A 72,089-nucleotide genomic window follows, 5' to 3' on the forward strand; every position below is an offset into this window, starting at 1 on the left:
AAGCCTTCAACTTGATTGGTAAATGCAGCTGTTTTGACTTAGGGAACTTTTTCATCTTATTTCGTCTCCCTGTCCCACTGAAGGAGAGAGAAGCTGGGTAGGAGTTCAGCAGCCACCCAAGGTGAGTAGTGGTATTTATAAGTTTTCTTGGGCTTTTTACTTAAGGAAATGAAAATATGAATTCAGAACCATTCAGATTCTTTTTCTGTATTTCATATGTTGGTAACGTTTTCCTCCTTTTGTGTACAAGCCTTTTTATTCTGATTGACTGCACTTATATTCAGAGAAAATTATTATTTGATGAAAGATAAATGCAAACGTCTAAAATGCTTTGGCGATAAGCATGCAGTTTTTCCTTTCTTCTTTTGTAGCCTGGCAAAATAGGAAAAGCCAGTGTAGATTTGGCACTTTTCCCAAAAGAGATACTTCTGGTTTTGTCAAGAATGCTCAGAATGCTTACAGCCAATAATTCATCTTTTTTTTTTTTAAGAAATGCTTTTCAGCTGCACACCAGCCATGAGCTGTGCCTGTGCAAAAGTAAGTGCAAAAATATTGCCCAGGTTTTCAAAATGAAATATAAAATCCAATTCATTCTTGCAAGACCTACCCAGGCAGTTGACGGACCACTTGAACATCAAGATGTGTGGTGCCACTTGAACAACTGAGGACTTATATTAAACAGTGAAACAGCCCTCCAAGTGCAAGTTAACTACATATTCTAAGCTCTAGAAGTATTCCTGTTCAGATTGTATGAACTGAGGACTCCAGGACTTCCAGTTCAAACAAAACCTCACTGGAATATGAGGACTGAATGTGTCTCAGCCAATTTTTTTCTTTGATGAGTAAGATTTATTATTTATTTTAAGGCTCTATTATTTATTTGTAGCTCTGTGCCTACATAGAAGTTAAAGATGGTTGTAAAGCAGAATTTTTTGTTTCCTTAGTTGTTTTTTTCAAAATGTTTTGCTTTTCTTTTTTTTTTTTTAATGAAATTTTAGATCTGTTCAGCTAGTGTTTAGCAGTTCTAGTAATTTCAAACAGAATTTTCCCTACCATATTTTAAAGAACCTGGCATATTCCTGCAAAGCACTGGCTACAGGGTATCCTGTAGGAAAACTTTTTGTCTCAGAGCACTACCAGGCTTCTCTTCAAAGGCTTGGTAGTGCTCCTTCTTCGTGCTGCAGCATGCAAAAGCCTTTCCCTCACATTCAGTGGGTCAGACCTGATAAACCCTTTTAACCTTATCATTACCAGTAACTAAAATTCCAATCAATCCAGTAACAACAGTTCCAAAAATCCATGTGTTTGCATGAAGGCAACCACCAGAGTGAAAAGCCTCTACCCTAGTCATAAAAGACTGTGGAGAACTCCCCGCTCTGTGCTGTTTCCATTGGTGCAGACATCATTTTGTCTTGGGGGTGCCTGCTTTAGGAGAGGTCAGGGAGAGGAGGGGCAGAGGCACCACTGGCTGTGCCTCCATGTGCTGCCTGTGAGCAAACAGGGGCAGGCAGAGCAGCAGTGCCAAGGGCTGTGACTGAGCCTGGTGTCACTCACAGCGCCCCAAAGACGGGGATGTCGCAATTGGTGGGAGGGGGAGATGGGTGAAGAGCTTGGCAGGGCTTCAGCCTGGTCCTAGGCCTGGTAAGGACAAAGAGTTTCCACAGCCCAGAGGTTTTCTCAAGCGTCAGGCTTGGGTTTCTTATTAAAAAGTCATCTCCTGACCTAAGTGTCCTTCTTGGGAATGCAGGTTCATCAGTGAGACATGGCCTGAGCTGTGAGCTTCACGCTAAAAAAATCTGATGGCTTCCATCTGAATGTTTGATCCTCCAAGTTATGAAGATCTCTTTAATTAGATGATATTCATTTCATTAACTTTGCTTTCAGAATATAAGAGTTTAACAGCAGGGACTCATTATTCCTTTCAGTGCAATGTAGATTTTTTTTTAAATTTTTTTTTACGATCCAGTTGGGAAATACTTTCGGGAAACACTTGTTCAAAACAAAACAAGACAAAAAAAAGGATTTTTCTAAGCCAAGAAATAATACTCCTAAAGAAATATTTTGGCTGGAGAAGGTTATGCAGGGATGGTACAAAAGATGTACCTTTGTTGCTGGTCTGAATTCAGGATGATGAAAAGTGAAACAAATTGAAATCACTTCACACCATGGGGTAATCAGGACATGAATACAACAAGGGGTGATCTGAATACACCCTGACTTATTTTCCCCGATCTGTTCTTCCCTTCTCCATCAGCCAGACTCCAAGCCCCTTTGAACTGATGGCAAACTTTTCAAATCCTGCGGGCTTGCATTATTTGCCCATGCAACAGGTTGAAATCAAAGCAGGAAGAGGCAGAGGGGTGTAAACAGCAAACCCCCACACCTATGCTGATAATTTGAGATATCATTCTTTATTATAAAAAAGAAAAAAAACCAAAAAAAATAGAAAGAAAAAAAACCCCACCAAAATAAAACAAAAGGGAAAGAAATAAAAAAGGCCCAAAAAACAGCACACACCTTTTTCTGAAAGTCCTGGTTATGAGAAGCTCTGGTGTGACACTTCAAACACTCCAGTTAAATAAACATTAAGTGTCCAGAAATGCAGCACTATCCAATGCAGCTGCCAGGGCAGAGCTGTTTCCATTGCTGGTGTTTTCCCTTTGGTCATCCAAGGTGACTTTGAAGAGCAGGGGATGCATCCCCCACTCCCTCCAGGCTCGTTATGGGGCTGGATCAGGAAGGGAAGCCCTTCAACTGGGGGAATGCCAAGGGAAGGAGGCAGAGCCCAGCAGGGATGGGCTGCCCTGCCTGGGAGTGAGGACCAACAGGAGCCTCCTGGGCAGCACCGGTTTCATCTGTTCTTCTCCTGATGCAAAGTGTGGCTCATCAGGTGGCCAAGAGAGCAGGGGACAGGTGGGAAACTGAGCAGCCACAGTGCCTGGCACAGACCTTCCAGCAATATCAGCATGTCAGCTTCTCACTTCATAGTCCTGGCTGGAGGGAAAGAATTCTTGCTCAAGGGTTTTAAAAAGCTGAGTCCTCTTCTTTAAAAGGGAGCCTCCACCACATTTCAGCTCTACAGCCAAAGGCATACACAGCCCTAAATGTGCCCACAGGAGACAGGACCTTGTTGTTACCAAAGAGTGGCCTGGGCACTGTGGATGCGGAGGTGTGCCACAAAAGCCCCAGCACTGGTGGGTGTTCTGCAGACTTCTTGATTTCCACTCCTTCTTCCACTGGATTTCAGCCAATGGAAGATGTGACTGTATAGCCTGGGCCAAATGCAAAAGCTCTCCAGCAGAATTAAATTTTAATTCTTATTCTTTTGGGGTCTTCTCTTTTTAAGAGTGAGTGTTTCATTATGGCACCTTGGCTCTAGAGTAGCTGTAAAAATAAAAGTGCTGTTACACTATGTTATTATGGGTTCTGCTTTTCAGCAATGCTTCAGTTGTTGAAGATTTTCTGTGCTAGTCTGGGTGGCTGATAGCACTGTGATAGTCAGGACCACGAGCAGAATAGGAGCACACTACACCACACAGTGAAAACCTAGCAGCTTTTGCCACTGGAATTTGTGGAGCCAAGATTCTGTCCTATAAACCTCAGGAGCGCCTCCAGCTGTAAGAGCACCAGCAAGAAGGCTGACAATCCCTCAGATGCAATAAACCTGGGAGACATATGAATGCTGCAGTGAGTGAGCCTGTCAAATAGTATGCACATCTTTGTTTCTTCTGCTGGAGAGTGTGTAGGAAAAAAAAAAATCAGGTTGCACTATGGTGTCATAGATGAAGGACCTTGATGTGGCCTTGAAGACGGAGTTTATAGGGGCCCTGAGTGAGGTTGCACAGGTCAGTTCTGCTGGCTCTTCATTCACAGCCTTTATTTCATCCCTCATATCAAATGAAGACTCTACAGCACCATGTATTTTAGCTGCACACACTGCTATCAGTTGCTTGGACAGTAACCAAGCCCTGGCTGTCACCAGGCACGTAAAGCTCATGTTTTTCCACAGGATCTTCCCCTGTTCACCTGTTGGGGAGAACAGACACAGCTGTGACATTCTCTGGTGTCCTGATGAATCACGAACAGCAGGGAACGGAGGAAACTTAACACTGTTAACTCTGCATGGGGTTTGCATGCTATAAATATGGTCCATGGGGTGTTCCTCCTCTGCAAACAGGAGAAAACTTTGGATAATCTCCCATTAAGATGGCCACACATACAAAATCAGCTAGGATTGTCACAGAGAATAAAAACTTGTGTATGAAGATATGATGTAGGCCTCAGTTGGGCCCAAACTACAAGCACGGTTTTGTATCAGGCAGAGGTTCGTGTTACCCTTTCCACCCAGGCCAGTGAACCAGCACTTGGCATGGCCATGGATTTTTGCAGGGGCACCTCACGTTCCTGCCATGAAGGGCATGACCACGGGGTGGTTTTAAGCCAGGCACAGGAAGCCAAGCCATAAACAGCCTGCCATGGCTGGGAGGACAGGATAACACACCACCACTTGCCCAGGAGCCCCGAGGCTTTGTCTGCTGTGCCACAGGCTAGGCTGATGCTCTGCTCAGCTCCTCCAGCTTCCCAGCTTTAGGAGGAGTGGGCATTCCTCCATGTGTGCACACCCAGGGATGTGGTGATGGGAGAGAAGAGATGCCTTCAGCCTGAGCAGCAGGGCAAAACGGGGATTTCCACCCACACTAAAAGGAGGGACGTTACATCTACAAGAAATGTCCAATAAAGGTGTTTTACAGAGCAGGGAGGGAGAAATCATTAGCCCATGGAGACTGAGACCTGAGCATCCACTCTGAATCTCATCCCAAAGGTGCCAGGCTTCAGGGGACCTCAGAGCACCTCAACAACCCCTCCTGATGAAAGGTAAAGCCCTGCAACATGATGTGTTCCTCTCCTCAAATCCATTCCTCTGGAGAGACTGTGGTCAAGGTTTGGACTGAGAGTGGTTCTCCTTTTGTGATCAGTTCCCACTATGTGGCCTCCAGTGCTCTTTTATGATGTTCTTCTCCTCTATTCTTCTCTGCACTTTGAAGTGCTCTTGCATGAAACAGCACGACATAAAATAAAATGACACTCATTATTAACACAAATGAAACATTTGGTTTCAATTATCTCCCCTCTCTCCAGTTGTGAGGAGTGAGAAATCACTCATAAACCAGGCAACATTTTAAGAAATTGCGGATTTTACAGAGCAAGAAAAAGGAAGAAAACCAGGCCTTGAGATACTGAGGCTGTCACAGCAGAGAAGATGATAAGAGAGAAAATGAGAGGGGGTACTTCTGGCATGCATGGACAGAGCATGGGCTGAAGATGAGAGAAAAATGAAGCACTAAAGCAGAAGTGTCAATTAAAGCCTTTAACTGAGAACTGGCTGTGCCACTGACCTAGGGAGTGACCTCTGGAAAACCACTTTGCCTCTTTGCTTTTCTGTTTTCCCACAGAAGGTCTGTTTTGCCTGTCAAAGAGGAACTGAAGGAGGAAAGGGTCTCTTGCTGAAGGATTTCTTCCTGACCTATCTCCATACTTCCCAGCTTCAGGAGGATATTTCTAGACAGAATTTCTCTAAGTCTTCCACAGCAAGGAAGAAGTACATATTGAAAAAAAAAAAGTATCAAAACCAACACAGTATTTTTCTCCTTACTAATTCTAATTTTACCATAATGTTTCCCCCTTTTTACTCTGACAGATAATGCTGAAAACTTAGAAACAGCATGTGTGGACTCTTGAATGAAGAGCAATAAAAAGGCTTTACAGTATGCAAAACAGGCCTCTATCCAACCTCAGGGTAGTGCAGTCCCATTATCCCAGCCTGTTTCATAAAACAGCTGCCCTGACAGCCCATGTCAGTATGGAATGCACTCAGTTCTGGGTTTTTTCATCCCTGCTTAAGAATGATCCCCTCTAACACAGGCTGTGATGCACTGCAATTGGCATTCCACAGCCTTGCACACATCTTGAGAGGAGTTCCTCAGCAAAGCCCTCCCCAGGAGCTGTGGGACTCAGCAGAAGGATGTTCCTTTTCCCCCTTTTCCCCCTTTTCCTTGAAATAAACTCACTGCACCCCAAAACTATGTAGGGCCAGGGTCAGATGTAGCTGGGCTGAGCAGTTTGCTGTGTGCAGGCTGCACCAGTGAGAAAAGGGTGGGCTAACATGAGATTTTTGGATCCCTGGTCTCTCCTGAGCCACGACGCAGCTGCTGCTTGGAAGTGAAAGGCACCACAGCACAGGGATGTAAGGAAGGGAGGGTAGCAAAATACAGCATGTGCTGTGGAGGAAACTTTAAGTAAGCTGAAGGCTATTACTCATAGGAGAACTAGAACCTCCACCCAAGATCCCCTCGTTTTCTCCACAAGTGCAAAAGGGACCAAAAATAATAATAAATTTTAAAAATTAAAAAGTGATTTTTTTTTTTTTCTTCTGAAAGAGTTTTTAAGGAAATTGCCTTGTGGCAGAAAGGTGGTATATGGGACAGCTGTTTCTTGTTTCTTTCCAAGAGGGATTTTTTTTTTTTACAAAGAAACCAAGAAACTTTATGGAAATTGAGTAACTCTATGGGAAAAGTAAATATTTTTTGTGGCCCTTTTTTAAAATTTATTTATATTTTTGTGTGTGATGATAAAAAAAACACTTTCTTCTGCCATGCAACTACAGCAGGAGTCCCACAGAGCAGTGAAGAGCAGATTCCCAGAGGGAGAAGTGCATTTGTTGTTCCTATATTTGGTGTCAACTTGCAGCATTGAAAAGCAGATGAAAGCCTGAAGGTGGGACTACAACATATGCATTTTTTTTCTCTCTCTTTTTTTTTTACCTTGTTCACCTCCTCAGAAGGAGATAGTGTGACATTCTCACTTTCTTAGAAGTGGTAAAACACAGGAGCAAGTGGGACCAACCTTTGGATAAAATCCCTGGAAGGAGAGACGGCTGTGCTGCTCTAACACTTCAAGAATTTGGAGTTTTGCTTCAAATGTATTTCTTAAGCACCCTTGGCAGCTGGTGTCTGTGAGTCTGAGCAGCTCCAGGGGCCTGCAGTGGCCACTAAACGGGACATGCATGAGAGGTTTGTGTTTTTGTCCATCTCATGCCCAGCCTGGTCTTCAGCCAAGTTTGGACCGTAGCAAGGAAAACTGGTCACAGCATGCAGTGCTCACTGGGGCTATTTTCAGACCTCACAGCTCTTCCTGCCCACCTGGCCATTAGCCAAAAAGGAGTCTGTCAGAGCTGATGCCTGTTTCCTCTCATTCCAATCCCTGAGAACATCCCTTGGCTGATGCTGCTTCTACACCTGGGAATGCAGGTCCCCGTTGACAGCCCACTGTGGGTTGGCAAAGACCAAGAGCCAAAAGTGCTGATCCCGTGTCTTCTGGTGTGCATTTTCAGGGAGAATGTGTTCTGTCTTGTTTTGTGTCTGTGGGGGTCATTGTTTGATTGCATAGGGTGAGGCAATTTGCCCCATGAAACGGCAGAGCTGATCTTCCAATTATAGAGAAAAAAATATTTCACAGAGTGGACAATGAGCCAAAAGCTTTGAAAGGGTGTTTCACTTAGGTTTTCACATTATTAATACAACTATAACACATGACATTAAATGCAGATGACCTTTCTCTTTTATTTGTTTTTCGTTAGTAAATCTCCAAAGACAGGCTTTTCTGAGCATAATTCTGCACTTGGTTTCTCAAAGGGCTTGAATAACCCGTGTTTTTCATTAGAGACAGATCCATAATCATTAGCCTTGCCTGCCTCCCATTGCACAAGGAGCAGAATCAGAGCTGTGCCCCGAATGCACCATCTCCTCTCACCCAGAAAACCACCTTCTCTCCTCTGCCAGCCCTTAGCTCCCAGCTTGGTTTCCCACCACCAAAGAGCTGCCCACAGCTCCAGATTGATCTCACAGACCAAATTGTTCCAAACCTCCCTCCTCTGCAGGCTGCAGAGTCTCTCTGCCTCTAGCTGGCTCTGTCACACAGCTGGGCAGTGCAGGGGCTGCACAGATACACCAGAGTGTGGACAGTGAGTTCCCCACAGACAAAAAGCTGCCACCTTTGCTGTGGCAAAGTCCCCAGAACACGGCACACGCACCCCCCCCAACCAGGAATTTGGCCCCAGTTTTGGTTTGCCATCCTGTGCAACTGGGGAATAAGAGGCTTCTATTGAATGTCAGCTCTTATTTATTAGAACTTGCAGTCAAACAATAGGCCACACACAGGGAGTGTCTGACAGACCGAAAAATATGCATGCAGCTCCGTAAACACCTCAGCCTTGTTTGTGTGCGAGTGTGAAGGCAGGGGACACTCTCTCCTTCATAATTCACAAGCTACTTCTGGACTTCTGGGCAGCCACTTTGATTTTCTGTCTAGATACATGCATGTCCTCTTCCCTGAGAGCCACAAAAGCTAAAATCCAGCCCGTGCTGAGCAGCCACAATCCTGCAGAAGGCTTATCTGTCAAGCAGAGACTCTCTCCCAGCGCCACGACAATTCTTGCTTGTCCCCTCAGATGAGCCATGGACTGCCAGTGGGTTACAAGAGATAACAGATCTCAAGTTTGCTTTCATGTTGGGAGGTAAAACGCAGCAACAGGTCCATGTGATCATGGCTGGGGCAGTGCGGGGAAGACTCACCAAATTTATCTACCTTGAAAGCAGAAAAATTTGGAAAAAAGCCTCTCATTCTCCCTGGACACAACCTTCTTCTAATGATTTGAAGAAATTCTCATGTAATGCTCCTAGATCTACTTCTGTAGGATGTTTGAAAAACAGATAAATTATTTAAAGTGCCTTACAGCATTGAAATGCAGAATTGATGGAGGAAGTTGCCATTTTTTGGGAAATCTAGAAAGAATGAGATTGCAAAAGTTGGGAGGTCATCCTCAGTATCCTTTGAGCACTTGCCAGCATTTCTGCCTCCCTGGAGTCTAGAGGAACTGCAAGACAGCCTAAAGGTGACTAAAGAAAATCTAATGGCAAAAGAAATGCAGGAGACATGCTGCCATTACCTGTCAGAGATCACAAAATACCTGGGGAGATTATTGCCCTAAGTAATGCCACTGAAAAGACAGATTCATTTACTTTAAAGCTTCACTCACTTTCTTAACCCAGGGTTACCAAATCCACAAAAGGAAGCAAAAAGTGGTGAAATGGCATATTTGAGGTCAGGTCAGCATTTTCTTTCTTCCACATAGAAAGGGAGCCACACTGTACAGCAAATAAAGTACTCAGGATCTTGACTAGAGCATGGCGAAATGGCCTGGACCTTGTGCTGTCAGGCATTTATTTGCCTATTTCTACCATGTCTTCAGGTGTCTTTGACCATATTTTCAGTTTTACTTCAGAACGGCTCATTGCTCACTGGGATGGCCTGAGCTGTGAAGGCAGTCACCTACCATTACTGTCATGCTCTCTGCAGCATTTATTCATGCTTTTTTGTGATTTTCAAACAATTGCTTGCTTGTGTGTGAAAATCCATCCCATTTATGTGGCTCAGGTGAGCCACCTGAAACCCCATCTATTGCCAGACTTTGGGGGTCATTGTTTCTACACGTGGTGCCCAGAACCACAGGAGCACCAGGAACCACTCCTGTGCCTCTTGAAGGAGAAATCTGTAGAGATCTAAGATGCTTCAGGACAAGAGAGGCCCAAATTAAAAGTTAAAAGGAAAGCCAAGGCAGGGAATTTGAAATTAATATGAGCAGACACACAATGAGCCACACCATTTTTTGCAAAGTCCACTGACCATGACAAGTGCCTCAAGGAATGCACCCAACACCATCCCAGATAATGAGAAAGGAGAATTTCTTAGATGTGTTTGTAAACATCTTGGGGAACTGCCTAAGTAGTAATCTCATGAGGAAGTTCTGTTGCCCATTCCATTATATAGACAGCCTGATTGAAAATCTAAATTCTGGGCTCTATTCAGTTTCCCACTTCTTCTGCACTTCTTGTTTTAAGCTTTTTTTTTCCCCCTTGTTAGCCAATTCAAAGCCTCTCCAAATAAAAGTTTACATGGCATTGTTGCCACATGGATTCTTTCCAAGACAATGAGCAGGGTAGATGCTGGCTGACTTGTTGATTCACTCACTCAGCAAAAAGCTATGTGGATAATTTTGTTTTCCTCTGAGGTGCAGACTCCCTTTTTCCTCCGTGTTTTCTTGGGTCTGCATCAACCACATGTCTAATACAAGCTGTTCTTGAATTTCTGTTAACCTGCTCCTGTCTGGAAGTCAAGGACTGGTTTATCATTGGCTTCAAGGGTTCTAAATATTCCTTCTTATTCTCTAAGTGATTATTTAGTTTATATCCTTCTATCTCTATTTCCTACCAAGCTGTAACCATGTCCTGACTCTGCTTAGGAAAAATATAATAAATAAAGAGGAATATGAAAAGTTCAAGGGCTGACTGGAAAGCAAATATTTGTTTTTCTTTTTAGATGGGAAAATTAGGTATTTAATTCAGTCAACAGTGTTGTGCAGCATGCTGCTCTCAGATTGTTCTGGTGTTTCACATGAAAGTGAAAAATGGGGACAAATATGCAATTTTTACAAAAGAAGGTTTCCCTGAAAATAAAGAAGACAATTAATCTGTAGAGGTCCCAAAAAATTATTTTCTAACTACTTGTAAGAGGCACTTGAAAGACCTTTTAGGAGGCAAAAGTTAACTTAGATCAACAGGAGGCTCTGCTTCTGATCCTCCCTTTCTAATCCACAGAAAAAACCCTAAACTATCTCATAGGTTATATCTTCAAATATGGGCAGCATCTGGGGTGTAGCCAAAATTTTCTGCATGCCTCAGGATTAATTTCAATTGCCCATAGCAAAATGTTTTATTTATTTGCATTTCAATGCAGACTCCTGGAGTTACTTGACTAAAGGGGACAGATCTCTGCTGCTTTATAATCAGTGGCATTTCGTTCATATGTTGAACTAACTGGTGACAAAATTACATAAATTACATCACTACATGATTTAGCACTACTTGTTGCTGTTCTGTATCATGGGTGTTTTATGTTACTGATTTCTGTAAGTAAATTTTTTGTTAAGTCTGTGTCTCTACAGCCATATGTCAGCTGTAGCAAAAGAAAATATTGTAATTTAGTTTTCCTTTTTTTTTTTTTTTTTTTTTTTTAGAAATTGCACTACTTTCATTTTTCATAGATGAGGATGTTTAGGTTCAATTACTAAAGAACCTCTTGAAATTGACCTTCACACACATGTGTTAAAAAGACCAAGAGTGAGAATTCTTTTTTCTGGAATTCGTCTGAATTTGTCCTGGAATTACTATGAAAAAACATGTGTTAGATTACAAATCACAATTTGTATGTGCAGAGATTTATTTCTTACATCATGCTCTACATTCCCTTTGATTTCAGCCACTTTAAAACTCTCCACCTTAATGCAAAGGGCAACAGCTTTCTCTTTCTGTCAAAACGCTATAAAGAGCAAAATATCTGGTGGAATTAAACAGTGATGTCATTCCAAGTGGGAAACACATATCAGCTGTGCAACTTTCTGTTTCTCACTCCACCTTGGAAATATTTGGGTACCCCTGAGAAAATAAATATGTATTTGATGGCAACTTGGACAGAATTAACAGTGCTACACAGAAACAAGAAGGAATTAAATATAACACACCCTGGGTACACTGAAAATATTTCTCAGCATAAACAATACTATGTAATGTATTAATTCCTTTTTATTTTAGTAAGAAAAGAAAATCAGAGTTATAAACTCAATATGTGTTGTCTCTGATGCATCTGGCTCAATCTGAAAACAACACTGGTAAACCAGGCTCTCTCATACTGTCCTAACTAGGACATTTATAACTCTGAAATTAAAACTCACACTAAACTGCTCAAATATATCCAAATACATTGCCCTGTGGCATGAACTTTGGAGAACTTTTAGGAGAAAGAAAAGAGAACAGATTTAAAAAAGTGGGCTGAAAAGCTAAAACCAAGGCCTGAGTCTGGGAAAGGTGAGTTTAAGTGCTGGCTTCATCCCAGTTGTGAAACTGGTGCTGCAGTTTGGTTTCAAAGCCCATTTTACACACCTCTGCCTTTCCCCATTCTTAAGGAAACTCACCATAATTTAGGGACTTTGACAAGTTTCTTATGACAAAAACTAGCCCACCTAGCAAGGGTGGAGTTGGGCTGGCTGCTTAATAGTCACCTGGGAGCATAGGGATCCCTTCCTTCATCCAGATGAAGAGTGGCCATGCCTCAGAGGTGGCTCTTAAGGAACCAGAGCTCCTAACAGGCAATTTGACCTGAGTTTCTAATGTGGAACACCAGCACAGTCCACCTTCATGACTACAACCAAATCAGCACAGTAGAACTTGGCCTTTTAGTTTTGTAAGCTCCGTGAAGATGAATAGGACTCAGTAGTTTTTCTCTCCGTTTCTGTCTTTCAGACCCAGGAAAAAAATTTGAAGTAGACAGCCTGACCCTGCAGCTGAGTTCCTAATAGTAACAACCCATAAATACATAGAAAAAGTCAGGCATTGATTCTATGTGTCTTGTCACAGAATCACAGCTGGGAGGGCCCTCCATCCTGTCCAGCTTTGGACATGAGGCCAGGCTGCCAAAGAAACTTTCCTGTTGGATCTGGAGCCACTGAACACTCAAGCCTTCACCTCTGAGGTGTCCCACTGAGCAGTGACCCTGTGGTCTTCTTATATAGGAATAAATCACACAGGCTCCATTTTCTTCATGGTGGAAAAAGCCCCTTCTTTATTCACATAAATCCTTTGTATACAGCTTTACAGACCTCGTGTGGGACTCCAATTGGTCAGTAGTTTTCCTGCCAATTACTTTATTGATTAAGAACAAATTGTTATTCTGTATTGATTGGTCAAACTCTCAGTGCATGCATGCAGGGAAGTTGTTTGTGAGAGATAGTTTCCATTTTTCTATCTGACAGTGAGAGAACAGTTTATACAGGTGTTTACCCAGGAATAATATTGTTATGGTAATGAACTGCTCACAACAGGATTGCTTTCACACAGAAACTTCCAGACAACTTAGTTTAACTTCAAAGTAGTGACAGAGCAGGCCTTGTTTTATAAGGCTTTTCTTAATAACTTTTCTACCTTACTGCAACATTCTTAGGCTTCCTTTTACTGCCAAAATTCTTATAGAAAGATACTGCTGTCCCCTGTGCTGTCTGATGGTTTCAGCTCCTGATGAGCTTTGGCTTTCCTGATCCCACTCCTATTCACATCCTCTGTGCCTGTCCCTGCTTCTGCCCAAGTCCTTCATGTTGTCTCTGCTGACCCATTGCCTGCCTTGCTCAGCTGCCTACACCTTGCAGCAGACCATTCTTGTGCTTAAGCAAGCTGACATGGAAGATCAGCTGTCTTCTTCTGATGTCCCAAGGGCAGTTTTCCTTGAGACTGTGACAAGCAGGCTCCCTGCAACAGGGTAAATCTGTTCTTCTGAATTCCAAGTTTATTTTCTGCCTTGCTCACTCCTCCTGAACACCACAGCTTCATGGTCCCTGCCCTCAGCCTTCCATCTTCATGGTGAGTGTCAGGTCTAACAAAGCATCTCCTCTGATCAGTTCATGACTTGCATGTATCATGAAGCTGCCCTCCATAAGTTCCAGAAATCTCCTGACTTCCCTGAAGCTTTGCCAGCTGCCTTTGCACACAGCAACCTGCCTTTCAAGTCAGTGGTCACATAAGCACACATACACATTTAAAAAAAAACCCAAAAAACTAATGAGCTTTTGTCCATCAGCTGCAAAGCAAGACTGAATTTTGTTACCTTCAAAGGCAAACCTGCATTGACAAATTCTGCTTAATTCTTTCCAGTGACACGCAAAGGACATACTGTGGGGTGTGATGATTTTCATCCAGTAGTCCTTTCCATTCCATTAAAAGATCAGAGAACCACAGAGCCACAGAATAAGCTGAGTTGGAAGAGAGGCACAAGGAACTTGGAGCCTAACTCCAGGACAGCCCAGAGATTCACATGTCACAAATGCCCAGGACTAGCCTTAACAACTTGATGTAGAAAGTCTTCGTCCACCTCAGCTCACATGCAGGAGCAATTCCTTGAGGGTGCTTTCCAAATCTGCCCATTTTTCCTGATTGCTGCCCACTGCCTGTTTGATTTGAACTCTGAGGACCTTCTGCAGAGCTTGGCTGTTGCACAGTGCCCAGGAATGGGAGAGGGTCTGTGTCCTTGTGTGTGGAAAGACAGCTCATTGCCAGGACCTCATGATTCAGCTCTCCTGCATCCTGCCAACAGAGCTGAAAACCCCAGATATCATTTGAGTTGCTTGTGTGGACCAGATAAATGCTGCAAGAGGATGAAGAGAGACATGGCCTCAGGAAAGTCAGGGTCCATTTTTTGCCCTTCTACAGGTAGCTGCAAAGTCCCAGTCAAGGCACTGAGAAATGTTTAAAACTCTTATTTTGGCAGCAACAAGAGTCTGACGCCAAAGTAGTCATAGGATGGGAGCTTTATCCATGTATATAACATTTACGGGATAATGTTCATGTGCAACCAGGATTATGAACTGGGGAAATATTAAGAAGGATCTGTCAGAGGGAGATGGCTGAAGGAAGATTTACAGAGCTAGTTACAGCCTGCTGCCTAAGAAAGAAAGCTGTGTCCTCTGATGGCAAAGGCCTGCTCAACTGCTCAGAGGGTTTAATAAAAAACCTTCTGCCAGGATGAATAAATTCACTTTGCTGCAGAGATGCTTTGTGGGCTTATCACCCAAAGACCTGCCAAATACTCCTTCATATGCTCCAACAAGTTTCCTCCTTTTCTCTCACCACAGCAGGAGGTTGCTCCTCCTTTTCCTCTCCTGTGAGCACACCAAACCCTTAGTGCTGGGCTCAAACTATAAACTTAAGTCTGAGGCTGAAAGAAGCTGTTTTGTCTGAGTGTTGCCAGTCATTCAGAACAGGATACTACTCCTGTCCAGACTGCTAAAAGACTTTGCTGCTGCACAGAAACCAGGATGGTTCAGGGTGGAACATTTAAACCTGTGCTGCGAGCAGCATGGGACAGAAGTAAACAGCAACAGGTTCCTGACTTGTCACAGCTCTTTTCAAGATGCCTTCTGCTACTTTGCCAAGGGAAATGATTCCTAACAGAAGATTTCACAGCACAGCTCAGTAGCCAAGAGCTGTGTTCCAGCCCCAGAGGTGGACTGTTGCAGCCCTCCATATCCATCAATCCAGGCACAAATGCTCACTTGTGGAGAAGGGGCAACGTGCAAAAGGAGGCTGAGTAAAAGGACTCAAGTGCTTGTCTCACTTGCTCTGTGGAGAGTCTGTTACCTGGGAAGATTTTGGGCTTTTGGATCACCTTCCCTTTCAAAAACATCAGAGGGACTATATATGACAGAGGAATCATTTCATCCCTTGATAATGGGAGTGCATCATGAAGATGAAAATCACAGCTGTAGGAGAGGGCTTGTGATGTGTCTGTGGCTCCCACTGGTGCATGGCCAATTCCTTTCAGCGCCTCATGGTTTTCCTCTTCCTGCTCTCATCAGGTCAGAAGGTGAATCACCAAAATGATGGGAGGGGGAAAAAATAAAATCATTGCTCATCCATAGGTTTGGCCACTGCTTTTCAAGAGGCAGCCAGCTGGGTTGTGGAGGTCTGGGAGTGAAGGCCGTGGTTATTCCAAGTCCTGGAGACTAAGAAGAAGAATGACAGGGATTTCTGCTGAGAAAAAAGATGGTTCTTGTGAGATTTGAACCTCATGGCTGCAGTGCTTGTACAATCCCAGCAGGGAATCCTGCCTCAGCATGGCTATGCTGTTGATGGCAGTGTTTGTACTGGGAGATCAAACTGGAGAGTCCAAGCCAGGATGAAAATGGCAGGGAACAAAACAGCAACAGTGGATGGTTTGGCCACTTCTGATCCTTGTTCCCATTGTCATTGCCATAGCAAAGGTGCCCTCTTAGTCAATCAAGCCTTGGGAGAATGGCAAGGGCAGAGCCTTGAGAGGGGAAGAGCAGAAGGGCAAGAGTTAATGTTTGGCAGTGCCTGGAGGCACTCTGGTTTTGCTGTTACCCCAGCACATGACAGGATGAAAAGAGAAGAGGAAAAACTGTGCCAAAGTTGCATCACAGACAAAGCAAAAGCTGGCTTCTCTACCAAGTTTGAAAGAACTCTGATAAACAGAGCTGATAGATGGTCTCCACTTGTTCCTCACCCATATGAAAATCCTTTTTCTTCTCTTGTCTGTCAGTCCCTATCCCATTCCCCGTGTCTTTCAGAGCTGGTGAGTCACTGTGCTCTTCACAGAAGGTTTAGTTTTTGGCAGAGAGTGCCACTCACAAGAGCTTTCTCAGGCAAGAGCATCATCTCATCAGCCTGTTTGCCTCTCTTCCCCTTTCATCTGTTGTTTGCTTTCCATTCACACACACAGAACTCGCCCCCTTGCCAGACATTTGCATGTTTTGTAAGAGGTGACGGTGATGCAAATGTCAGGAACTGCATGTTGTCTATTATTTGTGCAACACGTTTTTCTACCTCCGGGTTATTTACCTTGTATTCAGTTCTTCCATAGTCAGACCTTGGCCCAGAAATAAGCTCAGAAAGAAAATCTAAGTTTAAGAACTGCAGGTGTGCCAGTGAATGGCTGGGGCAGAAGAAAGGGCTGTGCTGGTCTGGTTCTTTCTTTGCCACCAGCCCATTACAGCATTTTGGACAAACCACTCTGTCCCCAGGAGGTGGTGGAGGAGAAGTGTGTTTGTACAGCTGCAAGCACAGTGAAGAGCTGTTGTCTGCTTTCATCAGGAATGCACTTCTTCCACAGTGCAAGAGATTTTCCTGCCTCTTGCTGAAGGATTCCCTCTCCAAGGGAAGGTGCTCCTGCAGGAGACAGACAAACCCTTATATCCTTACCTAAACATTGCAGGTCACAGCTGAGGCTGAGGATGCTGCTGGAGCCTGTTATGGAAACAATGAGCACAAATCCAGTGTTCTAGTGAAAGCTGAGCAAGAAGGAAAAATGCAGCAGTCATCTGAATGGACAAATCCCCATTTAAAGATCATATACTCAAAGCCCAGCTGTTAGTGGCATTTATTGGTCATATATTAGCCCTTATTAAACCATCTTTAAATGGGATTACAATGTGCAGTATGGTTGAACTGAGTGGGGAAAATGCAGTTTTGGCCTGGAATACCCACTAGCAGAGAACCCTGTAAGTCATCCAACAAAGTAAGTCTTGTAACCCTGTCACATCACTGAAATCACAGCAGCCCACAGTGAGTGGTCTGTAAACCAGCTCGTCCAAGATCTTCACTGAATAAATGTACAAACAAGTTGCAAACCTGGTAAATTTACTGCTGATCATCTCAAGCAACTTTAGAAATAAAGATGAAGATGTGTAAGCAGATTAAAAGATAAAATTAACTACACCAGTCTGGAAATTAAATGAGTGCCTGTCAATTAGCGACAAGGCTTTGGTGACAGGGCAAGAGAAAATTATCACACTGGGGGAAAAAGTTACAAACCTTGTGCTACAGGTCTGGAAAGTAATGCCTTAAAATTAATTTGCAGTGTAATTTTCAGTTCTCATTGATTATCTTTCATTTCTACTTAACTACATGAGGGCCCACAGTTACTAATACATGGATTGAAAGACCTGCTTTCCTTCAGGAAGAGCTCCATCAGTCCCATTGCTACAGTGGGAATTAAATCTTCTTCACCATAAACTTGGCCCCTCCTTCAACACAAAAAACCCCAAACCAAACCAACCCCCAAAACACACAAAAAACCCCCACACAAACAAACAAACTAACTAACTAAAATAAAAACAAATCCAAAAAACCAAAACCACTAAACCAAAGAAAAAAAACAAAACCAAAAAAAAAACCCTCAAGGTATAAAATGAGGAACTGCCATGACCTACAAAGAAATGAATGGCCTTAAGATCATACATCTTAACCCAAGAATAATTTTTCTGTGGGAGAACATAACATACAATTTATCTCCCAAACCAAATGAGTATGCCAAGATTTTCAGTAATGTGGGCCAGAGGGATTTTTGCACAGACTGTATTCTAAACTTAATTTTCATCTTCTTTAACTTTTTTTTTCTGAGCACATATTGATTTTGACTGCTATAGAGAATAACTCTGATGATAATAATGATTTATATGGAATTTTTGCCAAAAATGCAATGCAACCATCTTAAAACACTTCATAGATCCAGCAAAGTGATATGCAAGCCACGTGCAAGGATCACATTGCATCATCCACCAGGACACAGCAACCATCTCTGTGATGATGGAGGGAACAGTTTGAACAATACACACTAACATTACCCAAGAGCTCAGAAAAGGAAGTGAAAATTTAATGGTTGCATCTAATTGAAACTGCAGGAAGAATTCTGAGCAACAGAATCCAGTTACTCAAGCTGGAACTTTATCAGAAGCTAAACAGAACGTGCTACCTGCTACACACGCATTCCAAATTTGGGCTGACTTAAAACACAAAATATCAAGGATAATCTCACAAACTTAATGTGAGCTATGATTTTGTTTTCTTTCTTTCTTTTTTGTTTGTTTTGGGTTTTTGGGTCTTTCTGTTTCTATTCCTTTTTATTTTCTATTAGGCCCACACTGCTCTGCAAAGATGTAAAGGTTTGTACACCAGAAATGTTTGAGGAGCCAGAAAAATTTTGTTGATTGATATCAAAGCTTTTCTGGTGATGGGCAAAGCTGAGAATGCTTTGCCTGGCTGATGGAGGACAGAGATGAACAAATCCTGCCAGGGAATGGACTCATCACACAGTGATGAGTCTCTGCTATATGTGAACTATAAACTCTCCTTGAAAATCCAACCCTTCACAAACTTTGGCTGCTCCTGAGAGAGAACTTCAGTGTTAAAAAGGCAAACATTACCTTTTTTTTGTGTGTGTGTGTGTGTGGAAGAGAGCTCCTCCAGACTGGGAGAACTCAATCCACAGCCTGAAGAAGGAGTGTCTTTTAGGTTGTTGTCCAACCCACCTTTTTCTTCTGGAAAATTCTGACAGGAGGTTGTTAAGCCATTCAGGTGTAAAATAAGCAAGGTGGGTTCTGCTGAAACAGCTCATCCACAGCAATCAAAGGTTAGGAAAGACATTTCTGTGCAGGCTATACTCAGAGTCAGGTGCAAGAGCTGAAGACTCAGAGTTCACAGGGAGATAGGATAAATTACTCCTAATTTTTAAAAACCTGGGCCTGCATCGTCAGCAGGAGTTTATGGAGCTGGCTGGTTGTGGTAACTGATTGAGACTACACAGCCCAACACTGGGGGAGGAAAGAGAGTCAAGGGAAAATGGAAATTTTAGGTATCTTGCACAGGCATTAACACACAGTACACATACACTGCAGAAGTCTTTTCCACTTACAGGCAGAATTTCTCTGAAGGTTTTAGCAACAGATGCTTGCCAAGTATTTATTAAAACACTATGGCCAAGGACACTTGTAATCACATCACCAGTGGCCTCCCATACCACCTCAGTGTTTGCCTCTACCTTGCTCTAATGACAGGCAACCACTCTGCAGTATTACAAGCTGCTGCAGCCACTGTCTTGTCCTGCAGTCACCAGCTGTGCCCAGCTGGCTGCAGTTTCTTCTTGCAGGTCTGGCTGCTGCAGGCAGGCAGTAAATGAGAGAACAGCGATGGTTTTGTTGCCTGAGCACCAAATCCAGCTCCAGAGCAGAGGGCTCGCCCTGTCCCACGTGCTGTGGTCAGTCAGTTATCTGCCCACAGCAGCAGGTTGTGCAACAGCACGGCTGTTCTGGCAGATGGGCCTCTCAGAAACCAAGTCATAAGTTTCATTTCCATTGCCCAAAGTAAGGAGTCTTTCTCCTTTTCAACTAATTTTTCTTTTCTCCTCTGTGCTGGGGTTATCCCTTCTGAAGTCCAGAGAGTGATGGGGAGCTGATCTGATGCTCCTCCAGAGGCCAGGCTGGCTGCCCACCCTCAGGAGGGTGAAGGGGACATTGGTACATGTAATCCTGCAGGCTTTCCTGCCCTGCCACCTCCTTTTTCCATGGGGATGCAGGATATCCAAGAACATCAGGGTTATTGCTTTCTGCTACAACCAAAGAGTTCTTCCAACAGGGGAACGGTTGCCCTGATTTTTAAAAGTGTTAAGTTTTCTTTTATAGTTCTTTTGAAAGTTGTAAAGTTCTCATAAAACTTCTTTAGCCTTCTAATAATATTTACATATTTGTACTGGGGTTCTCATGCAATGTTTGTGTAAATAATGATTGTTTTGAATTCTTTGGGAGGAGAGAATTGATGGACTTTGGTTTGACCAGTGTGGTTGGAGAGGTGGCAATTTCATCCTCCAATCCACTGTCACTTTTGGAATTCTATATATTGTGAGGTCAGAAATAAAATTGTCTTTTTTTCTCTTTTGAACTTACCAGGTTCTGTGTACTCATTTTGTGTCCAATAGCAACAGGGAATGCCAAAGCAGGACCTGAAAAACAAAGAGTTCCATCCTCCCTTCTCCTTCACTCCTTCCCCAGCCTTCAAGGAATGATTGAGGGAGCTGGGGGTGTTCATCCTGGAGAAAGGGAGACTCAGAGGTGACCTTATCACTCTCTACAACTCCCTGAAAGGTGGCTGTGCTCAGGTGGGGTTGGTCTCTTTCTCCAGGCAGCACTGACAGAACCAGAGGACACAGCCTCAAGCTGTTTAAAAGGAAATATGGGTTGGATATAAGGAAGAAGTTTTTTACAGAAAGGGTGATAAAGTTCTGGAATGGCTGCCCAGGGAGGTGGTGGTCACCATCCCTGGGTGTGTTTAAAACGAGCCTGGATGTGGCATTGGGTGCCAGGGTTTGGTTGAGGTGTTGGGGCTGGGTTGGACTCAATGATTTTTAAGGTCTTTTCCAACCTGGTCATTCTGTGAATTTTATGATTCTCTGCAGCACTGTGGTGGCCTTGGGGATGTGCTGGGTTCCTCTGCCACCAGGCCTGGCTTGGGGCTGCAGCACCCCTGCTCAGAAGCAGTTATTTGGGAGGTGCCTGTGCTGGACGAGGTGGATGAGCAGGTAGGTCCCTCTGTGAGAGATGGTGATACAGACTGTATCCAGCCCTCATTTGGTTTGGTTCATCAGCTGGGGCATTTGTTTGGAGCCAAGACACCCCAAGCACGAGCTGTGTCGGGGTGGAATCCCTCATCCCCACCAGCCTCACCTGGAGGCAGCTGCTGCCTTTGGGAGGAGCAGCCGTGGTGGTTCTCTCTCCTCAGCCCCTCAGGATCCTGCAGTGTTTACAGACTGTCCTCTGGCCATTGAGCAGCTGCTCCTCTCCTTGGCATTGTGAAATCTGCTTCTTGCCACAGGGAATAGTCAGTGTTGGAAGTGGAGTTCCAGTGTGGATCTGCCAGCTCTTGAAGCCTTTTATCACAAACTTCATTATATCTGATATTTTGCTTTACATTCCAGTTCCTGTCAGCTAGCAGTTACAAAACAATATCAGAGGCTTTTTGGTTGGGTTTTTGTTTTATTTCAATATGAAGTTATTCTTTTTTCTCTCAGAGTTGCAGGGAAAAGCCTGAAAACATGGCCCAGGGCTCCAGAACCAGAAAAACAAATAGAACTTCATCTTTATACTGTATTTGCATGTCATTTGTAAGACAGCCTCACCAGCATTTCAAGATTGGCAGCATCACAGAGTATTTTTCATCTGTGTCTGGGAAGCACAAAGGACAATTCTCCAATAAGATTACAGTCCTGGTGGTTTCTCAAGGTCATATTTTGCATGACCTGAACATATTTATTAAATTGCCCTGCTAAGAAAATTCCTTTTTTATTCTTTTCTTTTTTTTTTTTTTCTTATTTTTCTAATTAAAATGCATGCTTGAAGAAGCATGTGGTTATGAGCAGCTCACTGTCCCTGACTCGCTGGTGACCCCAGAAGAGCTCCATGCAGGCAGTGGCCCTCATGGGGGAAGCCCATTGTCAGTTTCACAAACAGAAATGTCAGTTTCTAGAAGTGGGTCTTACCCATTCTCTGGTTTCCACCATGCCAACCCCACAATCTGAGTTTGGGCCACAAATTTGGCTTGACTCCCTGCAGGTGTCAAGTCAATGTCCTCACACATTGCCATGTCACAGCAGCTGCTACAAAAAGTCCCATTTCCAAATGCAGTCTGAAAATTTGAGGGAGACAGAAGAGGTAACACCACATTTGTGCTACTCTTCCAGGCACAGTATATAAATATATTTATATTTATAAAGCCAGTGGCTGCCAAAATCTAAGGGTACAAGTATTCAATGGAAATTAGCAGGTCTGCTCTCCAGCCTTGAGGACAATTGGCACCATTTAATCACACACACATTACTGGCTTCACTTCAGATCCAAGCTGCCTGACAGTTGAGTTCTGTGGCCTGCACCAAGCCCAGAAATGGTTCAGAGCTCATCAGCTTGAGGCAGGAACAGCCGCAGCAGCTTCACAGCACGGGTAACAGAGCTCTTGTGTGAGGCCTGCCATTCTTCCCTTTGTTTCCACAAAAGTAGCCTGGAAAATCGTGACACTGCCATGGCCAGGGTGTGCTGGTCCCTGCAGCCACCTGCACTTCAGGGCACTTTGTGTTCAGCTGTTTTCCTTGGGGAAGTTTTAGTTCTGGTCTGCTTGGGTGCCCATGGATCTCTTGGGAAGCTCTCCTTCCACATCCCTTCCTCAGGTTTCTTTCAAGAGAAACCCAGGACAAAACCATGGTGCCTTTCAGGGGATGCAAGGGACACTCCCGCAGTCTGGGCAGGTACCCACTGCAGAGAGGGCAAGCATTCCTGAAGAAATTAAGAGAGATAGTTAATAGCCTGTTCTCCATCTCTGTGGCAGGCTGTCTAAGAACACGTGGTTTAAATGTTAAATTTATGGGTTGGAGTGGATGACCTCAGAGGTCTTTTTCAACCTAATTAACTCTATGATTTTGTGATTTTAGTGAGGAAGAAGCCTTAAAGGATCTTTCTGTGGTGAGGGTTCACTCTTAGTCCAGAAGGTGATCAGGAATATCCACCCATGGCAGGCATCAAGAGCAGGTCAGACAAATGTCTTTGCAGGAATGGCACAGAGATCCAATCCTGCCACAACGACACTTAGAAAATGGTGTTACAGCACCCTGCTGTCGTGATCCACATCCAGCTGCCCCACGAGTCCTGTTGCAGCCATGGATCTCCTCCTAGGAATCCACATCCCACGGAACATCAGCCAGAATGCCCTCCTGCCTCTGAAAGATCCAGACCTTCTGAGGGCATAAGGAGACAGCCTGGAAGGAAGGAAAGAAAACCCATGGAAACAAAATTCTGCCTCTCCAGAGCCAAAACAGGGCTTTGCCATTCCGTGTCACACAAGCATTCAACAATCAATTCTGTTTCTAAAGCTCTTGATCTTGCACATCCCTAATGAGTTGGAGTCTAGGTGGGAGGTCTGAGCACTATTCAAAAGAACAGAGAAAGCACATTTATGACCATCTTCCAGCACTGGTTTCAATAAAGCATCAGGTATAATGGAAAGAACTTCTCCAGTCTTACCTGCCAAAAATATGTAGCAATTACAAAATATTAAATACCTTTCATGTATTTAAAAAAAAAAATCAGCCTCCCCAACTACAATCCATTAAGAGAAACAAGAATCTGAGTTGTTAAATTAGAAAGGGGAGGTTTGGACAAAAATAAACAATGACTGGCATTTGGGGAACTTAACTGCATCAGGAAAAAAAAAAAGGAAAACCCTCCTCATTTGCTCTGGCTTCTAATTTTTTCCATATTTTTGTCATTAGCCGTTATTAAAATACTACTGTTCTGGGGCTGGGTGATGAAAGGCTGAGATATGATTCAGCCCCCTACATTACATAAACAAACCCAGGTCGTTATGACATCCACTGAGATTTTATTTCTCTTTTCCCCCCTTCATTCTTTAGAGTCCTTTCAAGTACCACACTTCTGGCCATGCTGTGGAAGCTTCTCCAGGTGCTCAGATGCAGTTGCAAGGCAGCTTTTGGGTGGATAATGTGACACCACAGGCCTGCAGCCAGCTGTCCCCTTCCAGGACAACCCCTGGTTCAGCCTCCCCCTGAGTGGACCAGGGCGAAACTGTAATTTAGCAACCACTTAAAACAGGGTTTGAGCCGCAGACCAGGAAGTGCCAGTTTAAAGTTAGCCCTGACCCATTAATCAGCACTGGAGACAATGACGCCGGTGTGACCGGATGGGCTGACTTATGATTAGTTCAGATTTATCTGAGATATAACAAAAGGGTGTTCTGCTGTTTTAAAGAGTCTCTTTCCCTTTTCCTCCGGCGAAATCAAGACATTGTTTGGAAAGCCAGGGAGAACGCCATTCAAATATTCTGAAGTCACTTCCAGAGATAAATTTAGTAAGGTGTATGACAAAACGAGGGCCAAAAATTTGGTCTCTTCCATCATAGAACAGTTTGGTGCTTAGAAACAAACCAAAGCCAGCTGAAATCGATAGGAGAGCAACCAAAGAGCTGAGTGAGGCTTGTCTGGGACATCCTGCTGGCATTGGTGCTGGTTTTAGGGCAGGTAAGTCCCCTAGGCCCTCCAAGCATGGACATTTGAGTGTTAACACACAGATCTGGTACTGCATAAAGCAGTCCCTACCCAATGAGAAATGTGAAAAGTGAGAAATCCATACAAAATATGCCTCCAAAGCTACCAGGGTATTTCATGCGACTCTAGGAGTGACATTTCCAACCTGATGGCTTCCCAGAGGAAGCAAACCACAGCAGCCTGGCATGAGGAGCCATGCAGGGAAGGATGAAGGCAGCATTCCTGCTGGTGCGACAGACAGTCTATTCCTGATGTCCCTGAGCAAAAAATCAGATCAGCTCTAAAAAACAGCTCAACACAGAAGTGGCAGCAGAAGCTCCACCATGTCACAAAGTGCCTCCTCTATGGGGTGATATTGTGGTGCAAGAAATTATCTGTCCCTCTGACTTTAATTATTATATTTATTGCAATAATAACAAAAGGGGGTAAAACAGAGAAAAATAAGTAAAAAAAGATCATCTAATGCAACAACAGCATAAAAATGCTCATCTGGCTGCATGAACTTTATATCTATTTATATATATATGTAACCACATTAAGGGATTCACTTTTCATTTTAATTGGGTGGCTTGCTTATGGTAGGAATGGTTGTTGGCAGCCTATAAGATAGCATCAAAAGATGTTTAATTTCATGCCATTCTCAGTTTGTAGAAACAATCTTCTGCAGCCTTTCAGCAGTTATTACTTCCAGGCCCTTGAACTGTTCTCAGCGCAACAACAACAAAAAAAGCCTAAAAGCTTTGGTCTGTTAAACCTTTGGTGGATCTTTCGGAGGCACTTGGTGTCAGAGTGGGTCCCCTTGTGCAAGGTCAGGAGGGAAGAGGAAAAGGCAGATAAGTCCCACCAAACCCTGGCTCTCCAGGCTGCAGAAATGGAAGTGGCTTTCAGACTGCCTTAGACTGTGGGTGGGCCACGCTGCCCTCTGGAAGTGTCAAAATCTCTCCCTGGATGACAAATGGAGTAGAGCCCAGCACTGAGCTGTTCTTTGAAATATCTGACTTTAGTGAGTTGAACTTGGAACAGCCCTTGCACGATTCCTTTTCCAGCACCAGCTCACGGTCTGTACTGACTTTCAGGCAGCAGACTCCTGACTTCTAAACATTTCCCTCTTCCTCCTGAGGCCCCGATTCCTCTCTTGCTGGCAGCAGTGATCCTCTTTGGCTCTCTGGCAGCTGCCCCAATCATTGAGCGAACTGCAGCAGTTGCAGCAGGACCTAAGCAGTGACAGCTTCCTGAGACCATCCTGTGGTGTTGACTTCTCACTAAAAACTAAGCCAGTTCTAGATGGAAATGCACTTCTCAGCCTTCATCCTGGCCCTTTCAGCACCAACATCAGCCTCTGCAAGACACACAGCCCCCACTGCCCAGTTTGATCCACGCTGGTTTTGTTACCTTCTCACAACAGCGTTTGGAATTCTCACAGTTTTAGGCAGATGGATGAACAGAAGCATGTTAAGGGTTTTCCTGCTGACACAGCACAGCTGGATGCAGAAAAGTGATCAGAAGATGCAGGAAGCAGCAAGACTTCAGTTTTCCAGCATGCAACAGCCAGGTGAAAAGCAGCTTGTTCTGGGTTTTGTTTGGAATCTGGTTTTCTGCCACAGTGACACAGAACACCAGGCCAGCAGCACCCAAAGGGCAACTCCCTCTCTGGAAAACACAGAGAGAAAAACAGGCAGGGTCACCCAGGCACCCCAGGGCAGGGAATCCCAGTTTGTAACTGGAAGATCTGCACAAATCCCCAAGGCTCCAGCTCTGCCCATACAGTGTAGGTTCTCCCCTCTTGGTTCCAGCTCAATTTCTGCTGGTCCAGTCCTGACTGTACCTTTGTTTCCCACACTTTCAGCAAGCCAATGGTTTCACAGAATAGCTCACAGGAGGAGTACAACTCCAGTGGCCAGCAGTTCCTGGGAGATGGGACACCCAGATGGGATCCAGAAGAAGATCTCCCCACACCATCCCATGCTAGGGATGCCATGCCCATGACTTGACCTCACCTCTGTGTCTGGAGCTGTCTGGGGTCTGTCTGACCGGAGTTTTGTCCCTCCCTCCCTCCTTCTCTCCACCTGCACAGACACGGGGCCGTGTCCTGGGCAGAACCTGGAGCTGCTCCCAGCGACAGAGCCGCGGCACATCTGTTCTGCTTTTGCGGGCAGCCTGAAAACATCTGCAGCGCCCCAGCCGAAGCGGAGAGACGCAACCCCGGGGACAATGCGGGCTGGCTTGGTGGCGGCAGCTCTGTCTGCAGCGCTGGGGACACCCACATCCCAAATCCCTGCCCCGACGACACCCGATTCCAGGCGAAGTCACTGAGCTGGGTCTGCGCCTTTGTTATTCCAGCTGTAATCATATTCGCGTGGCGGGAGGGGTTTGGATCGTCAATTCACGCTTGAGGAGCGCTTCGATGTCCCTGGGGGATGCAGGGATGCTGCCCTGCCCTCCTCCCCTCCCGCAGCCCCCTCCCCACACTGCATCCCAAACTTCCTCTCCTTGGGAAGGGCTTGCCGAGCACCGTTTGTTTTTTTAAGGGAGTTGCTAGAAAACTCTCGTGCTCTTTTCTTTTTATTTTTTTTTTTTTCTCCTTAATAACTATATCATGTCTGGTATTGTATTTCTGTTTTCCCCTGAGGAAAGAAGCCAAAAGAAGTAGGAAAAACAAATAATGTGTGGGAGAGTGTTTTTCTTCTCTTCTTTTTTTTTTTTTTTTTTTTTTTTACCTCTGTTCAAAGCCTCTTTCTGTTTGGATTTAGCAGTTTTGCAACTACAACTCCCTTCTTTCCAATCTTTTCTATTATAGTTCTACCGACTTGTAATGAGCTTGCTGAACCCCTCAATATTTTCATATTTGTACCCTAAAATCTCTGCTTTTCTTCTGTCATGCTTACTTTTTTCACATTTTTTTCCATTTTCCCTTACATTTCATCTTTCTTCTTTTTCTATTTCCATTTTTTTCTCTCTCTTTTTCCTCTTGTTTATTTTTTAATTTTTTTCTCTTTTATTTCTTTATTCTTATTTCCTTCCTTCTTTATGTCTCACTTGCCTTGCCTTGCCTTCCTTCCCTTTTCTTTGTTTTTATCTTCCTCTCTTTTCACCGCCCCTCCCCCCCCCCCCCCCCCCCCGCTTTAATTCTTCTGAAAATAAAACTACCAGAGAATTAAGCAAATCATCTGTGGCAATTAAAGAGACATCTCTGGGAAAACACTTGCTGTGGAACATATTTGGTTCATTAAGGACTCTCATCAGGCACCTTGGCACAGAGCCACGTATTTATTTGGGAGAGGGGCAATAAAAAAAAAGCAGTGGGAAGAATTTTTGATTGTTGCTGTCATTAGTGGTGAATTCATCTTCTTGTCCCAGGTCCTCACATGTTTTTAAACCATTATGGCATGTGGTTTCCAACCACAGATGAGAGATTGCTGAGGAAAAATACCCTGGGTCAGCTCAAAAATTAAAAATGAAGTGTTATCTTTTCCTCCTTTCCCTCTTGGGCAAGTGTGGTGGAGGCCAGTCTGTGCCCAGAAGCCGTGCCACGGGTAATTTTCAGGTCTCTATCTTTCAGTGTCCCTCCTGCAAACACACCAACCCCTGTGCCCATCCCCAGCCTACCTGCCAGAGGTGCTCCCCAGGGACCCAAGGCGATGAGGGGACTCCCCGTGGGCACCCCCTGGCAGAGCCACAAACCCCAAACTCGCTGCCCAAGGGATGTGGGACGAGGCAGGAATCAGCCCAGGAGAAGGCAGGTTCAGCCTAACCTCTGGCAGGGTGTGCTGGGGCAGGAGCAGCTCCCCTGCTTCCACCCTGCAGCAGGAACAGGTGGGAGCAGAGCTCTCTGCTGAGGCTTGCTGGTAGGGAAAGCATTGTTTGGGGCTGGAAAATGGTGACAAGTCTCAATCACTGAAGGGACAACCTTGTATGCTTGCTGCCTTCCAAACTCAGGGCTTCCCTGGTTGAAAAAGTGATTTTGTGGGTTTTTTTTTCCTCCAAGAGGTGCTGAAGTGTTACACATCCCAGCATCTTCTTAGAGTGCTAGTAGGTGTAAACCAGGGAGAACTTCTGAACCCTTTCCCTAAGGAAGAAGTATTTGGCATTTAGGACCCCATTCTCTGAAATCAGCTTATCCCAAGGCAGCACAAGGCACTGTTTTAATCACATATTCATCCCACAAAAGCAAACTTTATCTTGAAATCCTCTCTTCATTTCTCCAGAAAGCTGGTGTGGGGAAAGGAGGGAAAATAAAAGCTGCCTAGCATCCCACCACCCTATACCCCACAGAGAGAGAGAATACAGTGTACTAAATTCGAGGGTCTTTCACTTTGAAGAGTGGCCATGGCTTTCTCAGTCCATAATACAGAAAGCTATTTAATAAAGAGCAAGGCTTTTACATGCTCTGCCTCTCTGTAAGCACTTCACACCCATGTGCAGAACTTTGGGGAGCACAGAAAACTTGAGAGCTCGAGAGCTGTCAGAAGTCTCTCAAGCTGGAGGAACAGTGTGAACACACCACAGCCAAAAAAATCTCCACCCTAGCCTGTGCAGACTGTGTGCTTTCACTTTTTTGGGGTGTTTAAACAGCTTTAAAAGATTGCTAGAGGAAAAGAAGCAATTATCCCAGCACATAATTAGAGGACAGGTTTTGCATTTTCCCACCCTGATTGCTTTCCCTCTCCCACCAGCAGACTTGGAGCTGTTAAGTTACTTTTTTAGACAAAACTCATCCTCCTCAGCTCCTTCCACGGTGAAGAACTGCTGTGTTTTTCACAAGCAGCTCCGCACTCGGGAGCTTTTAAAGGGTTTCTAATCCTGGAAGGCCATCTGACATCACCCTGCTTCTTGTCTGCTGATGTTTCATACGAGCCTCACATTTCCTTAATGTTTTTCAGAGCCACCAATTACTACAGCAATCTTGTGTTTATGTTCTGGTTTTGTGCTCTTTTTTTTTTTTTTCCTTTCCCCTGATGCTTTCCTGGCTTGTGTCCCAACAGGCTGCTCTCTCTTAGGCGTGTTTTGTGCCAAGGGTTAAGCTGGACCAGCTTGTTACAAAAGAAGGAAAAAAAAAAAAAAAAAAACACCAAAGAAGTGGGAGGGAGGAGGTTGGTTGGTTTTCTTGGGATTTTTCTTTTTCTTTTTTTTTTTTTTCCCTAATTTTCTTCATTGACTTCAGTCACCATGTGATCAGGAAGCCTGGAACTCTTTCCATTTCCCTTCCCGACTGAAGGGAAACATTGTGTAGCTGTTGCCCTGACACGAGTGGGACGGGCTCTGGCGGTGCTACGTAGGAGGATAAAAATAACCGGGATATTTAAGGCTGGCTGTGGAATCCCATTGCAGGCAGAGCGAGCTTGGTCAGCAGCCGAGCTCCACCGGCTCCGTAATCTGCTGCATATGATGCAACTCCAAATATATGCCTGGCAGTGCTGGTGAAAGAGTTAGACCTTGGGGAGGCCCAGAGGAGAAATAATAAAATAAAATAAAATAAAATAAAATAAAATAAAATAAAATAAAATAAAATAAAATAAAATAAAATAAAATAAAATAAAATAAAATAAAATAAAATAAAATAAAATAAAATAAAATAAAATAAAATTACTGGAGAGAGCTTATCATCCCCTTTTAACACATTTGTTTCTAGCACAGCTTTTGAAAAGTGGCTTTTACCTCAGATTCATGTGCTTGGTGCAGGAAAGAGGGGGCAAGGGTTTGCTTGGCTTCAGGTGTAAGGCAGCCTAACAGGGCTTTGTCCTGGAGTTTTATAAGAGATAACAGCACTTGCCTCCCAAGAAGGAGAGGCTCGAACAGCACTGTGTTCCCTCTTTAGGCTCCTCTCTCCAAATCTCAAGTGTGGCCGATTGAGACCCACATCTTGTCTGTTTATTAAAAATAATTAGATTGAAAGAGCAGGCTGCCCTTGGCAGGAATAACCAGAAATGGCAGACTCTGTTTTTTGGTTCTTTCACCAGTCACAGCTGTCAGAAACCTTAAAAGGTGTTTGGCTTTTTTATTATTTCTTAGTCTTGCTTTCACACTGCACACCAGCTGTAAACTTTGCAAAGTGTCACACTAGACAGCGTCTGCCATAACTGCAGCACCCAGAAGAGCGTGGCACTGCCAGGACAGCAGCCTTTCTTTTAAAACCATTCTGACCAGCAAAGCAGTCAGAACTTCAGCAGCAGCACTTCAGCTTTCCTTTTTTCCATCTGTGCCAAGGACGTTGCAGGTGAGCAGCAGAAAATGCCATGGTTTGGCCACTCCTGCACTTTGGAGGAGAACCTCCTCGCCGGCATCAGCACAGTCAGGGTTGTCAAGAGAAAGGGACCAAGGGGACACTTCACCCTTAGTGCCACCCTCTCTGGGGCTAAACAGGACAGTGGCAGGGATCCCAGCAGTTCACACTTGCCCTGAGGAGGCTGAAGTCTTTGGGAAGCCTCTGAATTTCATTGTTACTATGAAAACAGGAGCTCATAGCTCCTTGCTGGACTGCTGAGTGGCCTTCTGTCCTGTGGAGGGAAATCAGTTGTAAACCTTGATGAGAGGCAGAGACTGATCCTGAGGTTGTTTCTGCTGCAAAGGTCTGTTAAATGTTAGCCAGAGTATTAAAAAATCACTGTATTTGGTTTACTTTGCAATTTCCCATTCCACAATCTGTAGGACACAATGGAATAAGAATGCATTTTAGGGAAGTTGTGACAATTGTTGGGCACAAACTTAAGCATTGTTTATTGCTTATGCAATCCTGTGGGTATTTCAAGGAATTAAGAGTGAGATGAGGAGTAGAGTTTAAGGACATTTGTGAGGGATTTCACCTGCCAGGACTTTTTGATTGTTTTTCCAAGTGTTTATGGTTTTACCGTGTCATGTTCTAGGTTCATTCTTTCAAGCTGAGTGAAACTCTGGAACTAGACAGAAAATCAGACTAATAAAAGGAATGGCCAGAACCTCTGATTTCAGCCTCACCAGTAGCCTTCTATGTAGATACTCTTATAATCACTCACATTTAACTAAACAGTATTTGAGAACCACTGAGACCAAATGGACTTTGATCTAATTAATTCTTTATTACATTGGGAAATATTATCCCCACTTCATATAAACATGGAGCTGCACAGGAGGAAGACAAAAGGCCCAATGCCCAATTACTCACATTAAGCCCCTCCAGTTTCACTGGGAAAATAATTTTACACATCTGGGTGTAAGTAGCAGAGCTGGGCTGTCACCCTGCCTCAATGTTTGTCACTTTGCTCCCCCAGCACTGGAGGAGTATCTGCAAAGTCTCTTTCACACATCTAAGTACAAATCTGTTGGATGGAAAGTGATCCCTTCTTTGGTGGTTTGCCTGGAGAGGAGAGGCAACTGCAACAACTCTTCCTGCACGAGGGGGAGGAGGAAGCTGAAATATTCCTCACCTGGGAAGGGCCATGGGAGGCAGCTAGGTAATTCAGCCTGCTGAGTGCAGCCACCTGGATTTTTAGGTGTCTGACACCCACATCCTGAAGCAATTCCAAACTTTTCTGGAAGCTGACTAAACTCTGAGTCTGCCCAGCCACATGGAGCAGTACCTAGGTGTACAGAGCTGCTTAGAGGCTTTTGATGAGGACCACAGCCTTGTTTGCATCACGGGCTCGCTGCTCCCTGACATTTCAGGTACTGCTGTCAGGGGAACAGGATGTGTGGCTGGACAAATCCACATCTCCTTTTCTCCAGCAGGAGCAGCAAGTTTACCCATGTAAAACCAATTCATCAGTCCACCAGGACCACTGTCAGCCTCCTCTGCTTCTGGCCAACATTCCCTGGTTAATTTTCCTCCTGCCAGTTCAGGTGTCATCAGCCTCAGGCTCCCTCCCTTTTTTGCTGCTAGGTGGGGAAGAGGAGCTGCACAAAGTGTGTCACACAAGCCCAGAACTCCCAATTTTCCCTTCCTAGAGGATGAAGAACTGCCTAGAGTGCCCTGGCAGATTTAGCAGATGGCATCTACCTGCACCAAGGTCCTCCCGGCTGAACTGCACGGGGCAGCTGGGGTTTGAAGGCATCCAGCCCTTGCACCACTGGCACATTTCCATCCCCTGGGGTTTGCATAACACACCTGCCATGCTATCAGCCTATGGAGACACTTGCCATTTAAAAACTTCACCCTGGGCTGCCACAACCCTGCAAAAGAGGATGGCAGGCACGGATCTGTGTGTTTGGGTGCTGTCATGCAGCCAAACCTTCCCTGTAGCAAACGCAACCCGTCAAGTTCCCATATGCTTTGGAGTTTTAGAACAAAAGTTTAATACAAACTTAATTACCCCCAGATTTTTAACAGTAGTAAGAAGTTCTAAAATGCCTCAAAAAGGATTAATTCTCATTGACTGTTTCCCACTGATATGTTTTCCAGTTGCAGCTCCCATCACATCTTTACTAAATGGACAGGAACTCCATAGACCTCAACAGCTGAAGCCATTCCTCTTTTCTTTTCTTTCACATGTAGCTTGCCATGCTGTTATAATTAAATTTCAAAGCTCAAGTCTCTGCACTTGTTTTCTTTTTCTGGCATTGTTTTCCACCCAGTAGCCAGCACAACTTAGCACAAACCAAAGTCACCCACCTGGAGGTTAACAGGCCCCTCTTCTTCCCATCAGGTGTCCTGCTCTGATGCTGAAAGATAAAGCTCAGTGTTGTGTCATGTGAACTTGGCTAACAGGGAATTTCTTTTTACCCTGGTGCTCTGTTTACCCAGATATGGTAAATATCAGGATACCTGGCTTCTCTGCATCCCACCAACTGCATGGCCCTGGTTGTAACACACAGCTTCTGTGATTTGTCTTTGGCCATGCTTGCGGTCATCTCCAGGCTCCAGACTCTGTGGAAAGGGTTTCTCCCACGGTTTCTCTCCCTCTGGGTGTGCACACCAGGACAAGAGAGCCAAATCCCATGGAGGACCTCTTGTTGCCATGGCCCGTCACGATGGTTTGGAGATGAGGTTAGCTGCCCAGCAGGAAGCACCCGTCAGAGACTGGAGAAACCTCTGCTTCCCCTCAGCTTCTTTTTAGGAAGTTGCATCTTAGTGAAGCCAGGTTTGTTTTTTTTTTTAATTGACACCACTGTGATTTCTCCTTCTCTGGCTTCCCTCATGCTTTGAGGCAGAGCCCAGCCTCCTCAGCATCTCACCTTTGGAGAAATATATGTTCTTTGGCATGAAAGTGATTTGCTGTGCTAAGTCTTCCATAAAAATTTCCAGCTGAAAGCAGGCTGAAACACATCTAGACATTTCAGTGTTTCCCCCAAAGGTGCCAATCAAGCAAAGAAAACTCCCAGTCCTTGCACATCCATGTCTTATAAAGAACTGCCTTCAACCACTGTAAATAAAGCAAAGGTACGCTCTTCAGTTGATCTCAGTTTCTGGAGCTCCATTGAATTGAGCAGCCCTAGGATAATTTACACCAGATGAGCTTCTGCCCTCAACATATGTCACATTATGGTCCAACAGGATGGTCTGAGTTTGCCTTGGGGGAGGAGCTGCTGGAGTGGGGAGTTAGGTTTGTTCATGTCTAGTAACGATGGGCTGCAAAATCCCCGAGAGTGAGGAGATAAATAGGAAAAAGAAGGCACTTAGTTATTAGGCCTTCTTATTTCCAGTGATTAGGGTGGGAAAGAGCAGACTGTGTGGGAAACAGGCGTCCCTACACCCATTTTTGGCAGCTTTTGATTGGCCCCCGACCAGACGTTTATTAAAACAGCCTCGTAAGTTGCGGTCTCACTAAAGAACAATACAAAACCAACCAAATGTTAATGTATTCAATCTGTTCCTGCTGAGATTTCTGCCTCCCCGCCTCCCTGATTACTAGAGAAGGGGAGGTGGGGGGAAGGCATGGAGAAAAAAAGAGGAGGGAGGAGAAATAGAAAAAGAAACGTTTGTATTCCCAGCCTCAGCTGACAGATCTGCCGTAGCCTCCTGGAGTTTTTGTAATTAGAACAAAGGGTCCTCGGTACAGGAACCGTAATTGGTTTTGAGTGTTCATACATTTTAACTCAGCCCAGGTTAGGCATCCAAGCAAACTCAAAGCACTGACACAGCTGGAACCCTAGAAGGAGAACTCCAAGGGAGGATAAAGGGCCTTCAAAAGAGGGTAGCGGGTTGCATCCGACACCAGGAACCAAAACCTACACCAGACTCTTTTCCTCAGGAACCCAGAAGAAAAACCGTGCTGCAAACACTTGTCAGCCAGAGGTCTAGGATAATCTGAACTTCAGTGACAGGAGTGGGGAACAGGGAGGGAAGAGAAATTTTGGCAAACAAAAACCCCAGGGCAGGATATGTGGCAGAGCTTCTGAACGCCAACAGAGAGGTGGGAGGGATTTGAAACCGCCCCTCTTGCTGTAATTTATGAGGGCGGTGCATCCCAAGCCTGCTGCCAGAACAGGTTTTGTGATTCAGCTCCTCCAAGAGCCTGAACCTGCTCCGGACGGATGGTAACTCAGAGGATCCAGGACCTTCCCTCCATGTCCACACAGCCAGACATGCCACTGTCCTCGTTGGTGTCCCTCAAAGACGCCCTCCAGACAAAGCTGTGTCCAGGCATTGTCTGGAGAGGCTGGCTGGCAGCAAGCCCACGCTGTGCCAGGGCATGTGCTGGCAATTAAGGAGCAAAGAGGATCATGACAAGTGCTCGGGCCCATGCTGGGGCTCTGCTGGGTTTACCAGCACGGGCAGATGCGGCAGCACCAGCTGCAAAGCAGCATTTCCATGGGAAAAGGATGAGGCCGAGAACACACAGGGAGAGGAATGCATTTGCAGCCAGTGTCTCTGGTAACAGTCTGGGGCTCTTTCCTCTGAGGTTAACATTCGCTTGCTCGAGAAAAACAATGCTGCTGGGGCTCTGCAGGCGAGATGTGGTTGTGGTGGGTCAGCCGGATCCACAAACAACAGTTCCTTTTTGGGTGGGATTTTCACATCTGTTCTTCCCTGCCCTGAAACCGATTTCACTGGGACAAAGCTCAGACAACACTGTGTGTTTTCAGAAAAAGTCTTCCAGCACTTCCCAGCTCCAGTGGCAATGAGGTCTTTGCATGGTTAGCACACGAATGGATGAAGAGTCTGCAGGACTGGGGCCTACCTCCACTTTGTTATCAAGAACTACTCTTTTTGGGGTTTTGGAGGGTGTTTTAAAGTTTTGGTTTTTTTTAATTTAGATATTACTGATAAGTTCCTGTAAACAAATCCACACGGTGGAGTTGGAAGCTGGGCTGAAGGCAGGAGTGGTGTCTGTGATGAAAGTTGTGTAGGTCTGCAGACGGATGCTGAGTGTTCCTCTACATTTCAGCTTGGAAAAAATTCTCCATTCAATCATCCACACTCTTTTCTTATGCCAAATCTCAGTGGGTGATAGGAACTTCCAAGTTCATAGTGACTTATGTATTAAGAGGCTTAATTATTATTGTTTAATCTTGAAAAATTAAACACATCAACAATTTCACCCCTGCCTGTAATCCCTTGTCTCAACTTGGAAGTGGACAAGAGGAAGCAATTGGAGCAAATTCCTTGGTGGTTAATTCACTTCTCCCTTAATCCCTTGTGTACCTGATTCAAGGACTTTCTCAACCTGAAGAAATGGTGGGGGTTTTTTGATCATTGAGGAGCCAGCACCTAGAAATAAATGTCAGACTCTTATCACTGTAACCTTTTCTCAGCAGATTCCGCAGCCCAGCCTCCCAGAAGAACAGCTCATGTCAGGCATGCAGAAACAGCTGTGATTATCCATTAGAATGCCCCATCCCATCTCTTCAGTTGAAGCCATGGGCTGGAAGCATCTTGTTTTCTTGTATGATCAGGTGCAAACTGTCAGCAAACACACTGACTCTGTGGTAAGGTGGCCTTGGAATTCTGTAGGAAGGCAGAGCAAGAGGGAGACACAGATCTCCCTGAATTCCTAGAAACAACTCTGCACTTGCAAAGACCTCTCATGGAGGCTGAAGGAGAGCACTGGGAAACAGTTTTCCAGTGAGGAGGCTTCTCCTGCCGCAGGCTGGTGGCCACACTGTCCATTGTCACTTTGCACTCTTCTGCATGCAGACTAATCCCAGCCTGAAACTTCTGCCTGCATCCAGGTGGGCAGTGGCAGGCATCCTCTTAGATAAAAGGTAAGCTTTAGACAGGCCAGGCAAGCTGTCAGCTGGTCACCCCACCTGAGGCGTTTTAAAGAAGGCACCACTGCAGGAGTTTTAGATCTTTGGACAGTTTTTCATTGCAACTATAATTCTAGAAGGTGGCAGGGACAGTGATGTGAATCCAATACTCTGGGTGCTTCTTCCTAGAAAAGCACCAGTTTGGCTGTGGTTGAGAATGTAAAACAAGGCAAAAAGGGCTTTGGGTTAGTCTTATATTTCCATTTTCCATCCATTTTATTCTCTCCCTCCTTGGAAGAGGGCATTTCAGGCTTTTTCCAGCATCCTGCTAGGTTTTGCTCAGCAGCAGCAGCAGGAAAGAGTTCTCAATGCTTGCATTTGGTGCCCCAAACTGGGAAGCTGGAACAGGCTACACCAGCACCTCCAGCCATGGAGGTCTTCTCATGTGACCTGTGGAAGCATCTGACTGCAGACCCCGGCTTCGGAATTTTGGGACCACGTTTGCTGCCTTTCAGCCAGTGTTTGCACCTCAGATGAATTTCTGCGTTATCAAGAACCAACAGATTGTTTCTCAGAAGATTGTTTTCTTCAGACTGCTCTCTTTGTTTGCCCAAGGGTATTGGCCCCTCTTGAAGAACCGGACATATAATTAGAAATTAATGTCTATTCACTTTGATGGATTTTGCCTCTTTTCTGAATCCTGAATTATCCACAAAGCTGTTACAAACAGAATAGAATGTATTTGTTCATCAAAAAAAAAAAAAATTCACCCATTTCTTCAGGGATTAATTCTCAGTTTTTTTCATGAGTGGCTTGCTGCAAATAGTCATAAATTCTACCATGTTGGGTTCCAACCCCGGAGTGATCTTTGTCTGGACTTCAATGGAGCTTTGCATGGGGGGGGCCTGGCCACACAGATCTCATTGCAGGATTGGGCAATGGTTAGTTACATAAGTCATATGATGTTGTTTCTCTCCTCTGACTGGCTGGCTTATGTAACTACAGAACAATAGCATGCATTTGAATATAAAGGCAAAAATCGTGCTTCGTTATTTGTTCTTCGTGAGAGCCTGTTCAAGGGCTGGATTCTGCTGTCTGTGCAAACTATAAAGATATTTTCTTTGACAAGTCTATTGGTTTGGGGAGGACATCTGGAGTAGGTGACATTAGCAGACTAGTGAGGTGGTCTCTGTGGGTTCATCTGAGGACTATTTGCAAACGCTGGGCTCACATACTCTCTCCAGTAGCAGCTGAAAAAGAGCAAAACCCAAGGAGAACAGCTCATGAAGCCAGTCCATGATCTGAGCCCTTGACTGCACTTATAAATATCTGGCCATCGAGTTTAATATCTGTCTTATTCCATTTTAGGGGAATAAAAAGGTTTAAAAGCATGTCTAGGGGTAGAGGTGTATAACAAAGGGCAAAATATAAACTTAATGTCTGTCTCTTTATTCTTGAACATATTTTCCCCACTTTTCATATTTGCTAAAATCTCAGTGTGATTTCTACTCAGAGAGGGAAAATAGGAATTCACAACTTTTGTTTTCACTTGATGTCTTATTTTTGTTCATCTGGACAACTCATCTCCAGAAGATTTTATCACAGTCTCCTGGAGATTGTATCACAAGTTTTTAGTTGTGATCTTGTTTTGGTTTTTTGGTTTTTCTTCTCCTAAGGTCCTACTTCTTTGAGTCATATGATTACACAAACATTCCCTATTTCCAGTGTTTTAGAAGTAAGTTTCTAGTCGGCATTGTTGCAGAGAAAAGACTGAAAACATAAACCCTCAAGGCTGAGAAAAAGAACACACAATTTACCATTTTTTTTTTAAACCTCATGATTTCTCAATCTTATGTTTCTTGAGGATAGTCTGAGTAATAAGCTTTAAAAGCCAAGGGCTGACAATATTAAAGCAGAATCAGGAGGCGACCACTGCTTAAGTTCATACAGCATGACCTGATAGTCCTCCAGACTCTTGAGATGTCCCCATGCAGCAGATAGGTACTTTTCCTGAGTCTTTTGTGACAGTATAAAGCAATTACAACCTATTCAAAGTGATTTTGCTCCTTAATCCTGTCAAATTTTAGCAAAAGTACACGAGCTTCAGCATCTCAGAAAGCATTGCTGCAATCCACAGTGTAAATACTTGTTACTGTCCCTTGCAGTCTCCCCTGTAAACATGGGGTTTGGAGGGGACATTGAACACCTCTACCCAAAATTCAAGAGTTCACAGATGATGTTCTTGTGCCATCCTCAAGCCCCTTGGTATCTGCTTTACAAATAATTCCTATCCCAGTGAGTTCCTAAGTTTTCAGTTTCTAACCTGGACTCACACAGGAGTTTGCAGCAGGTTGCACCTTGCAATGTTCAGCACAGTCGTGGAAGTGTGGTCCTTTATCTCCTTAAATTTCAGCACTCTCATGTTCTAGGACTTTGCATTGCCAGGTACTTGCTTTTTATCTTATTGTATTCGGATGCCACTAACAGAGAGCTACTCAAGCCTCTTGCTGGCAGCAGAAAGGGCACTTCTGGTACAAGTTGTGCACCTTCCTCATGGCTTGAAGGAAGCTGGCACCAGCCAGGGTCAGAGTGAACCGTGTGCATTGTGGTGGCAGGATTTCCAGGGATAAATATAAATAGAACTATTCCTGGAAAACCCAAAAGCTGCTGGAATCCAGGACAGAGAGCAAGCAAGGACATCTCAGGGGTGACACGCCTGCTCCTTTGAGGATTCCTCCTGTGTGGTCCCTCCCAAAACCGGCGCCTTTCACCCTGGCAGATGAAACAAAAGTCTTTTCCAGCTGCCACGGGACATCCATGGCCACCAGGCACTGCGCTGTAAGTTTTAGGACAACATGGCCATGTAAATAGGTGAAGAACCAGCAAACAGCATTTCTCCACTGCTCAGACATGATCAATCAAGCCTTTGCATCCCCAACAGCTGCCCTGTCCCACCTGGCACACATATTCTCCCAAGCAAATGAGAGGCAAAGCATGTTACCTGAAACCTCTCGTGACCACCAAGGTCATTTTGTGGGGATCTCTGCTGACACACTGAGCTCCATGAAGCCACGATAGGTTACAAAGGGACGGTGCAAGAGATGCACAGACAGCACTGTTTAAAGGACAATCCTGTGTGTTTATGGGACTGGGGGGAGTGTTGGTGGCTTTGGAGTTGGTTGGTGCATCATTCCTGGACACTTGTGAGACGCTCTGCAGAAGAAGAAATGGCTTTTCCCACCTGAATGCTATTTTAATAACTTTGAAATATCTTCCTTAGATGTCTCATCATTATTCCCATAGTTAGCAGCTGATTAATGGCACGCCCCTCCAACACATATCTGGGCAAATGTACAAAGACTTTTTAGTACTCCCTAACAATGGCCAACAGCTGGCCACAAAACCAGATGATCCTCCACCCTTGTAAACTCATGCTCGCCAACAATAAAAAACCCTTCTGGCTACTAAAAAGCCTGGTGAAACAGATGAATCTTGTTATGGACTGGATTTTATAAATAAAAATTTAAAAGAGGCAAACATTTTAGCATGTGCATTCATGGGCTGAAAACAGACATGGGTTTTACATTCTGGGAGGGTCAGCTGCAAAAGTCTGATTTTCAGAGCTAAACTTCATCTTCCAAAGACTCCTTTAAATACATTTCTGGGTTGGATTGTTGAGGGGGAGATGGTTTTGGTTTTTCATTTTTTTGATTTCTTTTTGTTTGTTTGTATGGGGATTCTTTGTGGTTTTTTGGTGGTCTTTTTTGGGTTTTTTGGTTTTTGGTTTTTTTTTTAATTTTGCTGCAGACGCAGTACAGCAATTCCTTTCTGCTTTGGGGCAGGAGTTTCATCTTGGTGGCACTTGCAGGCGGAAATCTTGGGAATGGCCTGCAAAGCTCTGCTCTCCATGCCCTGCCCCAGGACCACAGACAGGCCAAGCACATCAGCCCAGTCCTACATAATGCCCACACCTGACAAAAGGTCTTTACTTGCTGCACCTTGGAACCAAGGAGAGGAGCAGCAACCAAGCCATTTGAGGATGAGCAAAATCACAAAAAAATAAAAGATATGAAGGAGGAAAAAAGAAAAAAAAAAAAAGAAAACAACTGAAACCGCTAAAGAAGCCCCTTTTTGCTTGTTGTTAACAACTATTTAATGTCAGGGCTAATTCACAAGTTTAATAAAATACTGCTTTGTTGAAGATTCAACACCTTCAATTATAGCATTAAGAACTCACAGTAATTGCTCCTCAGACCTTCCAAAAATCCTTCAACAAAGTGTGTGTGTGTGAGGAGGGGGAGGACAGCCTTCAGTCTAAATCTAATGTCTTAAAGATTATTTATTCCTTTTTAAATAAACAAAGAAAGGAGAAAAGCCCTAATTCTAATAATGATGACTACTATGGTGTCAGACCCTCATTATACAGCAAGAAGAAGCAAATGAAAGAGACCAGCAAAATTCTCAGTTCATCCCCTTAAATATGAGTCCTTTGTTAGTGGATTTCTGCAGGGATAAACAAGGAATTTTCACAGCCTAGGTATGCCCAAAACAAGATTTCTAGGAGTAAGGAAGCAAGGAAATTGTTTGAAATCTTAGAACAAGCTTTATTTTTACTGCCCTGGGCAGGATTTAGAGAAACATCAGCCTCCGCTTCATCAAGTCCTGACATAGCTGAGCCCAGCACCTCATTACACTGAAAAGGATCTTTATTGATACAGAAAATGGCTGATTATTTACATTCCTGATGACCAAGCAGGAAGCAGATATGGTGCAGAGTGAAGATTGGGGAAAAAGACTTTGCTCTTGTGGAGAAGGCTTCCTCCTCCTCCAGGGACCAGTCAAGTTGGTGTTTTTTAAGCAATAAGAAATGGACAGGAAACACTTCAGCAGCATTAAGAGCAAGCAGAGCCACATTCCTGGTTAGTATCAAAACACAGGGAATCTTGTCTTTTGTAACTGGAGAGACCAGGTTTGGATTCCTTTTTCCTCTCCAATGCTCAATCCAGCCCTTGTAGTTCCCTGCAAGATGCATCCAAGGTTCATTTACCTTCCACTCAGACAGGTAAGAGATTTCCCCAGTGCAGGAAGGGGATTCTTTCCCTGTGTTTAGGCAATGCCGTGGCCTGTCTGAGCATTTCAGCAAAGCCTGGCATACATCAGAGCAGCCCTGGGATCCCTCTGAGCTACACTAGGGACATTGCCAACCTCTGCCAAAGCCAACAGTCTCAGCAGCTCCAATTCTTGTGTCAGAACACATTTGCTTCCTCCTGCAATATTGCCATTCCCAAAGTTTAGTTTGGTGAAAGGCTCCTCAGAACAAATTTTCTACCATATGATACATCCTAGAGATGAAAACACTGCAGAGGTGGATAACTGGATAACCCAGGGTGCTTACACTACCTCGTGAGTACTTAAAGCTGCCAACAAAGAGTTTTCAATGAAACAGTTTTTTGGATTTTCTGTCTGGTGGTTTTGTTTAGATTGGTTTTTTGTTTTTGTTTTTCTTTTTCAGTACGCAATGCTATTCAACTGCACTGGTGGGATTTTGTCCAGTGCAATCCCAGGTACAATCACTGGGAAAACACCTGTGCTGTGTTGATGATGGAGAAGTTGTTAATGGTTCCATCCACAACTTTTTGTCTGGCACAGACCACACTGAGAGAGAAGCTTGAAAGAAAGAGCCCACCTTCCACAGGCCCTCCAGAGAGCTCCTTTCCTGCCTAAGAGAGCCTCCACATGGAAGAAAGAGAGCCTCCCTAGAAGAAAGGGGCAGGTTTTAGGGCCAGGTGTGAGGGTGGGCTGGGAGAGAGGGAGGCTGCTTTTGAAAGACCTCATGAAAAGTATGAGTTGATCAATGAGCATTTGAATGGATCCAGTGAGGTTTGTTTTTTTTTTTTTTTTAATCTTTTAAAGGTTAAGCACAGCATGACACCTCCAGGGATTTGGTTTCATCCTCCAGCTCTGACAATGGCCCCACAGTGGCATTTGAAGTGCCTCCTCAGGGCAGCATCCCCTGGAGTGCCCTCATCCCTGTCTCCTGTGGAAACTTATGGGAATTAGGCACCTTCAAGATATTTAGATTATTACCCTTGCAGGTGTGATTCTCATGTAGTTCCAAATCTGCAGAATGGGGGTGGTGGTGCATTGTTTGGCACTCTCATTATCTTCTTCACCCTTCAGTCAGATTTACCCCAGTTAGGGACTGGTTCCACTCTTGGCCCCTGATTTCCCCAGAGAGGAGGAGGAGGAGGAGGAGGAAGCCAGGGTAAAGCCTCTGTGATGTGACCTCACATGGGCAAATTTACAGCCAAGTAATGGATACCAAAATAGTTAGCTGTACCTGCAGGTACCTTTCAAGTTCAGCACATGCTTGTTGGATCATCTCATCATTTTAAATTAGCTGCTGATGCATTTTATTTGCACTGAATTTAACTTAATGTGCTTGCTTGCTAACTTCCTGCTTATCTGGATACCACATAAGCATATGCCCAATCCAATTATAAAAAGAATGAGAAATACAGTGAATGCTACACATTTTAAGCAAGCATATAAATTACCAGTGCTGTGGCACATACCCATACATGTGAAGGAGAAAAAGAACAGACAAACCAAAAGAAAAAAAATCAAAAACACCCCCAAAACCATCTCCCAAGCTAGCCAACCAAAAAAATACAGCTGAATTCCCCCAGCCATTTAATTAGAAGTAACATCTCCCTTACAAAACCCACATACACCTTCCAATGTGAAACTTATCCCTTAACAGCAGCTGGAACCTCTTCCCACACTGGAAAAAGAAGAGGAGTGGGAAGAAATGTGGAAATATTAGCAGTAAGCAGGCTCCTGTGGAGTGTGCTGGGTATTGAACAGCTAGCTGAAAGGCAGTGCGAACTATAACAAGCAGATGCAGCTCCCAGGTCTCCTGAAATGAAGAAATTTTAAAAATACACAAAATTCACAAGTGTCACAATTTTCCACCATGTGAGTAAACTGTTTTGGATAGCAGTGAGGCAATGCTACTTGTATGAGTTTGGGAGTGGTGGCTGTACGTGCCCCCAGTGAAAGGAAAAGGGTGAACTCAGTGGCCTGAGTGATTCCACTGCAAAATGAATCAGAACCTGAGGGAAGAGAAAAGGTATGTGGTGGGGGGGCTGGGGGGGGGAAGCATTGAAGCAGAGTCAGGGAAGATCAAGAGGGAGTATGAATAAAACAGAAGAGGGGAATGTATGATTCAGCCTATTACTTATTGCTTCTTTTAGCTGCCAGAAACAATCAGAAACATGAGTGTGTTTCTCATACATACGCACGAATACATGTAAATATAATGTATATATTTCTGATATATATATCTCAGATGATATAGATCTAGATATAGATAGAGATAGAGATAGGGATAGAGATAGATAGAGATAGATAGAGATAGAGATAGAGATAGAGATAGAGATAGAGATGATAGAGATAGAGATAGAGATAGAGATAGAGATAGATGATATAGATAAAGATATAGATATAGATATATAGATGATATAGATATAGATAGATATAGATATAGATAGAGATAGAGATAGATTATATAGATATAGATATATATATAGATATAGATATAGATATAGGTGATATAGATATAGATATAGATATAGATATAGATATAGATAGATATAGATACAGATATAGATATAGATATAGATATAGATATAGATATAGATATAGAGATAGATAGATATAGATAGAAATATAAATATATAGATATATAGATATATAGATACATAGATATAGATCGATAGATATATAATATATAGATAGATGGATGCAAGCATAAGGGGGACCTCATTCCTGCGCATCCCTGTCTGCAGGGAGGGCTTAGAGCACAGACCAGACCCTGCTCTTTAGGGAGCAAAGGCACCAGAGTAATGGGCAGGAATTGATACCCAGGAAGCTCCACCTGGACCTGAGGCAGAATTTCTTCTCTGTGCAGTGACCGAGCCCTGAGCAGACTGCCCAGAGGGACTGTGGAGTTTCTCTCACTGGAGATACTCCAGAGCCTGGACACAACCCTGTGCCACGTGCTCTGGGATGATCCTGCTGGAGCCGGGAGATGGAGATCACTGTGGTCCCTTCCAACCTGACCCATCCTGGGATTCTGTGGCCAGCAGAATCTCTTATCCACGAGGGGTTTCCCATCTATAAACCAAATAACTTCCATGGAGGTGCTGCCTTGAGGATGAAGTTGCTCTGCCTGGGGCACGGAGCTTTGCCACTCGTGAGGCCAAATTCCCCAGCTCGTCCAGCAGAGACTGGGAGGGATTTCCTGCAGGGAATTCCTGGGGAAGGAGGACGGAGCTGAGAAGGCGGATCAGCCTTGTGGTGCCAGCCATGGCCCTTGCAGAGAGAGATGTGGGGCAGGGAGGGGATGAGACACCCACTGCAGCTCCTCCTCCCCTCACGCCTCAAGACCAGCACCAGCCGTGCTGCCAAGCCTCTAATTACGTCTTTAAAATCCTGTCAGGTCGCGGGGATGTGACGAGCTCTAATTACACAGTCATTAAGCCGGTTAAACACACCACGGTCCCTTTTGTGAGGCGGTGCTGGGCCTGGCTCCCTCCCAGCGGCAGCACAAACACGGGATTAAGCTGACAATTAGTGATCAGCAAGTATAAAAACAGTAAATTCTCACTCCGCTGCTGAGCAGCGAGGCTCCTCCTGGGCCAGGGCTGGATGTCGTGGCTTTCCCAGTTAAGAGGTGGAAAATCCAGGGCAAAAGAGGGACCTGCAGGGAGTTCTCACCCTGTGTGCCCATGCAGCCTCCTGCCTCAATCCTCATCCAACAGATTCCTGCTGCCGGAAAATTTGCTGAAAAAAAATTGTTGAAATTTGCTTTTAGTCTTAAAAGTACTCTAGGTTGACTAAAAATGGCTTTTAAAAATTCCTTCTATTCTACCAGACTATGTCCCCCCAGCCTTTCTTTTTTTTTTAATCAACTTGTTTGCTAAATGAAAGTACTCTGGAGAAAAGCAAACAAAGCAGAACTTCTCTTGCCTGTGTGGGAGGAATGGGGAGTAGAGGTCATTAAACCAAAGCCTCCTATGCCAACATCTCAGGCCTTATGACAGGTCAAACGACAGCCCCTGGGTTTTTATTCATCTTCCACAGTTTCTTTGATGTCCATCTTTAACTGCTCGTCTCATAAATGTCAGTTATTATTTATGGGAGACATTTTCCAGATTCAAACTCGGATGGAGGATGGCTTATCAGGATGCAAATCTCACGTATAGTAAAAGCTGCACAGGGAGAAGCTCCAGCAAAGACCAGCTGAGGAGGATTTTTCCAAGATAGACCTGGTCCCAAGACCAGATGGTAATACTGTCCAATATGAAAAATAGTGATACTTACATAAAGGAAAAGAAAAATGGAATAAGATCAGCTTAGATGCCTGAATTAGCCCCAAAGATTTGTACTAAAGGCATTCCAAGCAAATTGTTGGCTTCCAGCTCCACATCCTAGAGGAAGGGAATGCCTTGGCAGCTCCTGCATCCCAAGCTCTCAGCCTAGGAAGCGAATTTAACCCTGAGGAGTCTGCCTTTCTGTCTCCTATCAAAATTACAGGGCGAAGCTGTGGCAGCACCGTGGGTTTAGCAGGTGAAGGGGGATGTCCCCACGTGCCCTGATACCCCCAGACACCTGTGGGCAGACAGACTGCCATGTGCTGTGCTCTCTGCACCTCTGTGCCCATGCTGAGGGGGCAAGGGACATGCCCTGGATCTTGGGGGTCTGGAGCTGCTGCTGCTGCTCCTCTCTGCAGCTCAGGCACCCGGTGCTGGCCACAGCCCTCCCTGCCTTCCCTAGGGAATGGGAGCCATGGGGCACCTGTGTGGAGCTGCTGCTGGCAGAATAAATAGCAGGCCCTGCCAGAAAGGCAATCATCGTGCAAAACTCCATCTGGCCAGTCAGCCCTCAAGTAGACTGAAATTATCCTTTATTTTCCCTCTGTGCCCTGTGGAGGACTCCAGGAGTCCTGTGACACAGGAAAAGTGCAGCGTAATTTTATTTGTTTACACTGTTATCACCAGAGCTGCCTCACTGAGCCCTACCAGGAGGAGAGCTCTCTTTTGATGTAAACCTGCTATGAGTAAGAGTAGGGAGCTTCTAAAATAAAAAAAAAAAAATTAAAGACTTGGTTCCAATCCAAACTCACATGACAGAAAGGGAAAAAAATAAAACACCCCAAATAAAGGAGACACACATTATTCCCATGTGTGTAAGAGGGTGTTAAATCGAGTAGTGACAAACTTTAACCAGAACCACGGCATTACTCAGAGCAGCTTGTCCAAGCCTGCAGAAATCACAGCCAGAGAGTCTCCCAGCTGGCAGAGGTGGGCAGGGGGTGCCAAGAAAGACAAGTCCTCACTGGTACTGCTTTTTGTGGAGGATCCTCTCATGAACGGTTTTAATAAAGACTTAATTGATTGTTCTGGAGTCCATCAGGCTAGTAAACATTTATGGCCCTGAGTCACTCATCTAGAACACATTCCATGAGGCACTTGGAGGCTGCTGCGCAGGGCAGCCAGGCGCACGTCTGTCATGTGCTGCTGACGTCCACTCATCATGCACTAGTCATGCAACAAGTCAAACTTTCGGAGAAAGTGGAATCTCTGCCCCTTTTCCACCAGCCAGGAGCTGGAATAATCACTTTGTCCTCCAGGCCGGCGTTTGGGAGATGCCTGTTCTGCAGAACCCTGGTTCTACACCAGGCTTCCACGTGTGCCCTGGAGTAAATCATTTGGGGATGTCGGCGCAGCACTTGTCAGACATTTCAGCTCTGCCGAGTTCTGGGCACAGAAGCAGAGGCAAATACAAGGAAGACATGTCCATAAAAATACAAATTAAGATAAAGCTAAATTCTCCTGCTGCTTAATCATGTAAATGTACAAATAGAGCCTGATGACAGTGAGTCAAGGGAAACAATGACCTTATCAGCAGCCTTAGATAGGCCTGAGCCATAAATGAAAATAAATTATCTACTGACATGCCTTATCATCTCCCTAGCATCTACTGAGAACTCAATTCACCTCTGCATATCTGTATTCTCCAGCAGACTCAGCAGCAGGAGGGTCTGCTGTCCCTCCACAGTCTCCCTTTGTTGCACCAGCAGAATCTCCAGCCATTGCACTGACCTTACACTGGCTTTCAGGTGGCAGCTCCAGCTCTGCACCACCTATCCGTGTGTGGTCAGCAAGGAAAACCACCTCTCCCTCCTTTTTTTTTTTTTCCCTCCTGAGTTTACAGCCTGACCTCATTTTCCAAACACTCTGCCATCCATTTGCAGAAGAAGCCCCATGGGGTTTTAATCAGCCAGGTCCTCATACCCTCTGGGCAGATCTCTTTGCACTCAGGGCTTTAGAGCCAGTGTCAGTGTATAAAGAGGTTTTGGGTGGCTTAGAGGAGCCACCCAAAACCTCTTTATACACTCACACTGGCTCCAACTCTGCTGGTCCTGGCACAAGCATCTGCAGGTGGTCAGGGAACAGTGGAACATGGGGAAATCCACTGTGGAAGGAAAACTGCTGGGACAGGAGAGGCTTTAGGCCTTCAGCTCATGCGTGTTTGAAGCTAAGACAGAAGGCTTAAGGGGCTGCTTTTCCTATCAAGATTGATTATTTCACATTTACAGGGAGGTAGTTGTTGAAATTAATTCTTCGGGGGGAAAGAAGAGCACCACTTATAATTGCTTGGCAACTTATGCTAATCTAGTTCATTGGAAGTTCAAGAATTTGGTATCTGCCTTCAGTTTCATTTGGAAGTGAGGCAAACATTTTAGTTCTCTCAGAAAAACTAATCCTACAAACTACTATCAAGAATTAGAAAATTTGTTTAAAAACAAAAAGGGTACCTTGAGAAATTTTCTGGAATTAAAATTTCTTTTTTTTCTTCTTCCTCTTTCCAAGGAATAAAGACATTTAATTTTTTTTTTTTTTTTTTTTTACTTAAAAAGAAACAGAAATTGACCCAACATGCTAGCCCTATTAATAATTATAAACATGAGATCATGAAAACCTGCAGGGGAATTTTTAAAAAGAAGTATCAGGAAAAGAGTTGCTTGCTTTCTAACTGAAAAGGCAAGGAGGGACAAAGAAGAAAAGATTAACAGAAAGAAGAAAACAAATTATTTGAAACAAAATAATAATAAAAACTGTACAGGACATGTCAGAATTTGTAAGTCACAAGACACCTGAGCTAGTGAGGCTGTCAGGGCTTTGACCCTCATCCTTCTGAAATGGGACACAGCTGGATGGAGCAGACACCTTCTCCCCAGTGCTCTGGGACAGGGTGCAGGGACAGGATGTCCCTGGGGTGTTGTGTCTCCCACAAGCAGAAAGAAGGTTGGACTGCACTTCCAGCAGGCACAGGATGGCTTTGCTGACCTTTGTAGCACTTCAGCAATGCTGAAGTCATGGCAGACACAACAGGGTTGGGTTTTCTTGTCCCTGCATGGCCATTTGCTGTACCCACAGCTGCTGGTAACCTGGGGCATCTGCTTTATCTTGCTGGCACAGCTGTGCATGATGCACAGTTTTTCATGCAGTTTGGGCATTACACAGCACTCTGGCAGGGCTGTTTGAATTCTGCAGGGATGCCCAGACATTCAAAAAACAGGCTTTTACTGTCTGCTGTCACCACAGGTTGCAGGGTCACCAGCACAGGGCTCTAGGCCCTTCTCCCCTGCCCATGTCAAAGCACACTGCACCCCCAGGGCCCTGTAGATTTCAGTGGGGCTCTTCTCAAATTTACATTGTGAGTGAGTGCAAATATGTCCCTCACTCTTCACTGCTCCTGTGGTCTTCCTGGCTCTGCCCTTATGAGTATAATCCCTACCACTAGGCAAGAAGACAGCCCAAGGCACATGGCAGCACATTCCACGAGTTTAGAGACTGCAGGGCTATACAGTCAGGCAGTAGATTCCAAGAGCAGAAGAATGGGCTGCACCCTCTGGGTCTGGCCCCTGGTGAGACATCCACAGGGTATTTCAACCAGCAAACCCTACACCAAGCACGGAGTAGCCAGAAGGGTGACCCTCCATCCTTCCAAAACTCATTGTGCTCTCCCACCTCTCCCTGCCCCCTGTCTGGGAACAAAATGCACCTAGCTGTGTTTTCCACATTATTGGGGAAAATGTGATAATGTGATAAGCAATACCTGTGCTTTGCAGAGAGCAGGGGCAATGACAAGTTGTGGAGCACACATCTGTAAGGTCAGGTTTTCCCAAGCATTTCACCTCTCTCTAAACCTGAATTAGGCATTTACACCTCTTCAGACATACAAGCCCCAGCTCCTTCTCATCAGCAGCACAGAAAACTGCTGTTTGGAGAGGCAGACAGGTAGCAGCACTCCTGAATGCTTATGTTGAAAGCAAAAGCCTTTTCCCAAATGGGATATTTCATTAATCCATGTCTGCCATCACTTTATCCATGTCCTGGTGGTACCTGCTGGATTTGTTCCAGCTGCATTTGGGCACCATGAGAAGTAGACAAGGATAGGAAATGGTTAGAGAGCAGGATGAAGGGGAATTTGCTCTCTTCTTCCAGTGACTCCTTCCCCTCCCGCCTCATTTCTTGCAGATTTCCACAAAGAAAAAGGCAATGACAGAAAATATGTTTGATCCAGGAGAAGGACAGAAATTTTATTTCTATTCAAAAAAGAGGAAATATTCCAAAAGAGATTCCAAGTAAAGAAAAGGGGGGAAATGTCACTTTCTGTTGAAAAAGTGTTTAGGCCAATACAGTTTTCAGCAGCTGTGACCTGAAGTTGTCCCAGTATCTCCTTCCCCATCACACGCTATTTTTAGCTTTATTTGCCAGAGACATGCTTCAGTAGCAGCATGGCCAACTACAAGATCAACTCCCTGCAGACTGCCCTCCTCCCCCCTCATGTATTTGGTTTCATTGATGCTAATTTGGTCAGGGGCAGCTGTTTGTGAGGGCAGTGCAGGAGAGACCCCAGGGAGAACGACTGATGCTCAACAGGAGGAGAGCCTGGGCTGAGCCCTCGCAGCAGGGGAAAGCAGCAGATGCCCCTTGGTGCAGAAGCAACCATGGCATCCACACAGGATCCAGCTGAAGCTGGAGCTGTTAGCCCAGCTGTGGGCAGCACCTGGTGCTGGGGACTGTCCTGGTGGCAGGGCAGAGAGGGGAAGGGAAGGGAAGGGAAATGGTCCCATCCCTGCAAACACTGGGCTGGCTGGGGTGCTCCTCCTGCTACTCTCCCACGCACCTTGTGAGGCACCAGGCACCACAGAGCTGTCCCTGCCTACCTGCCCAGCATCCCTCTGACCCAAATTCTAACACAGAAGCTGGTTTTGGATGTTTTTGTTGAATACCTGCAATCCAGTGTTACCAGCTTTTGTTCAATTGCATCTTTTGCAATGTTTAGATTACAGATACAGATTCAGGTGCTGCTTCTACTCACTGTGTGTGCTCCTTCCCCCTCAGTGCTGCCCTGTACAACTCATGCCTGGTTGTAGCTGTCAGGGAGAAAATAAGGTGAGTGGATACAGGCAAACAGAGAGAAGGTAAAGAAAGGAAAGGTAACACCCTGAAGACAGAAGTCTGTCTGCCTGCTGCCAATCACAATAACAATAATGGCCATCAAAGACAGACACATATTACTCTGCTGTCTCCTGCCTGGCTGCCCATACAGTCAGGACTTTAGTCCAGCACATCAGTTAGAGAGTCAAAGACATTGAACTTGGGACCTGTTTCTCTGATAAGGAGAAAGTGTGACAGCCTGACCAAGAGCTGGGAGCTTGATAACTTTTACACACTGCAAGTAAGCCCAGCTTCATGCTGATATTTTAAAGATCTTTGCCCTTTAGCTTGAACAGGAAATCTTAAAATGGAAAATATGCAGCTTAAAGGAAGGGGTGAGGCTCACTTGAAATGTAAGAATGTACATAAGTATAGGAAATAACAGGTTGTTAACAAACTACAGTTCAGTTGTTAAAAAAAAAATCGAGGCCAAATATAGATTATATTTTCCCTTATTAGAAATCAGCAAAATTTTTTGTTTTTAATCTTTTTCTTTTAAGATTTTGCCATGACTGGATGGAATTCTTTCTCTCTCCTGAAGCATTATCTAGTTTTGTTGGGCACCACAAGCAGAGTGGATGAAAAGCCCCTTCCCCAAGTACAGGGAAAACAGCAAGAGGGCAATGCTGGGAGAGAAGTGAGGTAACCACCCATTGCCAGAGGCATGGCAGATTCAGATCTGCATGGGCCACCAACCACCAGCACCTGATTGTGAGGGGACAACTATGCCAGTAAGCTGAGCACAGCCAAGGCATGAGCTAAAGGACTTTGCTGATACAACAAAAGAGTACCTACAGGTCACTCCAAGATCTCTTGAGGGATGAAGGTAGAGATTTTCAGATGCTCAGGTTCCCTACTGCTGAGGCCAAGGTGCTTCTAGGTACAGCAGAGATGGAACATTTACTGCATGCATGGCTCTGAGATTTGGAGCCTTGATGATTAGGTAGCAGCAGAACAAGCTGATCCTTTATCATCAAGTGCTGGATCGGGGCACCTCTTTTGCTTCCAAGCCCTACATCATACATCTGTTTTATACAGTCAGAGCTGCTTGTGTAAATCAATGACCACTCTCACACACACAGATTTCCTCTGACCATCAGTGGGGTGGGATTCCAGTCCAAATGCCAGCCCAAAACATAAGGAGAGATCAGTCTACAATTGACTGTCATGCAGTCATTTAGCATCTTTAATGCCACTGAACCACATGCATCCCAGAGAGCATCACTGATGTAAACTCACCTGCCCCACTTCCTTGCTTAGTAAACATTTACTTTCTTTATTATATGCCCAGTGCCAGATAGCAGGAGAGGGAGAAATTAAGTCAGTATTATTAACAGACTGCAGCCTTGCCCTTTAAGTCTAATTAGAGGGAGAGAATTACTGCCAAGGTACACAGTGCCCAAGAGCCAGCTGGGCTCACCCCAACACATTTGCAGGACAGGACTGTGTGTGCAGTGAGGAGCTTCCTTCTCTATTCCCCAGAGATGACACTGGACCTACAGATTACTTCTCTGAGCTACTCAGCCTCTCTAAAATATTCCTGAAGGATCAGCAGGGCACTGGTGCTGCCACACAAACCCTTCTTTCCTTCACCCAGCAGCAATTAGCTGCAGGCTGGCAAGATGATTATCTGCCTGCGGATGCAAGTGGCTTCTCAGGTGCATGGCACCTCAGTTTCCCAGGTGTGTTGGGCCTCTCAGGAATCTGAGGAATCAGAAAAGGTGTGGTTTATCTGCTCCGCCCCCCCCCCCACCCCTGCCCCAGACCAGATTCCCCCAGGGAGCAGAGCTGGACGTGCTCCCGGGCGGCACAGAGGTGTTAGGCTGAGTTGTGTTAGTGTGGGGATGAGGTGCCTTGCTCCATTCCCTCCAACCCGGGGGGTAGAAGGAGCTTTGTGGACTCCCAGGCGCTGTCCCAAGCTCTCTCCAGGACACTGAAATTTCAGAGCTTTATCAGTTCCCAGGAAAAGCCTTGGAGTTTGCAACTACAAAAGGGCAGGCAGTTCTGGCCTTTGAACAGGGCATGGAAACTGAACAGGAATATGACTTTTACTGCATTTCCTGCAGCTTGTGATGTGATCTGACACTATTTCTAAGTGCCCAGTCCTAACATAAGATCAGTTTTTCTCCTGCTCCATGATGGGCACCGGTGTAACTCCAATGCTGTCCAGGAAATCACTTTCTTGGCCGTAATTATGGCCAAGAAAAGCCCCAGAACTGAGGTGAGAGTGTTCTGGGAACCAGCTAAGAAGAGCCAGCTTGTAGTGCCAAGGAGACATGAGAAGATGCCTCCACTAAGGGCTGTCAGAGGAAAATCCTGGTCCTGCTTTAAAATTCTCACCCTCTTTTGCCAGGGAACAAAAATGGATGGAAATTCTGCTGGTTCATTTTACTTCCATAAGTTTTTTCCAGTCTTTGGCTGTTCTTCCTCCGCTTGTTAAAAAAATACACAAAATAAGAGGGCTGAGGCACCCATCAGGCACCCTGAGCAGCATCCTCAGGCTGGAGAAGAATGTCCTGAGTGGGAGTATTTAGTCCTGGCTGCAGCACTGGGGTTGATTGCCCATCAGTCACCAAGTCCAAGGCTGACAAGTGTGGTTTGTGGTAACAGCTGTTTATGGTCCAGCCTCTCCAGTACCTGCAAAGCTGAGATGTGTCAGCAGTGTTATTCCTTTTTCTGCCTAGTCCCAGATGGTATCTACACAGGGACGTAAAATAAACAACAACAGCAGGAAGGTGGATGAGGTTTTTAGTGCTGTTAGCCTCCCTCCCTCAGACTGGCACCAGAACTCTGAGGAGAAGCAGTCACAGAGCAGAAGTATCTAGGTTGTACATAATTCACAAGGTGAAGGTGTTTTTTGGCTGCAGGCAGGGATTCTGAAAACCTTCCAGTTGCTTTGCAGTAATGTATGCTCTGCTAGCTTGCCCCAAAGCAAAACTCTCAGCTTTTTGCCTGAAGCCAAATACTGTTTGGCCCTATCAGGAAAAGCAACCCATCTCGCAGCATCACTTCCTTAACAGTCCCCAGTGTTCTGTTTCATCTCACAAGCTGGGCAAAATAGTAGCAGAGTGAAACCCAGAGTAACAGGGCACTTAGAGATGTTTGCTCAATGGGAGAAGAAATTCCCAACTTCTCACTACAAACACAGACTGCCTTGAGCAAAGCTTCTGCTATACCACAACACCTTGGGTGAAGATTAGAACCTTTCTTCTGCCTGCACACTGGATGATTTGCCCTCATGTTTCTTAGCTGAGTTACAATCCTCATTCCTTAAGAAAAAATCTCTTTTCATTTGACAGCACTTTAAAGTGTTTTCATAAAAGGAGTTTCACAACCAAGTTCATTCACATGTATGCATCTTCTAGCAACCTTAAGACAAAGTTTGGTGAACATACAACAAAGTCATGAAATAGGTGAGTTTTGTCAACTTTGAAGGGGAGAAAAGAAAAAAGCCTGTTAGCAATTTCACCAAAGAAAATCTTTATTTTAAATTTAACTCCCTGTAAGTTGCCCAGAAGGCCAATCCATTATTCCATAGCTATCAGTACCAGGTAACCACTACCACAAAGTCAGTCTGGATCAGCCTTGACTGTGCCCGATCACACCTCTATTTATGGGGCTAACACACCAAGAAAACAATAAGTACAACCCCAGCTTGGATGTTTGTGACACCAGGTGCAAGTGGGAAAGATGTGTGGGAAAACAGTGCCTTAAAGCTTTGCCTACAACTTTAACTCCCTGGCATTTCCTGAGAGATCTGAGCAGCAGGAAGGTTTGTGCTGGATCAACATGTTGTGTTGTGCAGCCTCAGCAGCTTTGAACTGATACTGGGAAACCAAAAGAGCTGAATTTGCTGCATCAAAACGCTGTCTTGGAGCTGAGCTTATTAATTCGGCAGCAAGTGGATTTTCCATAATTACATTTCTTTGTCTCGGAGGAATCACAGAACCACACAGTGGATAAGGCTGGAAGGGACCACAGGAGATAAATGTCTTATTATTTCTCCCCTTGCAGATACCCTTCATCACAGGCAGTAGCTGACTCTTCCTTCTGCTTGCGTAAGTCATTTTTTCAGCTAATTTAGTCCAATAGAATGGATTATCTCTCGCCACAATCTCACCTCGTTTACATCTGAGACCTTCGCAGCTATAACCCAACAGTTAACTTCTTTTGAAAGAACAATGCAAGCAGACCTGTTCTTTTCCTGCAAAGCATCTTAATATAAAAGCAGCCCAGTGTGTTTGAGTGTTGCCTATCCTTGCACTGAGCCCTTCCTGGTTACAGGCATGGCTCTTGGAATCACCAAGTTCATCTCTCACTCTTGGGCAGCTGTTTGCTTATTGTTATAAAATTATTTACAAGCAGGGCTTTTGAGTTTTGCCTGTGTTTTGAGTTGCCTTGTGATCTACAACAGAACAGAACAGGAGAGAACTGTTTTCCTTCCACCCCTTCCAATTTGCACCAGTTTGTCCTAGCTGAAAGCTGGGGCAGAGATGAATTTGCTTTCTTTAACTTCTAACTTCTTGTTAGAGTTTTATTGCAACTCCAACTGACTCATTTTAACAGTGGCTTTTGAACTACATCACTGAATGTTTCTGTGTATTGTAATGAGCCTTTCCATCTCTGGCAGGTGACTAACATTACCAAAGGCCAGTGTTTTATCTTTCTTTCTTGCTTTTCAGACTGACAGTGCCAGGACTCATTGTCATTTTATTCCCTGTGGAAATTAAAAAGGAGCTTCCACTTGTCACGGGCATGGACAGCACAGCCCAGGAGCAGCCAGCAGCAGAGATCATGCCAGTGCCCTGATGTGCAGAAACACCTGGAAAAATTGCAGCAAGGCATCCACACTCCCACCTGTGGCAATGAGAAGGTCTTGGATGAGAAAAGATGAGCTCTGCTTTGTGGGAATCCAGGGCTTTCCTCTGGCTGCCCTGGCAGGTCTGGGACTCTGGCAGGGGTCAGGAACCCCCCTGGACAGAGCCCCAGAGACACTGGCTGTGATCTCTGTCCATGCAAAAGAGTTTTCAATCTTACAGGATGAATTACCAGCTCTGAGTGTTTGATATAAGTAATAAGTGTGGCATGGGTGCAAAAGTAAAATTTTAGGATTCTAGATAAGGGGTCCAAAGGGGACAAGATGGAGGAAATTGGGTGTGTCTTGTCCTTTTTCTCCTTCTTCATGCCCTCCATGTTTCACTGTGGTGTTGGCATTTTTCTGTTGGTTCAGGCTGGGGACACACTGTCCAACGTAGGTGACAGATATTGGCACGTTATTGTCAATCCAGCACAAGGAGTTTCTGGTATTTAATGTTTGTAACATCCCACTGAGGGCAGAGCCTCACATGCTGCCCTGCAGGACAGAGCTGGGCAGGGCAGCAGAACATGTTAGAGATCAACAGAATAAACAACCTGGAAACCAGCACAGACAAATTATGGCTTCTTCTTTGGCAGCAGGGCTGAAAGACAGAGACTTTCTACAATCTCAGAATCATCAATACCTCAGATTCCGACAGGCTTGTGCTGAAGGAGGGTAAGTTGGGTCACACACATCTGCTCACACCCAGCACAGGTGCTGTACTCCGAGCCATGCCTGGGCTCCCATCTCCACTGTGTCCAAGGAATAATGAAATTACCTAGCCCTGGTCCCATGACCTTGAACATCATCAGGGTGCTGAGGTCAGTCTGTGAGCATTGAAGGAGGACAGTGAGAGAAGCCAGAACTGAAGGAGGCTGTGGGGAGCCTGCACTAGACCCAGATGCTCCCACATCCCAACCAGGACTGGCAGGGTTTGGAGCAGCCCCTCCTCTTGCAAACTCACTGTTTCTACACACAAGAATTGTCAGCAACCTCTCCATCTGCCTGCTTTTCTGGAAGAGCCCAAAAAGTCTTTCCCTTCAGATGAAGGAGTAGAACTCCATGAACAGTAGCATTCCCAGACAGCTGCAGCCCGACCTTCATTTCTCAGGGGACAGAATTGCCTGTTATTTATTCAGACATTTTGTTCCCAGCTTTTATTGCTCTGTTTTATATGGTAGGCGAGGTCTGAGCCTTTGTAATATAGGAACAGCATCGCCAAGACTTCTCTCCAAAGGACAAGGACTATGTGCAGAAATATCAAATATGTTATGGCATAACATAAGGAAAAGAATGCTGTGTTTTTCACCTGGACACTTATTTCAGCCATGGGGAGATGAATAAAACTGGGAGTGGATAGGGGGGAAAAGGTTTGTACTTTTCAATCTTTTCCCCTATTTTTTACAACACAAAAAGCAATGCTATTTTGGTGATAATCACTGGTCTCTAGGTTGTGTATCTAGTAGACTAGTATCAATTTGCAATTTCTTACAGATTAAAAGTACATAGAACAAGCTGAATCAAAAGCCATCAATTTTGTTTACATAAGAAGTTAGGCTGTAGAAGAGCTACTCAATTTTAAATCACTTACCTTACTTCAGCTCACACAATTCCCCCTCTGATAAGCAAATTTATATATTTTTTTATCTTCTTTTATCTAACTGGTTTGGACCAAAGAAGCAAACATATAGACTGAAGACAAAGAAAAAGAATGAAGACAAAGAAAAAAGAATGAAGACAAAGAAAAAGAATGAAGAAAATAAAAAGAAAAAGAAAAAAAAAGAAAAAGAAAAAGAAAAAGAGAAAAAGAAAAAGAAAAAGAAAAAGAAAAAGAAAAAGAAAAAGAAAAAGAAAAAGAAAAAGAAAAAGAAAAAGAAAAAGAAAAAGAAAAAGGGAAAGGGAAAGGGAAAGGGAAAGGGAAAGGAAAAGGAAAAGGAAAAGGAAAAGGAAAAGGAAAAGGAAAAGGAAAAGGAAAAGGAAAAGGAAAAGGAAAAGGAAAAGGAAAAGGAAAAGGAAAAGGAAAAGGAAAAGGAAAAGAAAAAGAAAAAATACCCTCCCTCATTAACTCTATGAGGTTACCTTTCCTCACAGCTTTTAGCATATTTTCAGCTGGAATCTGACCCAGATAGGTATAATCTTCACATTTTGAACCATCCTGAGGTGATACACGTGACACCTTAAATCTCTTAACATTTCTGTTTCCTTGTTTTCCTCTAGTACCAAGATAAAGTGGCACCAAACTGTCGTGTTCCTGTTTTATGGTGAGACAATAAATCCCTAATGAGTCTTAATTACAAGATTAATCAATCACTTACATTCTTGCAGGACTCCAGAAATTAATGTATTATTGATTACCATGTTTTAAAACTACTTACACTTCCTTCTCTTGATAATATAACTTCAGTATACAGAGTAACCTACATTCCATTTATGGTACGAGCTGCTCTGCAAATTTACAAATTACCTAAAGTTTTGGAAATGCAAAAGGTGATTCATCAATTAAGATCACAGGGACAAGAGCTGAAATACAGCACTGCAAATAAGATGTCAAAATATTCTAGCTAATGAAATTTCTTTTGTTTCTGCGGGGAGGGAAGTTTCAGAAACAATGGTCCCTTTTGCCTCAAAGACAGGCCATTCTTTATGAAACACTATAGCTGTGCCATACTCAAGAACAGCCCTGCAGTAGCAAATTATTTTATTCACAACAGAAGAAGAAAACAAGTTTTACAAAGCCTTTCGCATTGGAAGCCTCTGTTTTAACTCATCTTCAAAGACAATTGACAGCATTTCTGGTCTTTCACACTGACTCAGCAGGCTGTAAATGCTACCCACCAAGCTAAGAGGTACAGGTTTTCACTGCTGTGAGACTTCCCATGTTTTGTGTAAGGAAAAGCTGCAGGAACAGGCTTGCAATGCACTTCTTCCATAATTTCTTATATTCAAAATGACATGCTGTCACTGGCAACCATTCAGCATTTTACTTCAGCTGTGAGCCTTCAGCAAGAAACCAGCAGCACTGAGGTAACCTGAGGACACATCATCTGCTTTTACTTTGACTCCAAGGTATGACCCAAAGCTCGACTGCCCTCATCCTACTCACTGGGTTGAATTTCACACCTCTGTGCTCCAGGCACAGGTGGAAAAGGAGCTCTTACCACAACCCCAGAGGCCCCACAAGCCTGAATTAATCAGCCAGAATAACATTTGCTCAGGGATTGCCCTGGCCCATACACAGGGCCTTGGATTTGGCTGTGCTGAGCTTTCATAAGGTTTGCAGGGTCCCACTTCTCCAGCCTGTCCAGTGCTCCCACACAGCTCAGTGCCATCACCAGCCTTGATCCTATTTTGCAGCACCAAAGTAGCACCAGTCCCAACACCAATCCCTAAGAAACCACTTGCCACCATAATGCAATGTCAGGACAGGAACAAGAAGCTCATGGGGAATTTCAGTGTGTATTCTCCTCTGATCCATGTAAAAAATAATTATGTTTCTAAAGAAGTTGTTGGTGGTACTCTCTGTGTTGAAAGTTTCAAACAATGTGCAATTTCCCACAAATATGTGGATCTAAGAAAGGTCAAACAATGCAGTTTGGGACAGAGGATGAAGTTTTGCACAAGAATAGGTGGACCAGGTTTTGTTTTGGTTTTTTTTACAGCACTTAGGAAGGGGAGCAGGATACTTTCCAGCCACTTAAAATGAAAGGAAAAGTCATTTTATACAGTGTGGGTATTAGAAAGCATTTTAGCTACACCAGTCCCAGCCAAGAGTACAAAGGATAAATCATGTTCAACCCTGTTTCTCCTTGAGCCCTGTGTTGCAGGCATGGAACTGTGCAGCTCAGCTAATGGGATTTTGCCTCCTCTGCCTATGAACCATGTCATTTTCTAGGATGAAGATTCCGCAGACCAGCTCTTGCATTTTGGCATTATATTTTGGCATCTAACAGCCCTGGTAAATACCAGTTAGCTGGCCTAATCAGTATTCTTCAGCAAGGACAAGGAATTATTCCTTCTTCAAAGTCACTTTGGCAAGTACCATGACCTGTTCATCTGCAACAAAGGAAAAAAGAAGTGGGTCATAACCAGGATCCACCTAGACCCATATGTCATTTCTGACAACAGGCAGTGCACACATCTAGAGAGAGAGAAAACAGCAAGGAGATCCTTTAAATATCCTTCCTGAGAGCTTGGCAAAGCTGTACTTCCAAAACATACCTTCAAGGCTACTGCTTGGTGGGTGTACAATTCACTAGGAATAAAAACAAAAGAAAAAAAAAAAAAGAAAAAAAAAGTATTTAATTTCTGTAAGATTTGCATCTAGAGCAGGTACAGCATATAGAGGCTTTCTAGGACAAACAGCAGTGTGTGTAGAAAATGTCAGCAGTCAAACCAACAGCTAGTCAGGAATTTAGCAGTGATTTGCTGGTGTCAGCTAACTTGCTCACGTGCATGCAGTGCCTGTCACAGCGGTGTGTAAGAGGGCTCTGTGTGCGGTAGGTAATGAGCTGGTGCTGGTTCCTGTGCAGCAGGGAGTTTACCTCCAGGCCATAGGTGAGCTAATGAAGGAGTTCCATTGCTGTCCAGCTGCCAAAAAGAAAGGAGGGAGTGGGAAGGCAAGGACAAGGCAGGCAACAAGAGGCCCAGCCCCCTCGGGAGGTCTGTGAGGAGAACATCTTTTGCACAATCATAGGAAAAAAAAGCTGCTTTTCCACAGCTGGGAAGCCCAGAGCCACCCTGACTGGGGAACATCCCTCAGTCCAGACCAGCCTCTCCACAAAAGGTCATCCACACAGGCCACCTGAGAACAGGGGCATCCACTTGTCCTGCAACTATTTTCTCATGGTCCTGCAAGGGAAAAGCAATTTTGAGCTCTTCCTCACTGTAAAGACTCCAGCTGAGAAAGTTCCCTGGACCTGCACCATCAGGTGACTTCCCTGAAATCCCTCCTATTGTCTGAAAGAGCAGATTTGGCTCAAAGAAAGGTTCTCCATCTTATCTAAACAAGGCATTAAAATCTTCCTGGCAAATGCCAGGCATGCACCAAAGCAAGAGGAAACAAATCCTTGTTTGTTCTTCTCATGGGGACTGAATTTTTTATCATGGTTGGCAGGATGGGGACGTCACCATGCTCAGGGCACGTGCACAATGGGTGGTGACACTTCAGGAGCAGCACAAGGCTGTCCCTGACACCAAGACATGTGCCACTGTCTCTCCTAACATCCATCCCTCTGGCATCTTCCCACGGGGAAGGGGGGGGTCTTTTCCTCAGGAAGGTGGGAAACCAAGGCTCAGAGAAAGAGCAGCAGGGTTTCTCCTTTTCTAGCTGGACTCTGAAAGCTAGCCTGCATCCAGCTGTGGTAGATCAGTTTCTCCAAAGTTCTCAGGAAATGCCCTCAGGCAAGTCCTTGTGCAGACGAACTGGGCTGTGTGACACAGCAGATCTTGCCAGGGCTTTGCTCAGAGGTCTGAGAGAAAACCACAGGTGATCTGCCTGATTCCACATGGATACAATAAATGGATATATGACCATCCTTGCAGCTAAGCAGTGTCACTGCTACTGCATCTCTGACCCAAGCAGACACAGAGGGCTGAGGAAAATAAAGATGCTACATCTTGAAGAAATTAACTTTATTAATTTCCAACATCAAAACCCAATGTCTATTGAAAGAATTTCAACCCTGTTACTGTGCAGCAGCAACAAGCTTGTGACAGTTCATGTCCCATTATTTTCTGGCTGCTTTCCATTAAGAAAATTCAGAAATCCAGGTCATCATCAGGCACTGCCATAACTCTATGGGACTCAGAGGCCTCCAGACACCATCCTGAAAAAAGAGAGTTCTGAAGTGGTTTCCTCCTGAGGCATCTTTAGAAACTAATGCCAGAAAGCTCCCTAGCTTAGTTTGTGGTTTTTTTTCCAGAAGTATCTGAAGGGTTTTTTGGATGATTTGGAGTATTGTGAGGATTTCTCCATGGAGTTAGAACTTCCAGAGCAATATACAGTACAATGAAGATCATGACTCATAATGTAAATGTGCAGAAATGTCCATCCCCAGCAACTCCAAAATGATAGCAGAGAGAAAGTATCTCAGCAAGGACAACATGCCTGAGAAGGGGGCCACTGCCTCAAACACAAATCCCACTCCTAAACAAAAAGGGTCATAGACACAACAGTGTCATTTTCTTAAACAGGAAAAGCTTTGGATTCTGGGGTTAAGCAGCAAGCTAACTCCCCAGTTCTCTTTTGCAGCAAGTTATCCCATGCAAGAGGAACATGTCACTGCTGGGGAGAGGGTGGAGAGGGAAAAGCTGTTGGAGACCGTGGGAGGCTCTGTGACATCTCCTCTGCTTCTCTGATGTAGCTCTTGCCATGGTAGTGCCTCAGGCCTCTGAGAGGAGCAATGCTCCATGCCACATAAAAATGTACAAAGAGAAAGTTTTTGGCTGTGGGCAGCTTGAAGTCACTATTAGTGATGAGCTGGGTGGGGACAGAGACATGTGGGGAAGTCAAGTGTGTTGCCAAATGGTCAGTGGCAGGACAAGACCCTTCCCAGAGCTTCTTAGTGACTTAGCAGTGTAGAACAGGCTTGTGTGCTTGCCCTTTTGACCAAATGGAGTGAAAGAAACCACACTCCCAGCCAGGAAAATGCCATTTCTGTTCTGCAGCTGAACTGTTTTGGGGCTGTCAGCTTAGTTTCACTACCTAGTCCCACCTCAGGCCCCTTCAGGAGTCTCTTCCAGCCTGAGCACCCTGGCAATTCCCAGCCAAATGTGCCCTGGCATCCCAGCTTTCTCACAGCAGAGGATCCCTTGGAAAACAACCAAGCCACCTGAAAATCAACTTTTACACAGCAGCTACTGCTAGGCTCAAGTGCAATCTGGGGCTTGGAAAACACAGCTTTACTTGTTTTAATTAAAACCAAGTCCCTCCACCCAGACTTGCCTCTCTGTCACTCTCGCTTTCTCTCCCCAGCCCTCTGACGCATTTCAGCAGACGTGTCATCAGACTGGTTCAAGGGAGGGGAGCAGCCATCTAAGGCTGTCTCTTGCATCAGGATCCCACCCTTCTCTGGGGAACTGAGACGATGGAATTGGCAAGCAGGAGGGAGGCTGCTGAGTGAGAGGGGGAGTACGTGCATGTGTCGGCATGTTGGTGCTTTGGTGGGAAAGCAGAGGTGCATAAATGCAAAGCCCCATCTCCACCTCCTGTTCCTGCGCCAGGCTCTCCAGGCACCAGTGGGCAGTGCTCTAAAGGCTGGGGCAGGGAAGAGACAACATCCTCCTTCCTGATAACATCACCAACCACAGCCAATCTCCATGTGAAAACTTAACGGGAATCTCTAAGGATGCCGTAAACCGCACTGCTTGTAGAACAAATCTAAATGCGTGAGGGTTTTAAAACTGGAAGCAGAAACATGTGTTTCCCCGTCATAAATGCACACGACTTCCAGTCTGCCTGAGCCCCTGTGCCTCCTCTGCTCATCACGCTGGCTCCACACTTCCAGGAGAGGCTTGTCAATTCTCAAAAACCCAAAATACCTGGCTGTGTGAACCTGGATGGTCAGGCCTAGACTCTTGCTGGGAAATCAAGGGAGCTTGGTACTGTCTTTAAATGATGATCCAAGCATTTAAATCTGTATTTGGTGCTCCTGGCCACAGCTTATGGGTGCTCAGCCTTAGAAAAACCTTGTTGTTTACTTAGCTTTCTAACTGCATCTTTAAGACTTAATTTTAGATTCCTACTTCTGAAAATGTATCTTGCCAACCTCACCACATGTAACTAAACATGTATTTTGACATCAACCTCCTACTCAAGAATTTAATTTCAAAACATCGCTGCTTTATTTTAAGACATGGGGAAATAGCAATTTTTAGGCTATCCATTAATTATCAGCGTCATTAGTAAGGATTTGATCATTATAACAAATAATTCAAAGGTGTATATGTCTAATTAAGTGTATGTGCCTAACAATTTCCAGGGAATGATACATGCATGTGCCTTGCAAGTTAAGTATATCTGTACATCTCACTGAAGCACAACCTGAGAGTTTAACTGGGGCCAAACTCATTGCAGGGCCAAACTGGCCCAGGGCCAGAGACTTTGGTGTAATAAATGAATGGCCCTCACCCAGGTTTCTTCCTCAAAAGAGTTCTGTGTTTCCATTTTTACCTTAACATGGCATGCAGATATTTGCTGTTGGGTTGGACTAATTCTATCCTGGTACAAAATACTTGACTGTAATTAGTGCATGGTGCCATCTTCTCCACTAAGTACATTTTAAGCTGTTGCTACATTCCCACATGTTAAACAAGATATGGGTTGGACTGTAGTGGGGTGATCTTCCAGCCTGAGTAAGGCTCAGACTCAGTGCACTGCAATCATCTTTACAATCCCTTGCCTGTTTTGCCCAGCTGGCATGTATTTTGAGGCAAAAAAGTATACATTTCTGGATGTTTGACCACCACAAAGCATTGCAGGACCCTGTCTTCAGCAGAAGGTTTTAAATGCCACTTCTGCACTCATGGCATATTTCAGATTTTGCCTCTTTTCTCACTCAAGGCTTTTGTGAGGGCTCAGAAAACTGCTCCTGGTCCAGGAATCATTTTGCCCCAAAAGGCTTCAAGTGATTCACTGAACTTCCAAGCCTTTTGAAGCTCATTCACAACTAGACACAATAAACCATCACAGCATAATTCATGCAGAGAAGACTGTGTGTCACTGCTCCGTGGCAGGAGCACACATGGGCTTTTGCCAAGCGTGCAGTGGTATCTGGATGTCTGTGAAAGCCAAGAGCAAGCAGACCAGCCAAACCTCTTCACTGGCACGAGAAGGGCAAGTTCACACATCAGCAAGATTGTGCTGCCTGCTAAATAGCCCAGACAAGGATGGGGCACACCAAAACACCAGGTATTGGCATCCTTTCAGGTGAGGAGTGTGCGTGACATGTCTCTGCTGACAGATCTTCCACAGAGACACTCCTGCAAGCCAGACCATCTCTCTGTTGTGCTGCTGGCTATTTGGGCATAGATATATCCCCCAAATATGCTGTATTTCTGCCTGGATTTCAGGCTCTCTGTCACCACTTCACTATCACATAGACAGTGCTGCCTGGCCCAGGTACAGATGCTGTACAGAGGGCTTTTTCCTCACCACAGCACAGAAATGCAGGTATCTATGACAAAGAGCAATTTTCTAAAACACTTTAGTGCTGCCCCTGGAAAGTTTGTGAACAGAAACGAAGATGCTGCCCCAAGAAAAAGCAGACTTAGTCTGCAGCAATGCTGCCCATTGCCACGCAGCTCCAGCAGCTCAGGTTCAGGTGCCTCAGGGCATGCACAAGGCTGGAAGTTCTTCTTGAGATCTTCCCATTGAAGAGGCACACAGCCCACCACACAACCAAGGTGAAAGTCCTCTGGTTTCCTTTCAGGTGATCTTGCACAATCAGCCCCGCTACAGAAGGGGAACAAAAGGGAAATCACCCCTCCTGAATTTTGACAGGATGAAAAGTTGTTTCTCCGGTGCTTGCTCTGGGTATGTGCAATTCAGAACATGGCACAAAACTACTTTGCCCTTTCCCTCTCTGCCTCCAGGACACAGGATTTCCTCTCCTGCATGTCTGGGATCCTCAGCTGTGCTTGGAGGGCAGCAGGAAACAGAGATGCTGGTGATGGGGGTGAGGGTGGTATTTGCAATGTGACTGTCCCTCTAGCTTCATGCAGAGCTCACCAAAGGATGTTCCATGAAGACTGCATGTGATTTTTTTTCCTTTGCTTTAGTGGGAAAATTAGGAAGCAGCCCAAGTGGATGAGTTCTTGCAGCACAGAAGCTTGATTATCTGCTTGACTGGTCAAAACTGATGCACATCAAGCAAGACTTCCAATCTGAAATCTCAGTTTATGGAAAACAAAGAGTGAAAGAATGAAGGAGAATTTAGATAAAGAAAAGTAAAAATAAACAGGACACCTGGAAGCAGAATCTGTCACCTTGTAGAGTCATTCAAAAACCCAGCTAAACTTTTATTCAGGACCAGGAAGGCAGACTTCAAGTACCTGTTGCTGGAACTCAGGTTACATCTTTGAACAGCTTCAGCAACAGCTTTGGTATGCTACCTCTAAGTATTGTGGGTAATACTAGATAGAGCAGAGCAGCACAAAAAGTAAGCCTGTGTAATCTGTGGCAAAAGAAACCACTTTTTTTTTTTTTTTTTTTTTAATTGAACCCCTTCAAGGGTTCTGTCAAACCAAGGCACACTGTCTCTGATGTCACAGCACTGGTCCAGCTGGGAGTGCAGAGCCTCTCCCATTCCGTGATCATTCCACTGCCCTATACCTCTGCTTCTCTTCTTCTAACAGCAAGATCATGTCTAGAGCAGGAGACTTGGTCATCTGCAGTCCTCTCATTCCAGCAGATGCACAGGGCTTCAGTAAACATGACAGCATAATTAATAATCAAAATTAAGTCTGGAAATGAATGCCATGATGACAATAAGCATGACATTGCAGAAATATTATTTGTGTGCCAGGCAGATAATTGCAGACGTGCACCAGTCTGGAGCATTTTATTTGGTGGTGATAAGATAGCAGCCACAATAAAGTTAACTGTGTCTCCACTGGCTGTTTAAAAGAGAAGCTGGGGTTCTTTGACCTCTGGCATTCCAGACATCTCTCAGGATTATCAGAGCAGTCTTTTCCAGCCTTTAAACCTTAACCTGATTCTACAAATCTGCCACACAAGCTGCAAGTGTAAAGCTTAAAGATCCTGTCCCATGTGAGGAAAGCAGCCTTCTCCATCAAAATGTTTTTAGGAGCAGGACTTAAACACATTCCTGACAGTGAGAGTGTTCTTAAAAGTCTTCCTAGAAGAGTCCTCATAAGTGACCTGTGGCTTGCCAACACATTACCCAAGGCACTGAAAACTTGGTTTGAAAAGGGTTACAGCTAGATTTGAACACCTTGTCCATAGAAAACAGAGCCCCAGCACAGACCTGTCCATGTAACAACACTGCCTTTTTTATTTCAGGGCTTTCTTTAGGGAGATCAGGTGGGCTACACCAATACGAAAAACTGTAAAGGGGGAAAATGGGGGAAAAACAGTAAAATGAGAAAATAGGGAAAAAATAGCACAAGGAAGTGAAACAAAATTTTAAAGGAAGGAGAAGGAGAAGGAGAAGGAGAAAGAAGGAGAAGGAGAAGGAGAAGGAGAAGGAGAAGGAGAAGGAGAAGGAGAAGGAGAAGGAGAAGGAGAAGGAGAAGGAGAAGGAGAAGGAGAAGGAGAAGGAGAAGGAGAAGGAGAAGGAGAAGAGGTGAAAGAGAAAGAATTAGGAAATATCAGGCACAGCCACGGAAGGGTGTTGGCTCAGGAAAAGAAAACAGCTGAGGAAAGTGTATATGATGCTGCGTCAGGAGGAGGGGAAAAAAGACAGATAAGAAAAAAGGCTGGTCCTTGCTTCGGGAAATGAAAGAAAGATTGAAGATTTGTTTCTTCCAGAAGCTGGAGGAATTTATTGGCCATGGTTAATGAGCGTCTCAGATGCCTCATGAGCCCTAAAGCAATTAATGCTTAAGCATCCGTTAAGGATCTGTTGCCTCTGTCCCAAAGGAATCGGTACAGAGGAAAGTGGGTTTTTTCACCCCACAGGGATTTCAGGCAGATAAATGCCTACCTGAATAATGCACAGGTAGCTTGTACAGGTACTGAGTGATAGAGGGGACACATTGCAAGGGAAAACTCCCATTGTAGTGGCAAAACTGAAAGGTAGTGACAGGAGATGGACTAATGGACACAAATTGAAAGAGTGTGAATCTAGATGAGATACTGGGAAGAAATTTTTTACGCTGAGAGTGGTGAGACACCGGCACAGGTTGCAGAAGTATTTTATGTTGGATAAGGGACTCCTGTTCTCTTGGAGACTATTTTCTTCTACAGGTAATATCCAGCTAGAAACTTTTAGTTCTGATAAAAGTCAAAATGGACACAAAGTTTATCAAATAACATTTTCAGCTATTATTATTAGAATGCTTATCTAAGGTATTCTCATAAATGAGCAAAAATTTGAAAAGAGATTGCAAGGAGAAATGTGACACTTCAGCAGAACATATCTCTTATTCTTGTAAAAATCCTGGGAGGTTCTTCATTCAGAGCTGGTTTCTCATCATTTCTGGGCTGACCTGTGAAAAAGGCAAGGAAAGAGGACAGCAAGGCAAGGACAGAGGACAAGACAGAGGATGGGCACAGAAGTTTGAAGGCCATGGTTTTCTTTGAATCTCAAGTGCCGGTCCAGTCAAAGCTTGTTGATTTTTGAATGTGAAACTTTCCTCAGTGAGATGCTGCTTTGTGTTATTTCCTTTATTGCTCAAGGACATACTCTCTCCTTCCTAGCACAGGCTTCAGCTCTCTGTTTGTGGTCATTCCAGACTCAAGAGACTTCTGTTTCAAGTTCAGTGAAATGTCAAATCATATTTTCTCGAGTTTTTCCTCCAATTCTTTATCTATCTCTCCTTCAAGATTCCAGCTGCCAGATGACTTAATGCAAGGAGAGCGTCCCTGGGCTGCAGACAGATCATCACTCATGCCAATAAGGCAAAACTTGCTCCCAGAAAGAGGTGATTCTGTCATACTCAGGCTTCACGACACAACAGATGTTCCATCCCAGTACCACCTCTCACAGGACCCACTGCCCCTTTCTTTGAAGCATCCCTTTAAAGCTGGATGCTGAGAATGAGTGATTTTGGCTACTTTTCTTTGCTGCACCTAAATTCCCTGCTATTGAAGTGCCTTTACTCCTTCTGTGGCTCCTTCTGTTTTGCAAGGATCCCACAATCTCCACTTAAATTTTTCATCTACCTGACCTTCGATGATGACCCTTGCAGTCTGGGTTCCTCCTGAGGAGTCAGTGAAAAGGATTAAGTATTTTCTGTGCAGCACTGTCTGGAATTATATGTCTCCCCTGATGACAATGACCCCACCCAGAAGTCTGCCTCACTCAGAGCAAGAAGGTGCAAATCCCTGCCCTGTAAGTGCAGACCTCGTCTTGTAGTGTAGCTCTGGCTTTTCCCCTCAACCAGATGAGGTTACACAGCTTCAAGAGCCACTGCTTGCACTGAAGCTTGAGAAGCAGGCTCAGAGTCTTCTAGGTAAAGACAGAGCAGCTTCAGAGCTCTGTGTCAATTTCACACAAAACACATTTCAAATTAACCATGCAGGAGCATTTAGCAACATCAGTAATCTTAGCATCAAGTTTCTTGTGCCCATTGCTGTTGGAGTTAGATTTGCCGTCCATATTCCTTACTGTAAACATGAATTGTGTCCTAAAACTTCCCATCCTCACTCTGTGGTTATGCTTGAAGACATTTCTTCCCTAAGAGTGTGCACGTTGATGCTGAATCAAACAGCACATGAATGCTCCCATCACCATGTTGTGGTCATGTATCACTGATCTAACTTTCACAAATATTTATATACCTGACAACCTCATGCTTACATTTTCTTGGAGAAGAAATTACTCTCAAACAGGCTTTAATACCTCACTCCTTGGGCTAAGTGTTGAGGGTCAGATTGAATTTAGAAACATGTGACTATAAGCAGAGAGGAAGAGAGCTTTTTCTGCTGTGATCTGCAATACTGAGCACAAAAACCTTCAAAGGGTTTGGTCTGCATTTCAAACTTTGCTTATTGCAAGAAACACATTCATTTCTCTACAGCAAAGCTAGTTCCAAGCCTACAATAAAGAGAGAGAAACATGAGCTACACAAAGCTTCTGTGGAGAGTCCAGAGCAAAGCTGCCCAAAAATCTGGAGTTGCTCAAAACAAGTGCCTGAAACAAATTGTTAAAAATCAAAGCTCAAATGGGAAAGTTGAGTCCAAGTCCAAACACCCCTGAAGTTCTGCAGCTCCTCAGCCCATGACGCGTTTGGGAGGGGATCGTCTCTCGCAGGCTGTCAGCTATTGAAAACAGGACCTGAGCGTTTGTTCAGCCGTGCAGCTTCAAATTCAGACTGGCCATCATCCACCAGCTGCACTGAGGCATGCTCACACCCTCTGTGTCCTGCAGGGGCTTTCCTGAATCAGGACCAAGAAGAAACTTAGGCCTCAATAAGAAGGAGACATCAAATCTTGCTGATAATTTTTTTTTCCCATTCTCTCATCATCCCATGCCTTCCTAAAGCTCACAGAAATACAGTTGTGTGTGCATATAGGCAGCTTGGAATCAGTGCTCTTCTGCTGGGCTCTTATGTTACATTCTTTTGTGCTACATACAATTTCCACTAGGACATTTTGTCCCCCAGGCTTCATCAGCCAGTCTATTACATCCACCCCCTCTGCACCCCCGCCTCCCTCTGGTTGCATAACTTTAGCCAGGATGTTAAATTAACTCTCTTCCAGATGAGTTTGACATAATCTTATTTACTTTCATAGAGCATATGCCAGTATGCAAATACATTACTCAGCACTATCGACTCTGCACTTTCACCAAACTATTACTCTCTGTTTTTTTAACGATGGCTCACTAGATACCAGACAGGAACATTGCTGTGCCAAACAGCAGGACACTCATATCTAGCAGGACAAATCCAGGAACACTAAAAACTGGCTGGCTGGCATTTGTGAGGGTTTATGGCTAAGGGAGGAGAACAACCCATTTCCCACCTCAGCACTGCGCTCCTGCTCCTTTAGGTTGTGCTTTTGCCTTGTGCAGAAAATCTCAACCAGCTCCTCCAGATCTCCAGCACATGGGCAGCCACAAGGGCAAAGCCACCCAGAGTGAATTCACATTTAGCATCTGTGTCTAAACAGCTCCCTGGCTCACAGGCACAACCCCAGCTGCCTGCTGGCTGTGTGGCAGGGCAAGAACAGCCTCACAATCCACCCCCTGTGCCTGTGCATGAGAAGGAAAGCCAGGTGCAGAAGCCACAATAACAACTCCACAACCAGGAGTCCCATATCCACATCCTGGGGTGAAGGGACACGTGTGGCCCATGGTGGTGAGGTCAGTCCTTCGCAGGCTGCCACACCAAGGGCAGGTGTCCACAAGAAGGCAGGAACAGCCCCAGGCACTTGTCTTTTGGCAGGTGTAACCTCTGGGAGAAGCCTGTGGGAGCTGCACTGTCAAAACCATGGAGTCACGACTGATTTGTGTGTCTGCCTGAGACAAACACCCAGCCAGAAGCAAGATGAACAAGAAGAGTCAGCAGATCCCCTCCAATCCTACCCACAGCCCTCTGCAGCAATCCCATGTCATGGGAGGTAAAGAAATAACAAAAAATGGTGGGAAAATTGGATCAGAGGAGACTTCCTGCTGTCTGGCTTGGTAGCTACTGTGACCTACCATGGGCTTCCAAGACACAAAACTACATTTTGCACATGATCAGAACACAGCTAAATGAACAAACGGGCACAAAATGGCTTGAAAACAGTATTTCCAGACTGGAAAACAAAGGCGCAGCAAGTAAACATAAGGAAGTGAGAAGTTCACTTGAAATGCCAAAGCAGCAAATTCTCTGAGTTGCCTTTCTTACTGCTGTGGTGGGTCTGGGGATGGTCCTGCTGGGCTGCTGTCCTCTTGCTGATGGGGCTGATCTACACTCATGGGTTGCTGTCAAAATTTTGGGAAGAAAACAGAGACATGAAGCAGAGGGCAGGTGTCCAGAGGCTGCTTTCGAGGCTCCCCAGGCTGAGGCAGGTCTCTGGCTATCTGAGGGGAAAAAAGGTTCGTGCTGTCCTTGTTTCTTTTGCCAACACCTCAACGTGGAACCACCTACGTGTGCACAGAAAAGAGGCTCTTTGATTCAGTAAGAAACACCACTCCAGCTGCCCAGTAAATACCCTCATTTTAATAGGGCTCTGCCTTGCTAACCACATCCTACACCAATCTATTTATGGCACAGTTAAAGATAGCACAGACTTGTCACACAGAATTAGCGTTTCTACTGATTTTAATTGTTAACCAACTTGTAACTACTTTTTAAATCCTTGCTGTGTTTTTTCTTCCAGTGAGGGAAGT

Source organism: Lonchura striata, chromosome Z (assembly GCF_050655825.1).
Source record: "Lonchura striata isolate lonStrDom1 chromosome Z, ASM5065582v1, whole genome shotgun sequence".
Lineage (NCBI taxonomy): Eukaryota > Metazoa > Chordata > Aves > Passeriformes > Estrildidae > Lonchura > Lonchura striata.